The sequence below is a fragment of the Raphanus sativus genome, chromosome 5 (genome assembly GCF_000801105.2).
Source record: "Raphanus sativus cultivar WK10039 chromosome 5, ASM80110v3, whole genome shotgun sequence".
In the NCBI taxonomy this organism is placed as follows: domain Eukaryota; kingdom Viridiplantae; phylum Streptophyta; class Magnoliopsida; order Brassicales; family Brassicaceae; genus Raphanus; species Raphanus sativus.
The window spans coordinates 14,839,999-14,900,815 of NC_079515.1; the positions used below are offsets into that span (position 1 = coordinate 14,839,999).

A 60,817-nucleotide genomic window follows, 5' to 3' on the forward strand; every position below is an offset into this window, starting at 1 on the left:
TTCTTGAAAACTTCTTTTGTGAAAATAAACTAAAAAGGTTATCCAAAAAAATTAATTATCTCAAATAGCTATTCTTAAGTTTTTTGTCACTAAAATAGCAATAAAAAAAATAAAATAACCAAAAATAATCTCTTTTTAGCCCTACATAAAAAGATAATATTTTGGATGTGCTTAACTAATAACATTTTAATATGCTATTGATCAGAACAAATAACACCCGCACGGATGTGCTTAACTAATAATTATATATCTATATAAATAAAACATGACCATATTTTAAAAATTTAAAAATCGAATTCCTCATATATACATATAATATGTCTAACTATATTTGATCTATAAATTAATATTTAACATGAACTTATCCATTTGTAAAAATATAAACAAAATATTTTAATCCATGCAAAATGAATGGAAAATATCTTAAGTTTTTAATCCATGCAAAATATCTTAAGTTTTTGTCACTATAATGGGTCCTCTGTTTTTATTTTTTCGTTTGGTTTAATAAGCTCGTCGAGCATTTTTGTTTTTTCTCAGTTTGTTTTGAAGTGGGTGTCACTTCTTATTTTGTTCCGTTGTCTGTGGTGGCTGTTTAGCCTTATGGCCTTTTCTTTGAATAAAATTGAGCTCTGGTTATTTGAGTTTTGGTGGTATGTATGGTGGGACAAGAGGCTGAGCTGGGAGTTCCATATATTTATCTCCCTCTATGTTCTGCTTTGCATTTCTATAGTTAGTGTTCTGCTAGCTTTACGGTTCTCTCTTCGGTTCGGCCTTGTGGACAGACGCACAAGTGGTTATGATTTTGGAAGTAATTGTTTAACTGAGTTTGATTTGGTTCTGGTCGTGTACTTTCCTTTAGGTACAAAGGCATTTCCACTATGTCAAATATGGTGTTTACAGGAGCAAGGTTTTGAGAACAAGGGTTTCTTATTTAATTGGTATACGTCTGGTCAAGAAGGGTTCAGTTTGATTCACGGTTATTACGGTCAGGTTGGAAACCGTTACTGGCATATGGTAAAGCTTAAGTGTTTGGTCTCATCATGCCAAACACAGGTACAATCTCAGCTAATGGAGATAACACGAGCACAAGGAATTAAGAATGTCCGGTACGAGGGGAAACAACAGATGAAAGGGCTCTTATTTCCCAAGCGGTTTTGGATTTATGGTCACATGAGTGATGACGTGGGTTTGCAGGAGAACAATTTTATTTTTAGCGCAAGCTATTATACTTTTGGCTTTCTTAAAAGATGTATGGTTATTGGAGTAATTAAGGATCTCATCATATCCACTATAGCAGCTCGATGGAGTAATTTGAATTTTTTTATATGCGAATATTAAGTTGGAACTGTAGAGGCATGGGAAGCAAATGGACAATAAGTTACTTACGGGAAATATGGCACAAGTATAAACCGGATTTTTTGTTTCTATCAGAAACAAAACAAGATTTTGGGTTTGTCCAAGGATTTCAAGCACATTTTGGTTTTGATAATTTGGTTACGGTGGATCCAATTGGAACGAGTGGTGGACTAGCTCTTTATTTTAATAATGAGTATCGAATTAAAGTACTCTATTCTAGTAATCGTATGATCGATGTGGAAACATAAGTACTTGGAAAACGTGTATTTATGACATTTGTATACGGAGAGCCAGTACAAAAACTAAGAGACCAAGTATGGGAACGTCTAACGAGATATGAATTAGCTCGATCGGAACCGTGGTTTATAATTGGAGATTTAAATGAGATAACGGGTAATCATGAGAAAGAAAGAGGCAATATAAGACGTCTAGAATCATTTGTTCCTTTCAACGATATGATTCGGAACACAGGATTTTTAGAATTCCCAGCACGGGGAAACAAAATGTCATGGCAAGGAAGAAGGAATAAAGTTATGGTAAAATGCCGTCTCGATCGTGCACTAGCAAATGAAGATTTGCACACACTATTCCCATGCTCCTATCGTGGCTTTCCTGGAGGATAAGGTTCAGAAACGTAAAGGACAATTCCGGTTTGACAAACGGTGGATTGGACAGGACGAATTGATGGAATCCATTGAAAGGGGATGGGAAGATACATCAAGGATTACCACAGGTGGAAGTTCAAACAACTTTGTCTCAAAGATAATAAGCTGCAGGCATGAGATTTTAACATGGAGAAAAAATAATCCACCTTATGGAAAGGAAAAGATTGGTGAGCTCCAGAAGGCTCTAGAAGAGGTACAAACGGATCCTACGAGAACTCAAGAAGATATCTTGGATATTACTAGGAAATTACAAGAGGCATACAAAGACGAAGAAGAATACTGGCATCAAAAGAGTAGGAATACGTGGAACACAGCAGGGGATCTGAACACAAAATTCTATCATGGACTAACTAAACAACGGCGTACTAGAAATAGAATTGTTGGCCTCTATGATGAAAATGGCAATTGGGTAGTCAAGGATCAAGGCCTGGAAAAAGTCGCAGTAGACTACTTTGATGAGTTGTTCCAAACAACTTCACCATCTGAGTTTGGAGGTTTTTTGGAGGAGATAGTTCCAACCATTACTCCTCAAATGAATCAGAGGTTAATCAAACCAGCAACGGAGGAAGAGGTGCGACAAGCTTTATTTATGATGCACCCATAGAAAGTTCCGGGACCGGATGGGATGACGGCCCTGTTCTTTCAACACTCGTGGCACATAATTAAAAAGGAATTATTGGAGTTAGTAAATGATTTCATTACTTCTGCTGAGCTGGGCACAAGGTTAAATATGACAAATATTTGTCTCATCCCAAAGACGGAGAGGCCAACAAGGATGAAAGAATTAAGGCCCATCAGCCTGTGTAATGTAGGATACAAGATTATCTCGAAGGTCTTATGTCAAAGGTTAAAAGCGTGTCTCCCATCACTTATCTCGGAAACTCAGTCCGCTTTTGTGGCCGGAAGACTGATTTCTGACAACATACTTATTGCCCAGGAAATGTTCCATGGTTTGAGAACAAACAAGGCTTGCCAAAACAAGTTCATGGCTATTAAAACAGACATGAGCAAGGCTTATGATAGAGTGGAATAGATCTTTATTCAAGAGGTATTAGCAAAAATAGGATTTGATCATCATTGGATTAAACTTATAATGGAATGCATCTCATCGGTTCAATACAAAGTATTACTAAATGGTCAGCCGAAAGGACACATTGTACCCCAGAGAGGCCTGCGCCAAGGAGATCCTTTGTCGCCTTATCTATTTATAATGTGTACGGAGGCTTTGATAGCAAATATTAAAAAAGCGGAAAGAGAAAAACAGCTGACAGGGATTAAGGTAGCCAGGGCATGTCCATCTATATCACATCTGCTATTCGCAGATGATAGTCTTTTCTTTTGTAAGGTGATGCTAGGAGTTTTGAGCTCCTAAGTCAAATGATAGTATAGTGGTAGTAAGTTGTCGAACAATTTCTGAGGGACTCAAAGCAGTGAGAATGCAAGTATTTTCCTAATCTAAGTGCAGCCAGTGATTTGATGATTTCTAAACTAATGATTAAAGCTAATGCAAAGCAATAAAAATGATACTTTTAAGCTATTGGAAAGGAGAACTCATGGGTATAGAGATTTAGACCTTGGGTGATCAGGTTTCGAACTAAGGAATGTAAATGATAAATCAAACTATCAACCTTAAGCCTAGACACAATTCTAAGCAAGCTCTATGTCTAGATGAATGCTCATTTGCTAACATGTCTCAAACATCAAATGTCTTGGTTGAATAACATGCAAGCAATCATTACTAACAAGTCTATTAGCTATCTTAGCATCTTTAACAACAAATCTCTTTGGCAAAGTACACTAAAAGCCTAGGAGAGTTGACTCAGGCATTTCATCAAACACCTGTCGGGTGAGAAATGCCTAGAGATCACCCTTTGAGTGGCCTACTCAAATGATGCATTAAGATCACTCTACTATGCAAGGAACAAATATGATCTATACCTAAAACATCCTAGAACTAGCCTAATCACCCTTAATCACCCTAACCCATGAATCCAAAAGGTGATTACTCACTAATCTCCATGATTCCTCTTAAACCCATGGTGGATTTCAGATGAATCATATAGAGAATTAGAAGAGAAACTCACAAGAACACAAGAACAATCAAATCCAAAAGACAACTTTTCTTGAGAGAGTTTTGTGTTCTTCAATAGAAAAAGATAGTTTGCCAAATGGTGGTTATATAGTACTTAAACATTAGGTTTTCCAAGTGCAAAAACGTGCACAACAATTGCAAAAAGGTCATTGAAAAATAATAAAATCGTGCAGCAGATAACGTGGAGCGACCTCAGAGAGTCACTCCAGGAGGTCGCTCTGGGGTTGGGAGCGACCTTGGAGGGTCGCTCTGAGAGGTCGCTCCAGCCTCCATTTTTGTGTCTCCGGGCGATGAAAACGCGAGCTACTTAGGTGGGTCGCTCTGGTTGGTCGCTCTGGTTGGGAGCTACCTTAGAGGGTCGCTCCAGAAGGTCACTCTGCGGTTCTCGACCAGGATGGATATGCCTATAGTAAATTGATCATAACTCCTCCATTACATCTCCAAATGACTTGAAACCACTTCCTTTAGAAAGCTGACTCAATTTCCTGTGTCTCCACAAAATCTTAGCAACAGAAGATTTCTCTAAGGCCTCCATCCATGCTCATCTTTCACCCCCTTTTTGATCACATTGCTTCCAAATGTCTCCAAGAACTCCATGTGGTGTTCCAATACCTGATAGAGACATATGTATGCCAAATGCAACCTAAACATGTCTAAATCCTAATCTATATGATGCAAATGCTTATGAATGAATAGCTAAAACAATGCAAATATGCAAGACATCAACTCCCCCACACTAGTCCTTTACTTGTCCACAAGTAAACTTTCAAGAACCAAGGAGAAAAGGTTTGAAGATGGGGACTCATAACCAAAAGAAACTCTTCTTAGTTCTCAACCTAACAACCTTGCATAATCATACCAAATAGCAAGAGCAAAGATTTTATCCATCTCTAACTTCTCTAAGCCTATTCCAGCTCCTTTGATCTCTACACTCATTAATCATGCATCCACAAACAACAAATCCACCATCTCTCTAACATTCAGGAAGCAAACTCAATAGACATCTCACAAATGGTCAACTGGTCCAAGTCATTTGGTTTGGTAAGACAAAGGCTTTAATGCAAGTGAAATCAGAGGTTCAAAATGATCTTTTAAGGTGGTTTACTCTCAAAACTAAGTAGCTTTGACATTACACATAATATATCTAAGAAAGGGATCAACTCATGCATACAATGCTCAATCTCCATTGTTCTACCCTTTCCCAAACATACAAGATATTCAATTATTCCTCAATGTCAAACCCAACTCACATCTCTCACCAAAAGATCCCAAGAACATTCTTCACATCAGACTCTTTCTTTTTGAAATCAATAAGGGATTTTCACAATTTTAAAACAAATCTGAGCTCCTAACAACTTTGCTAGCCCCCTTTTTATTCTCTTTTTTTTTTCTTTTCTCTTTTTTTTTCTTTTCTCTTTTTTTTTGGGAAGATTACTCAAATAACACTAATCTTTGTTTTTATTATTAGATTAACACATATTTTTTTATTTACAAGACTGTTTTTGTACCCAAATTGTCCTCATGTCCTTTGTTAACAAAAAAAATATTTACCAAAAATGCCATTACTATTTTATAAAAAAAACAATTATTTTCGAAATTGGTAAAAAGTATGCCGTTAAAAACCTGCGATACATGATGACAGATTTATTAATTTCTGGCAGATTTATTTTTTCCTGCAGATTTATCATGACAGACTTATTATCGTTGTAGACTTTTATAAAAAATCTTCTATACATTACAACAGATATATTTAAATTAGCAGATTTGTTTAAGCTGACAGACTTTTATAGCAGATTTTTGGTTCTATGATAACAGGTTTTTAATAAGTGGAAGACTTTTTTTTGGATCTATGATTTTTTCCGCAGATTTTTTATATCTTGGCAGATTTTCTATATTCATGATGGCAAACTTATATTATCTTACTTTAACTTATGATGACAGGTTTTTAATATGTTGTAGACTTTTTTTTTTTTTTGGAAATTATACAGAGGTATCCTGGCTCCACAGAAGTGGTCCAGACTAGTCACGTGTTGCCACATGTCGGTCCTCTGTCCCTGGCGATGCCGAAATGTTAATTCCCCAGTATGTTGTAGACTTTTATAATGGCATACATATTATTCTCATAGACTTTTTTATAATCTGGCAGATTTTCGTGGTTATGAGATCACAAACTTATATTTTCTTTTTTATAAACAACAAACTTTTTGAATCAGTATACATCATTGCAGACTTATAAGCTAATTACAAAACTAACTTTTACGTGATAGCAAACTTTACTGCACGTTATAAGAGGCTTTCAAGGAGTTATACAAAACTAACTCTTATTTATAGAGATGCTCTATTGACAGCTGCCAGTTACACGAAAGGTTGCACTGTTTCTCATCACCCGTTCATGTCTCAGTGGCACTTGCCAAACAGTCATTTAGACCCTTCACTCAAAGAGGAGTTCACCGAACCAGATAACAACAACATCAAAGAGTTTCTTCACAAAGATAACAACGTCAAAGAGTTTGGCTGCAGAGAGTCTAGTGAATGAGGAGATTTGGGGAGGACATGGTTTCATAACTTGCAAGTTGAAACACACGACTTTGGTATTGAAATTGAAAGGACATTGTTCCAAAGTTCGCTGAGGAAGGTGTTATGGATCTTACACAATGAGATTGATGCAAGAACCATTATAGTACTACTACATTTAATTAAAATTTAAAATGTCATGATAGTTGTCTACTTGTTTGTCTATAGAAAGATTTGTGTCTCGATTCTTTTTGTAACGATTAACAATGATTGAAACAGAGAAATATGCAGGTCTTACCGTTTACGTCTACAAAACACACCAAAGTGTAAGCTATGTTGCGATCTAAACAGTCTCAAAGAAAACATCAGACAAAACACTAGAATTCAGTCTTCTGAGTTAAACAATTGGACTCTAGCTCTGTCCGTTGATCAATGCATACTGTAAAAGAACATTCAGACAATCAGTCACATGGTTAAATCTTCGGTACTAAGTTCAGGCGATTAATCCTTTTTACATTCTCTCTGATTATGGACCTCCAATTGTCGATATTGCTTGATCCAGAAGATGTCTTGTTTGCCTGCGGACAAGAAGACTCTCCTATGTTCTACTCATTGGATTCTCATAATCACCTTCATCATCAAGATCGACTAGAGCCAGTATCAATGACAGCAGCTGAAACACCAAAAAAACACAAATATAAAAGAGAGAACCTTGACATAACTCAAATGTAAAGAAGTACAACCTCACCTGGGTTCAGTTAATGGCTATGTATCCCACGAGAGCTGCTTCAAGTATGATCAGAAGAGTTTTGAAAATTGAATACTAACACACATGTCAAGGATCAAACTTGCTAATGACTTTCACATTAACAGAAGCAAAAGAGTATATACATAAAGGATTCGAAACACAAGCAGCAGTACTGATAGCTTCAGCTGCTATGAAACCAATGATAATGACAATGCAGACCAAAATCCCAATCGCCATGAAAGAGTAGATAAACCTACATTTGACTTTGAAAACAAAACTGTGTCAACAAAACAAAACTCACAATGATATGGAATATGTAGAAACGATGAACACGATTCACAACTCCGTAGAAAAGAAATGCCAATTCAATGATACCGAAAATCAAAAGTTTTGAAAGATAGAGAGACCAATCTTTGATGACAGGAAATGTGAATATTAAGTGATTAAATCCTTCACATTCAACAGAACCCAGAATTTCAGAAAGGGGATTTAGGGCTCGTCGGATTTCTGAGATTCAAGTTCACAACCTTTGTGAATCAAAACTATTAGTGGGAGAGAAGGGTGAGAAGAAGATCGAGTCCGGGAAAAATCGAGTCGAAACGCAGAGATTCGAGAACTGAGGAATCAAGGGATTTAGGGTTCATGTAAAAGAGGCTGTCGAAAGGGGATTTTTTTTCATTTTGGTTATAAATGTTTTTAATTACTACCCTTTTTAGTTTATTTTTAATTGTTCAGGGATGGTTTTTTTAAATTTGGTTTAATTCATTTAACAAATGGGTATTTTGGACTTTGACTTGCTTTTTCTTTCTTTCAATATTTTTGTATGTTATTCTAGTCATTACACAGAAGATGTGTGTTATTATAAGTAATTTCTCTTTTTTTTTTTTTTTTTTTTTTTATATTTGGGGGCCAAGACTTTTCACAATAAGAGCTAGATACTTCTCCACTTATCCCATAAAGACTAATCATTTAAGCACAAAGAGTCAAACCTTTCATATTCCCAAATCACAATCACAACACTCACCCCCTTTCCTATAGCTAGACAATAGAGTGACTAATCTAGCAAGAATGGAGACTAAGCATTGTCGTTCCCAATACTCTCAACATTATGCACATGTAAAGCTTTCCAAAGAGGCCTCACTCAACAAATAATGATGGTTTAAAAAGGAGGTATGGGTTTTGGGAGTGGAGTACCACTTGAGTTTGTCAAGAAGATTGGTAAAAAGGATGGGACAACTCAAGTGTGTATATCCATGACTTAGTACACAAGGGACCATATGCAAGAGACATTAAAACAGGAGCTTGCTTCAAAGAGAGAGTATCAACAGTCAAATGAGTTTCAAGAGGAGCATTCAAAGCGCGAAGTTTACAAGCTTTCCAAAGGGTGCTCAAGCTACTTGTCATGATTACAAATGTCAATAAATTCAGTACTTAGCATGAGCTCTTTACAAGGTTGAAATCCCCCTAATGCATGAATGCAACTTATATGCTTCTAGACTCAATCCTAAAAATGCAAATGATGCAACTAAATGATTCTTTTTGTGTTTTTCAAAATTTTTTTTTATTTTTTTGGATTTTTCTATGCAAATAAGAATGTAATATGCAATGCATGAGACTCAAAATCATGGAAACAAACATGATCAAATACTTGGTACCTCCCCCACACTTAAATCACACAGTCTCTGTGTGAGTGAGGTACCCAATGGAAATGTGAAATACAAAGAAAAGTGGGATTGTGTGTTACCTTCCGTGGAGCGAGGTGTGAACGTCGATGCGGCAGGTCGCTCCCAGCTGGAGCGACTTCGGTAGGTCGCTGTGAGAAGATTGCTCTGAGGTCGGTTTCTGTGTTTTCACTCGCGTGTGACGCGAGCGACCTCGGCATCTCGCTGTAGCGACGTCGCTCCCAGCTGGAGCGACGTCAGCATGTCGCTGCGGAGACCTCGCTATGGTGTCCGACTTTCTGCTCAATACCTGCACACAACTTCACTTTCCCATTGTTTTATGCAATAAAATGATAATGCAAATACCAATGCAATATATACAAGGATACTCATGGGACTTCCTCCCAAGTGAGCTTGTTTTAAGTCTCTAGCTTGACTTTGCCTCCTTTGGATCAGGCTGGACTAGGTGCAGAAAGTGGAGTTGACACCCCATCTTCCTCAGGTGGTAGCTCATCAAAGTGATCATCAGCAGGAGGAGGATTCATCTCTTCAATGGTGAAGGCTTGTCCAAATACAGTGGGGTTCCTCATCTTCTCCTTGATGTCAAAGTGGAGGATGTTCTCCTTGCCCAAATGGAGGTCAATCTTCCCTTCCTTCACATTCACAATAGCTCCTGCTGTAGCTAAGAATGGTCTTCCAAGAATCAATGGGTCTTGAGCCTCCTCACCCATTTCAAGCACCACAAAATCTGTAGGTATCTCATACCTTCCAATCTTCACAGGGAGGTTCTCTAGGATGCCCACAGGGTACTTCACTGAACGATCAGCCAACACCAGAGAGAGTCTACACTTCTTGTATTGAGTGAAGCCAATCTTCTTTGCCACAGACAAAGGCATCAAGCTGACACTAGCTCCCAAATCGCAGAGACATTTCTCAAATACCATAGGTCCAAGAGCATAAGGGAGTGTGAAGCATCCTGGATCTTCTAGCTTCTCTGGAGTATCTAGCCTCTGAATGATGGCATTGCACTCATGACTCAGAACCATCATGCCCTCCATCTCCTTCTTCTTAGCAGCTACAACATCTTTCAGGAGTTTGCTGTATTGAGGAATCAGCATGAAAGCATCAATGATGGGCATTGTAACCTGAGCTTCACTCATCTGCTTCTCAAACAAATCCTTGTACTTCTGTAGCAGCTGCTTCTTGAATCTACCAGGGAATGGAAGCTTTGGTTCATAGGGAGGGGGGACAGGAGAGCTCTCACTTGCTGGAGCAGCAGATTCACCATCTTTTGTTGTTTTCTTCTCTTCTCCAACCTTTCCTTTACCCTTGGCTTTCACAATCTTCTCCAAGATCTCAGCATCTGTCTTCTCATCAACAATGACCACTTCATCATCTAGGTTGATGGCCACCTCCTCACCTTGTTTCTCAGCATCCTTGGTGAGGGTTACAGGAGTCAACTGCTTACCACTCCTAAGTGTGACAGCTTTTGCTTCCTTGGGGTTTTGATCTGACTTTCCAGATAGAGATCCTTGCTGGCGGTTCTGGTGGGAGCTCATGGAAGCAAACTGATTCTCCAAATTCTTGACAGAAGAAGCGAGGTGGGTGAATTTGTTGTTGAGCTCATTGTAGCTCCCATCAATCTTGGAGTGAAGGTTCTTTAGCTCATAGCCCACATGCTTCTCACTTCTAGTCTGAGACTCCAAGATCTGTTTCAGTAAGGCATCAGTGCTGTTCTCTTGAGTGGCGGAGGAGCTAGGAGAGGAGGTTTGCTGAGGCTGCTGGTTGTTTCTAGGCTGATAACCACTTTGCTGGTTGTTTGAATAGGGCTTCAGTTGGTAGTTGTTGTACTGAAAGTTGGGTTCCTTCTTGTACTAGCTACCATTACTGTTGATGAAACACAATTCTTCTTGCCCTTCCAAACCATCAACCTCATTGACAGTAGGAGGTATCTCCTGTTGTGGGTTACCAACAAAGTTCACATGCGCTTGTGTGGCCTTATCAGCAATGAGTTTGTCAATCTTCTCCTGAAGAGCCTTTATCTCATTCCTTGTTTGATTGTCATCACCTCTGCTGCTTCTGTCGTGGTCTCCACTGTAGACTGCATCACTCTTAACCATGTTGTCAACCAGAGCCTCTGCCTCTTCCTCAGTTCTCCCCAAAAAGAACCCATTGCTAGCTGTATCCAGTCTGGCTCTGTACTTAGGAAGAGCACCTCTGTAGAATGTACTCAGCAAGCTCTCCTTAGAGAATCCATGGTGTGGGCACTGAGCTTGGTAACCATTAAATCTCTCCCAAGCTTCAGTGAATCCTTCCAAGTTCTTCTGTTGGAAGCTGGAGATCTCATTCCTCAACTTAGCAGTTCTTGAGGTAGAGAAGAACTTCTCCAAGAATGCCCTTTTGCAGTTTTCCCAAGTGGTGATGGAGTCACTTGGTAGAGACTTCTCCCATTGACGTGCCTTATCCCCCAAAGAGAAAGGGAATAGCTTGAGCTTTAAGACATCCTCTGACACACCATTAGTCTTTGACATACCACAGTAGCTGTCAAACTTATCCAAGTGATCAAATGGGTCCTCCACAGCCAGACCATGATACTTGTTGTTCTCTATGCAGTTTAGCAGTCCTGACTTGATCTCAAAATTGTTAGCAGCCACAGCTGGTGCTCGGATTCCAAGTCTAGGACCATGGATGTTGGGGCAGTCATAAGTGCCAATGGGGCGAGCTGGTCGCTGTTGGGGCCCTTGTGGAGCATTGTTTACTCCATTGGGGTTCAGAGGATTTTGTGGATCAGCCATCTCAGTTTCCTGTGTCTGCAGTAAAGCTTGTTGCTCTTCTTCTCTTCTTTTTCTAGCACACTCTCTCTCTAAAGTTCTGATGTTTGCGGCTCTTGGAACAAGGTTTGATGTACCCTTGCTCCTCAAGTTCATACACCTGAAAATCACAAAGAGTGAAGAAAAGAATCAGTAACTTACAAAAATAAAAATGACTTAGTCTCAAGCAAATGACTAAATCTCAATGTTCAAATCAAACTCAGAATTTGGCAACGGCGCCAATTTGATGCTAGGAGTTTTGAGCTCCTAAGTCAAATGATAGTATAGTGGTAGTAAGTTGTCGAACCAATTCTGAGGGACTCAAAGCAGTGAGAATGCAAGTATTTGCCTAATCTAAGTGCAGCCAGTGATTTGATGATTTCTAAACTAATGATTAAAGCTAATGCAAAGCAATAAAAATGATACTTTTAAGCTATTGGAAAGGAGAACTCATGGGTATAGGGATTTAGACCTTGGGTGATCAGGTTTCGAACTAAGGAATGTAAATGATAAATCAACTATCAACCTTAAGCCTAGACACAATTCTAAGCAAGCTCTATGTCTAGATGAATGCTCATTTGCTAACATGTCTCAAACATCAAATGTCTTTGGTTGAATAACATGCAAGCAATCATTACTAACAAGTCTATTAGCTATCTTAGCATCTTTAACAACAAATCTCTTTGGCAAAGTACACTAAAAGCCTAGGAGAGTTGACTCAGGCATTTCATCAAACACCTGTCGGGTGAGAAATGCCTAGAGATCACCCTTTGAGTGGCCTACTCAAATGATGCATTAAGATCACTCTACTATGCAAGGAACAAGTATGATCTATACCTAAAACATCCTAGAACTAGCCTAATCACCCTTAATCACCCTAACCCATGAATCCAAAAGGTGATTACTCACTAATCTCCATGATTCCTCTTAAACCCATGGTGGATTTCAGATGAATCATATAGAGAATTAGAAGAGAAACTCACAAGAACACAAGAACAATCAAATCCAAAAGACAACTTTTCTTGAGAGAGTTTTGTGTTCTTCAATAGAAAAAAGATAGTTTGCCAAATGGTGGCTACATAGTACTTAAACATTAGGTTTTCCAAGTGCAAAAACGTGCACAACAAATGCAAAAAGGTCCTTGAAAAATAATAAAATAGTGCAGCAGATAACGTGGAGCGACCTCAGAGAGTCACTCCAGGAGGTCGCTCTGGGGTTGGGAGCGACCTTGGAGGGTCGCTCTGAGAGGTCGCTCCAGCCTCCATTTTTGTGTCTCCGGGCGATGAAAACGCGAGCTACTTAGGTGGGTCGCTCTGGTTGGTCGCTCTGGTTGGGAGCTACCTTAGAGGGTCGCTCCAGAAGGTCACTCTGCGGTTCTCGACCAGGATGGATATGCCTATAGTAAATTGATCATAACTCCTCCATTACATCTCCAAATGACTTGAAACCACTTCCATTAGAAAGCTGACTCAATTTCCTGTGTCTCCACAAAATCTTAGCAACAGAAGATTTCTCTAAGGCCTCCATCCACGCTCATCTTTCACCCCCTTTTTGATCACATTGCTTCCAAATGTCTCCAAGAACTCCATGTGGTGTTCCAATACCTGATAGAGACATATGTATGCCAAATGCAACCTAAACATGTCTAAATCCTAATCTATATGATGCAAATGCTTATGAATGAATAGCTAAAACAATGCAAATATGCAAGACATCATAAGGCTCAAAAAGAGGAGTGTCAGACAATTCTCAGAATATTGAAGGAATACGAGGCGGTATCAGGACAGCAAATAAACTTTGACAAATCATCAATTCAATTCGGACATAAGATTCAGGAGGCGGACAGACAGGAACTGCGGGATATTCTAGGGATACAAAATCAAGGAGGGATAGGCTTCTATTTGGGCATACCCGAAAACCTAAGTGGCTCAAAAGTTCAGGTTTTCGGGTTTGTTCAAGAGAGGCTAAATACTAGAGTCAACGGATGGACCTTCAGATTTTTCTCAAAGAGAGGAAAAGAAGTGATCATAAAATCAGTGGTCACAGCCTTACCAAATCACATCATGGCCAGCTTTCGTATACCCAAAACTGTCATAAAAAAGCTTACGAGTGCAGTAGCTAAATTCTGGTGGAGTCCAAGGGGAGCAACTAGAGGTATGCACTGGCAATCATGGGACAAAGTTTGTATACCCAAGGAAGATGGAGGCTTGGGTTTCAAGGACTTCATGGATTTTAACACAGCCATGCTCGGAAAGCAATTTTGGAGATTAATAGAGAAACCTCAATCTTTATTCTCCCGGGTTTTCAAAGGCCGATATTTCAGGAACGCATCGCCTTTGGAACCCATTCGATCATACTCGGCATCTTATGGATGGCGAAGTATTGTTTTTGCTAGATCTCTGGTTAGCAAAGGACTAATCAAAAGGGTGGGATCAGGATCATCCATCTCTGTATGGAATGATCCTTGGCTCCCATCCACCCGGACCTAACGGTAGACTCACTCATCAATGAGAATTCAAGGACATGGAATATTCAAGCACTTTAGAATCTGGTTGATCCTGAGGATGTAGATATTATTCTAAGTATCCCGTTAAGCAGAACTCTATTAATGGATCGGGATGGCTGGCATTTTACAAACAATGGGAGATACATAGTTAAAACGGGTTACCAGATTGAAAGAGTGTACCCAGATAAGGAACGAGTTTTACCACAACTAGGCCCATCAATCACACCTTTGAAGGCTTTTTGTTGGAAAATAAAATGCCCACCTAAAATGAGACATTTTCTATGGCAAATGTTATCTGGATGTCTGGCGGTAATGAAGAATCTCAATGCAAGAGGGATAAAAGGAGATACTATTTGCACAAGATGTGGAAATCATGAAGAGACAATCAATCATGTATTTTTTGAATGTCCACCAGCCGTACAAGTATGGGCACTCTCGAGGATCCCATCAAATCCACTGCACTTTCCGTGCGACTCATTATTTGCAAATATGGATTATTTATTCTGGCGGGTTCCCCCAAAAATTGATGATCATCATTTTGCATGGATATTATGGTATATTTGGAAGGCAAGGAATTGTAAAGTTTTTAGTAATTTGAATATTGATCCACAAGATACACTCAAGGTGGCCGAAACTGAATCCCGACTCTGGGCAGAAGCACAAGCTTCTATTATTCAGCCGGCAGCCCCATCTCCTGTATTAGTAGCACCACAGGTCCCAACTAATACAGGTAGATGGTGTTTCTCAGATGAATCATGGAAAGACAAGGAAAAGTTCTCGGGTCAGGGGTGGTACAACACTCTGCCGGGTTTTGAGGGCTTGATGGGAGCAAGAAATACAAGAGCGAGTCTGTCTCCACTGCACGCAGAGATTGAAGCTCTCATTTGGTTAATGGAATGTATGAGGAATTTAAGGCAGTATAATGTTACTTTTGCAACGGATTGCTCGCAATTGGTGAAGATGGTTTCGGAACCAGATGAATGGCCAGCCTTTGCAACCTATTTAGAAGACATAAGAAGTCTGAGGAGTAGTTTCAATACTACGGAGATCATTCATGTACCAAAGACGAATAACAAAAAGGCGGACAGTCTAGCACGCAGTGCAAGAAAGCAACCGTCTTACGTCGTTCACATGGATGTGGATCCCCCGGTTTGGTTAACAGAGTCAATATGAGTCTGTAATGTTGCTGACAAAAAAAAAACAATGGAAATATATATATCAAATATTTGTTCTTATTTATTATATGATTAACAAACAAATACAAACAAACTCTACTATTAATAGACATTTGTTTCAACAATTCAGATATAAATAATTAATGTAATACAAGAAAATATTTTTTTTATATCACCATAGAATATATTACTAAAAATATCACAATTATATCATTACTTATAAAAAATATCAAACATTGCAAACCGAAAAAGAACACCCGCACGGATGTGCGGGTAACGATCTAGTTCTCTTTATGTCTATTCTTTTTCACAATCACTACTTGCAACACAACCTTCTGTAAATAAAAAAACTAAAATGCAGAAATTGAGCTCGAAATCTTCTTTTTATTGTCTCAGTCGTCATCGAATAATCACCCCCACATCACTCCGGTGTGCAAATCTCCACCGCCGTGGCAGTTTGGAGTCATTGTGGTGGTTGTTGACAGTGGTGTTTTTGTCCAATTCAGTTATTAAATCAGAAAAATAAAAAGTTAGCATTTTGGATTTTAAAGTTTGAAATCATGTTTTAAACGAAATTTCTACAAACTTGAAGGTATAATAAGCAAGAAAAATGAAAACAAAAACTGAAGAATATGGTGGAAATAATGGCTGGCGGCCATAGAGATAAATTGCAGAAACCCCTAATTGATTTTAGGAAGATGAAGATAAAATTATGAAAATACCTCTCATTAAAGAAAACATTAAAATAACAGGTTGTACTAGGCCTGGGCATTCGGGTCCTCGGGTCGGGTCCGGGTCGGGTCGTCTCGGGTCCGGGTCTTTCGGGTCCAAAAATTTTAGACCCATATGGGTACTTCCAAAAATTCGGGTCGGTTCCGGGTCGGGTCTTATCGGGTCCGGGTCGGTTCGGGTCCACATTTCATATACCCGTTAATACCCAAAAAAAATTCGGTTCTTTATATTTCGGGTCGGGTCCGGGTATTCGGGTCCATGTTCGGGTATATTTTATATTTTCGGGTCAGTTCTTAATATTTCGGGTCGGTTCTATAGTTTTTTGGGTCTAAAACATGTGATTCGGGTCTACTTTTTACCCATGACTTGTTGTTTTACCCGCCGGGTATTACCTGCAATTTTGAAAAAGAATCTGAAACATGAAAACTATAGAACCTGCAGTGACAAACTTAAACACTTAAAACTTAAAGTTACCATTCAAAAACAAAACAATAGACATCCTAATATCATAGTATCATTATCATACTCTTAAGTCTCAAAAACTCAAAGACAAAACAACATAACAAAGAAGAGATCAAGTCTCATAAACATAACAAAGAAGAGATCAAGTTCCATGAATATCCATGATGATCATACTAGCTGCATCTCCAAGTCCAACATCCAAACGTCATCAAATCATCTGAACATTTGCAATACATCATGTATAAGAGAATGGTACTCGAAAGTCGAAACAGTATTATACTAGTTTCAAATTTGATAGCACAAAACAGTAGAGTAGAGAGTAGAGACTTACTAAATCTGCTTGAAAGCAGGTTCAAATTCTACATAATAAAAATAAAATAAGTGAAGGTTAGTAATCCAAAAAAAAATGCATAAAACAAATAAATCTATTAGATTTGATTACCTCTCATAAGCTCATCTTGATTCTCTAACTCAGAAAGGATTTGCTCCTTCCTAATGACTCCTTTTCCTTTGAATTTAATCTCAGATTTGAGCCACTGCTCTGTGCACATCAAGACTTCTATCATAAAATGTGTCAAGCAGCTTCTGCTTGGGTCTAGGACACGCCCACTTGTGCTGAAGGCTGATTCGGAGGCTACTGAAGACACTTGCATTGCAAGTACATCTCTGGCTACTCTTGAGAGAACTGGAAACTTAGGACTGTTAAGCTTCCACCACGAGAGTACATCATACTCAGTACCATCCATTAATTTTGGGTACTCCACACTCTCTTTCAAATACACATCCAGCTCATCTGTTGTTTCTTGAACCCCTGCTTCATTCACAAGCTCAAGGTAGAGGTCACTCATGCTTTCATAAGCTAGTCCATTCCCAAGTACGGTCTGTTGAGATGCTTCTTCTACAAATTGATCTTGGGACTGAGATGAAGTTCCATGAGACTGACTATGAACAGACTGACCAGCAGAAGCCTCATTGTTGATCACGCGGCTGTTAATACTCATCAAACAAGCTTCTCAAGAGGTCTTTTGTCTCGGCAGTCAAAAGTGTAACCCGAACACTGCCTACTCCATACAGTTTCTCGAAACACTTAACTACAAGCTTCATCTTCTTGCTTGGATCAAGAACACCAGCAACAATGATCATCTTATTCATCTCAACATTCTCAACATTCTCAACAAATGGAGACCAATACTTTCCGAATTTTTTCTCCATTGCAGCAGCCTTAGACCTTAATATTTCATCAGGGCCTGGAGTTGTGCTTAGTAAACTAATGTTCCTTGTGACAGTGTAGATAGCATGATACAGTTTATGCGCAGAGATGGTATTTGAAGATGACAAAACTAACGTAGCTTTGTAAAAGATGATCAAGAACTGCACTAACCTACTAACAGCTTCCCAATCTTCTTTTGCTGGTGGTCCAATGCGTTTCTTCCCATCTATTATCTGATTGAAGTAGTCGTTGTAGGGCCTGTCTTCAGCTTCCATCTTGTCAAAGGCCACTTTAAACTTCATCGCCTGCTCCAGCATCAGATATGTGGAGTTCCATCTTGTTGTAACATCTAATGGTAAACTTCCTCTTTTAATCTTTCCTGACTCAACACAGCGTCCAAAGGATACTTGCCTCTGTGTAGAAGATCTCACAAAGTAAATGCCATTTCTATTGGCATCTATATTGTTGTCAACCTCTTGCAGACCTTCTTTCACAACCAGATTCAGAATGTGCGTTGCACATCGAAGATGTAGATAGCGACCTCCTAAAACCAGTGCATCAGCTCCATGTTCCATAAATTTTTCCTTAAACCTTCTCAATGCTGAACCGTTGGCAGTGGCATTATCGACAGTGATGCTGAACAATTTCTCGATGCCCCAGTCTTCTAAGCATTCAAGAAGAGCATTACAGATTGTTGCTCCTTTGTGGTCAACGACATTCTTGAACCCGATAATCATCTTCCTTAACTTCCACCAAGAGTCAATGAAGTGGGCTGTAATGACCATGTAACTTGCACCAGTATGAGGAGCCTTCCATATGTTAGTTGTCAGAGAGAGTCGCTGCTTGTTCTCCTCGAGTAAGTTCTTCATGGTCTCTTTCTTTTGCACATAAATCTCAACAATGTCACGTCGTGCAGTGGTCCGAGAATGAGGAATGCCGAGCTTAATCTTATCAGTGAAATGTCTCCAAGCCAAACCATCTACCCAAGATAACGGTAATTCTCCTATGACCATCATCTCGTTTGTAGCTTCCCTAATAACAGCATCTGATACCCTACACAACTTGGCACTACCACTGTCATCTTCAGGACCACCCTTATTTTTTCCATTCGCAGATAGCCACACCTTGTAACCTCTGCATGCCAGATTCAAATGCTTCCTCATGTTTGAAGTTCCAGACTTGGTTGGACAAGACATTTCTTTGCCACAGTGGTTGCAACAAGCTCGGTCTAAGTCATCTTTCTTCCTTGTGAAATGCTCCCAAACATCAGATGTAGTTTTGCTCTTCTTTCTTGACTTTGAACCACTGCTACCCTCTGCTTCTCTACGTTTCCCTTTCTTATGAGATCTTGGCGTCTGAGTCTGAGCTTCATCTTCAGTTGAACTATCTGACTCACCATCATCACCGTGATTATGTTCATCTATTCTCTCTGGATTATCACAAGACGCCATCTACAATACAAAAAAAAAAAATTCAAACTCAGAACAACAAAGAAACAAACAAGAACAAGTCAAAGTTGACAAAATCAAACAACAAACAAACAAGTCAAAGTCGCCAAATTTCAAATTGTAATCACGACAACTTGACAACAAACATCAAACAACAAGTTCAAACTCGAACAATTATGAAAAACAAACAACAAAATCAAACTTGAACAGACTGGAACAAAAATCAAAATCAAACTCGAACAAAAAAAATAAAACAAAAAAAAATTGGGGAAAAGGGTTACCCGAGATCGATTTCGAGATCGATTCCTAGACGTCTCAGATGGAGGAGAACAGACTGGAAGAATCGATTCCAGTTTGATGTCTGCTTGATTTAAGATTTATGGTTAATAAACGTAAACCGTTGAGAATTTTGGGGGAATGGAAAGGTCGAAGACGGAGTCGGCTAAAAGAAAAAGGCTATCGGGTTTCAACTTTCGAGAAAATGGTTAATAATGTCTCGACTCTCGACTCGGTTCCAATGTAAAAATATATAGTGGCTCGGTTCCAATAATACCGCTCGGGTCCCGGGTCGGTTCTGGACCCGAACCTGCTACCCACGGTTCCTCTATTTTCAGACCCATTCGGGTAAATGCCTCGGTTCGGTTCTAGACCCGGACCCGAATTTTCGGGTCGGTTCCGGTTTGGGTCCTCGGGTCCGGGTAAAATGCCCAGGCCTAGGTTGTACACACAATTTTATTATCCACATGTACAACGGCTCACATATACAACGATTCATATGTACATTATATTCGATTGTGCACATTTACACCGCCTAAAAATATTTACATGTACACTAGTTTGCAAAGATCTACTTAATTAGATATTATTTGACCTAAAGCAATATCCCTCTAGACATTTACAAAAACTATATTTACTGACATTTCATTGTTACTAGCTCATCTGAATGTACGTGTTGTGTTGTGTTGTATTGTACCTCTTGGAGACATCGATGCCGGGTGTGTGTTTACTAGTTGGTGTGTACCCCTTTTTTGATGTCCATATGTATATCAATATCATTGTGTACAAGTACCTGAAAGTTTTGTTATGGATTATGTGTACATATTGTTATCATTGATAAACTCAAGTGTCTTATGCAAAACAAATGTGTACACTAGCACGTGATATGGAAGAGTAATGGCAGACCAAATATCACATGTGTACACTAACACATTCAAATTTAGGATTTTGGTGTTTTGGAATACATGTGACTTGGATTGTGCACATGTGTACAATCATGTATATGTACAACTAAGAATGTGTACATATGTGATGTGTACGCAATACTAGATGAATGTTTTGACATATACATTTTGTGTTTATTGATGTGTGAGGCATGAGCTGATAATGCAAGAAGGTCAAACGAAGAAATTGTGTGCTTCTTTAAGTTATTTTTGGAATTTTTTTTAGTATGTAACGTGAAGTAGCATTGATGACTGCTGATTGTAAATTTAACTAAGAGAACTTGTTTGAAATATATTTTTTCTGTACTATCAGGAAAGAGTAACATATGTATAGTTGTACACGCGATCAGGTGTACACATGGATGTGTTCGATTTTGTTGTACACATTTCATTAATGATGGAAAATTACAAAATAACCTCTTCTTCTTCCTTAGCCACTGTCAACGAGACGCGACGAACGATGACCACCAGTGGACGAGACCTCACATCTTGGACGAAGGAGATGAGCACGGAGAAGAGGAGATGAACTAGAGCTCTCCGACTGTATACCTCGCTGGAGAATAAACCAAAAGCTTCTTCACCAGTCAAAAATTGTCTTGAGTCTTCTTCTGCTCTGTTTTCACGAAATTCATCAGAGATAAACCCCGTCAGAATCACGGTTGAATTCATCAATCTTCTATTATCGGAGATCAATTTTGTCACCGGAAAGAACTATCACGCTTCTTGTTGAAAACCTAACCTTTTTTTTTAAGATCTGTGAAGAAAATAAAAAGAAAGAGATTTGAGAAAGAAGATAAGGAAAGAGAAGAAAATCAAACTGTGTCTTGTCTAGATCTGTATCATTAAATCTAGGTCGTCCATTAGTTATATAGATCTATCGCTGAGAATAAATGCCACTAGTTTATTAGTTTAGTTAAGCATGTGATGGTTGATAGAAATTAGAAAGACTAATTCCTAACCATTCATTGAGAAAAAGTGTCTTTGTATAAGAAAGTGACTCAACTTCATATTCATAAGTAGTAAAGTGATCCTCAATGTAATATTTTCTTCTTCCTAAATAAAGTTTGTTTAATATTGTGTTTGAATATCTGAGTTTGGACTGGTTTTTGGTGGGTTTAATTAGGAACTCTTTAATTAGTTCATAAGTTGATAAATAATGAGTTTTTAAAAATATCATTTGAGTCCAACAACATTGTGTTTGGATATCTGAGTTTTGACTGGTTTTTAGTGGGTTTAATTAGTTCATAAGTTGATAAATAATGGGCTTTTAAAAATATCATTTGAGCCCAACAACATACTCGATGTTGTCTTCTTTCCTTCGTGACCGTTCGAACAGAAAAGAAAATATTAAGCTTGTCGTTCGAGAAAACTCGTAGAAGATGAAAACTTGAATCGAACTACATACGGCAATAATAAACACAAATCTGCGGAGTATTGATCAATTTAGGTCCTTACAAAATCTGGGTAAACCTAACTTAAACACAACCTCATCATGTAAGAATCTTGAATTCATTAGCTTTTTTTTTGTGTATGACTATCTCGGCTTGGGTACTCCTGCCCGGAAAAAATGATCTGAGATACTCCTGCCCGAAACTGACCAGATTTGGAATTAAATATATCTTTATTTAAATACGAAAATTTATTAAAAGACAAAGAAAGCAAGACAAAGTTAGATAATTACAACTCTACCTAAGACTATCTAAACCCGGACCCAGAACCGACCCAATTAATTCGGATACGCACTTCTAGAAATTGAATTCCCGAATACGTTTCCCCTTATTGGTTAAATTTTAGGTTGAAAAGACAGTGATTCGAAAAGTCCACAGTCTCTCACTAATTTCTACCTTTGACTCATTTGTCGACCGTTCGCACAAGTTGAATTCTGAAAACCCTACTCAATCGCGAATCCTCAATCGACAATCAAAACCCAAATCATGTTGAAGCGAGACGTCCGAAGGCAAAAGAAGACGGCTCGAGTAGTGTAGTAGGAGATGACACAGCTACGGTTACATTCTCCGGAGATGAAGCAAACCCAAAGACCATCGACAAATCTGTCGCCTCGGGAACCGTCCAAAGTCCCGGAGATGCAGATGAAAGCGAAGAAAATGGTACTGGGAAAGGGGCAGAGGAGAAATCAAGAGAAGTAGAGGAAGGAGAAAAAGTGAAGGAAGCCGGAGACGAAGAGAATGAAAACGGAGACAAAGAGAATGAAAACGGAGAAGAAGAGAATAAGCCCAAAGAAGGGGATGAGGAAATGGAGGTCCGAAGAAACGACGAAGAAGCTGGAGAAATGGCCATCCAATTGGTAGAGTTACGACAACATGAAACCGAGTCGCATGCAGATTCGGTAAGTATTCAAATTGAAAACTAAAGAATAGATGATTTGAAAGATTAGATAAGTGTGGAAAACTAAGTGGAATTTAGAGTTAGTGTAATTTTGTGAAACAAAGTGAAACTTTAAATGCGTTGATGACTTTGTAAATCTGAGTTGAACTGCAACAATATAGATGTAGGAACTTTGTGGAACTAAGAACAACTTGAAGTGAGTGATTGCTGAACTAAGTCCAAGTTTGTGAAACTATATGTTGATGGTTGTAAGATGCCGTACGTGATCTGGTTTTCAATTGAGTGCAGTTTGTAGATGACGAAGAAGAAGGCATGCGACCGCTGAAGTTGCACTTTCCTTCAAGCCAGTATCAAAAGTCTATAAAGCTTTCAGGAAAATGTTACATTGACACGGCGATAAGAAATATACAAACGATCCTGAAAGAGAAGGAGGTGGAATGGTTCATAGAGCACCCACAATTCCAACATTTCTTCCATATCAAAAACCGAAAGCAGAAGTGGATGGGAATGTGGGTTTAGCTTCTGTTGGGAAGAAGCATGAGTTATGGTTTATCGTTAATGGCGTCCCAATACGATACTCTCTCAAAGAATTAGGACTCATTTCTGGACTATACTGCCATGAGTATCCCCCCAACCATGAGAGGTTGGGTGGTACAACATTAATGAACAAGTATTTTGGAGGGAAAAGGGTCACATACGCTTACCTGGAGAAGCAGATGTTGGCAATGAAATCAAAGCCATCTGAGGATCGTAAGAAGATGGTTGTTCTGTACTTCTTAGCCAGCATCCTCGTCGGAGGTCGAAAGAGTGGTGAGGGAGCATCACCTGTGGACAGTTTCTTCATGACTATTGTTGATGACTTAGATGCGTGTATAACGTTCCCTTGGGGGCAGTATGCATTCGAACATAACTTGAAGGATGTCTCTAGCTTCTTGGAGAAATCACACGGGGTTGCGCCGACGAGTTGGGGTTTTACAAGCTTTCCTATCCCTTTGGAGGTATCTTAAGCTCTCTTCTACTTAGTTGTGTTATTGTTTAATTGATGTAAATGTCTTTTTGTTGTGTGTTTGTAGTTGTTGGCCTTTGAGGCTATTCCAAGCTTGAGGAACCATTTCCGAGAAAATGTGAGTGGTGCACGCATTGGTTGCCCGCGGATGTGCAAGATGGAGTACAAACGCAAAAGTGGAACCAAGGAATTCAGTCTGAATGCTGTCAACGATAAACTTGGAAATAATACAAAGGTAATTGATGTTTTGTGTAGTCGAATTAAGGAGAAAGGAATTATGAGACTTATGAAAACTTGGTGAAACTAAAGTAATTAATGTTTTACTCTGTTTTTTGTGGTTTTGCCACAGGATATCGAGAGTATCTTGGTAGCAACAGCAGCTGAGAAGGAACTTCTTGCAAGTATAGGGATGGACAAGGAAAGTTGTTGGGCCGATGACGATGATGATGCAGCAGTTGATCGTTGGACGAAGATAATAGGGAAAGGGAAAAAACAAGTTTTCTTTGAAGAACAGTTCCGCATTGATTTTGAGTCTCGTACATCTCGGATTGAAGGTCCCACCAATCCTATCGGAGGACCATCGAATAACGCAGAATCTGGTCAGGCGCACGCAGATTCGGTGGAAGCTACTGGAGCTGCTACTGGAGCTAAGGGTTTAAAATCGATGGAAAATTTGATTAAAAAGACAGTCCGTGATGCGATGAAGGAAGTGAACGAAAAATTGACTTCATTGTCGCAGAAGGTAGCTCTTCTAGAAGAGGAAGTGAGAAGTCAACCTAAGAGTGGTCCGTCGGACCAAGTTGGTGTTAATGACAATCCGGCGGACGAAGATGATGGGAGTGACATTAACGAGTCGGGGGAAGAGGATGGGAGTGACATTAACGAGTCGGAGGAAGAGGATGGTAGTGAAAAAAAGGAGTCGGAGGAAGAGGATGGTAGTGAACAAAAGGAGTCGGAGGAAGAGGATGGTGGTGAACAAAAGGAGTCGGAGGAAGAGGATGGTGGTTTAATTAGCAATATTACAAAGGAAATTCAGAGGGTACATGGTGATAATGAAATGGATGATGATGAAGCAAAGATGGCTGCACATGAATCGGAGGTCGAGAGAAAGTTAGAGAAGAAGAGGTCGAGAGAAGATCATGGAAAAGAAGCAGTTCCTGCGAAATAGTCCAAGGGTTGCGAAAGAGTGAGTAGTCCCGTTTATACAAGAATGAGGGAAGCTGAGGTGGAGGAGGCAGCTAAGAAGGCAGCGGCAGAGAAGGAGGCAGCACCTAAGGAGGCAGCACCTAAGAAGGCAGCACCTAAGAAGATAGCACCTAAGACGGCAGCACCTAAGAAGGCAGCACCTGAGGAGGCATCTAAGAAGGCAGCGGCCGAAAAGAAGCAGAACAAGCCGAAGAGAAAGAAGGCAGGTAAACTCTAAGAAGACGGAGAACAATTCTGTATGTGGTTGTTTTAATGCGGTTGAACTCTAAGAAGACGGTTTGTATGACTTTGAAAACCTGTATCACTTTCTTGTTTGTTGTTGAAGACTTATGGTATTTAAGACTTATGGTATTTATCAAGACTTATATAAAGTTTCCCCTTCAACTTAGTCTAACTTTGTGAATCTAACGTAATTCGTAGATCGTGAATGAGAGAGTAGGGGAAACTTTAGTAAGTTTCACCTTCAACTTAGTCTAACTTTGTGAATCTAACGTAATTCGTAGATCGTGAATGAGAGAGTAGGGGAAACTTTAGTAAGTTTCACCTTCAACTTAGTCTAACTTTGTGAATCTAACGTAATTCGTAGATCGTGAATGAGAGAATAGGGGAAACTTTAGTAAGTTTCACCTTCAACTTAGTCTAGCTTTGTCTAACTTTCATAACTGAATTAGATAGATAGTTGTTCGTGAACATAACATAGAATCCATAAATACATAATCTGAAGCAAACATAATCTGAAGCAAACATAATCTCAAGCAAACATAATCTCAAGCAAACAACAACAACAGATAGTAGACTAATGTCAAGAACCGGACGCATCTCATGGAGTGGTAGGAGTCGTACGGGCAAGATTATACTTCAGTTCAGCAATCTCTGCAGCCATCGCATCCACACGGTCCCTTAACTTTTGAACCTCTTCCTAGACTCCGAAGACCCATGGTTGACGGAAATAGAATCCATCATTCTACACGTAAAACGGAAAACCATCAAAATCTCTCAAAATCTGCACATAAAACCCGAGAGTTTCCATAAATTACCTTAAAATTTTTGCAAGTGAAGTATTTTCTCCCCGGTGAAGTATCAAAATCGGTTTGATACTTCGGGTCCCGCGCCACCTCGTTGATAATTGTCCCTCCACAAGGGCATCTAGTCGGAATCACACACTCGGCATCCGCCACGAAGCCAAGCATGTCGCTTTCTCTCTTCCAAGCCTTCATCTGCCTATACTCCTCGTCTGGATGAGTCATGATTCTGAGAGGGACCGAATGTAAATCTGAGTTCTCGAGAGAAATGTAGAGAGATGTTGAAAAGTAGAGAGAGAGATTCGCTGCGATAAATGGGGGAAACAGAAAAAAATTGGGTTTAATACACGTCTACGAAGACTCAGCATCAATTTTGGTGAAAGTCAAAATCCGAAAAAATGGGTGGGAAAATTCAAAATGCTGGGCGGGAACAATTTGTAAAGTATTTTCGTGCTTCAAATTTCACTTAGTTTGTAGTTATACAAAAACCTTTACAGTTTTACTTTTCTGTTTTTTGCGATTTTGTTGGTTTTACTGTATTTAGATGATTAATTTTATGGTTATACCAGATATATTCTATTTTATATCAACGTGTTAGATGTTCTCATGTGGAAGAAATTTTGATTTCCTAACATATGTAACTTTTATAATCCCACCTGGTAGTATATACAAAAAACACCTGACAATGATGTTTTCCCTTCCCAATCGATAGAAAATGTGTTCCAGATTATAAAAAATTTCACTCGACGTGATCCGGATACGAGAACATGTTAATAAATTGCGTCCGCTTCGTTGAACATGAATAAGAACATGTCATCGCAATTGTAATCTAAATCATCAATTACTCCAAATCAACAATAACATAATGTTAGTTTCACCAAGTTTTATAAACATATAACGAAATCACCTTTATTCTTACATTCATATAACACATGTTTTCACAAAGTTTCACAAAGTTTTCACAAAGTCTTCACAAAGTCTCACAAAGTTTTCAAAGATTTCCCTCAGTTCCTTCAGCTCCTTCAGTTCCTTCAGCTCCTTCAGTTTCTTCAGCTCCTTCAGTTTTTTCAGTGCCTTGAGTGCCTTGAGATCCCTGCGATCCTTCAGTTGTTTGAGTTCCCTGCGAGCAGTTGAAATAGCTAGCCAAACCCCTATTCGGGATATAATTATTACGACGGGCCGCCTTTCTCCTGCCGAAGGAAACCTTTTTTCCTTATGTCTTCCCTTTCGTTTTCGTACAGTGGAGGTAAGGGACACTCATCCGCGACTGACTGTGGAACCATCCAATCAGTAATATGAGGGACGGGAAATACAGTCCTTCGATACGCCAAACCCAACACTTTAGTGAAGTAATAACTCGAGATGAAATCATAGATGTCACTCAACTCTACTGGTCTATCATGCTTTAAACACTTAACGACAACGCTTATTGCATGTCTACATGGGAATTTATCTATATCAAACTTCCTGCAACTGCACGTTTTGTTGCGTAAATCCACTAAATAAGTCTTCCCGTCCTCTCCAATAACACTGTATTCTAGTTGAAAAGTGTTCAGCGAAGTCACTGTAAGTTTTGTACCTTTCGGTACTCTGTCATGGATTTTGTTCTCCACTAAAGGAACCCATTTTCGAGACGACGGTCCTAATACTGCATACTTCCTATGTCTGTTGAACCACTCAGCTATTTTGTCAATAACTGTATCAAACATAAGCAATAAAGACATCTTTCGCGCCTTATCAAATAGCGCATTCAAAGACTCCGCACAATTAGAGGTGTCTATGTTGTATCTTGCACCGGGGAAATGACACTTCGCACATTTTTTGACGTCGACTGATTTATCAAGATACTTAGTACATGATGGATACCTCTCCCTAAAATCATCATACGGCTTTTTAAACTCAGGCTCTGAATACATATTGGCAATTTTTCTGAATAGTAGTGCAACTTTTCCTTGCCCTGGTTGACATGATCTTTGACATTGTGCGATAGATGTCAGATACAATACCCATGTTTAGACATCAGATACACTTCAGCAACCGCTTTTATCAGACTTGCATTTCTGTCTGAAACAAACACCAATTCCGTCGAATCCGGTATTACAGTTTTCAGCGTCATGAAAAACCACTTCCAGCTTTCGTTTTTCTCCCCATCAACAACATCAAAGGCTATTGGATAATGGTGAAGGTTTGGATCCTGAGCCGTGGCAATAATTAAATAACCACCTTCAACAGTCTTCAGGAAAGTTGCATCCACAGTGATGACTTTCCTCATGTATTCAAACCCTTCAATGGAGGCTCCCAACGCAATAAATAGGTATCTGAACCGGTTGTCTTTATCCAGTAACAAACTTGTTCTTGTGTCCGGGTTCACCTTCTCTAACATATACAAATAAGCAGGAAATATTTTGTATCCTTTCTCGGGATCACCACGCAAATCCGCAACAGCTTGTTTTTTTCCTCTCAAACATGTCGTATACGACACTTCCACACCCAATCTCCTTTTCACCAGACTGACCAGGATTTTCGCTGTTGCTGTCTCATATAGTCTCGGATAATCCTTATGCACTATAGCTGCAACACATCTTGGTGTAACTTTCCTTTTCTTTCTAGTACTTGAAGTTGCGCGAGAACATGAATGCATTTTCATGTATGTTCTAATCGAGAACGCTTCAGAATGGTTTATCTTAGGTTCTACTACCAGTGGAATGTAACTTAGATTCAGCCCCTTTAAACACGGATCTATGCTCTTCTTCTTGCATATCCTCTCCTTCAAAAACGAATAAGTGATCTCATCCAATGATGATGTCTTAAAGGATATACCATACAAACGACCATCGCTAGGAATCCATTCATAATCATCTCCAGATTTTGCATACTGTTCCATCACAGTCAAAGTGTATGTTTGTAGAAAAGTAACCTATTATCTGTTGTACCAAATAAAAATTATACAATTAAAGTTAATCCTAGTTATACAGTTTTTCTATTAAAGTAATAATAAGTTATACTTTTTTACACATTTTTGTCAAGAGTAAAGTTTCACCTAGTCTACCAGTTTCACCCTATTCATTCCGGATTTCAGCTTTGATTCCCGATTGATAATCCAATTCCATAATCCAATTCCATAACAAACACACCATCCAGCTCCCAATTGACAACCCAACTATTCGAAATCTACTGTCTAACAATCCCAACCAAACGAGCAGCATTTCATTCACTCGAGTCCACTATGATGGGGTTGAGTTATAAGATACATACCTGGATAATGCTTTACCTGAAGTTTATTTGACCTGGCTCGGGGATCAATTTCGAATCAGCATCCACGGAGTTCGCATCCACGCGACCCACAATCCAACGATCGCTCCAGTTTTCGTTCTCTTTCTTGGCGGCAAACCGTCGAGAAAGAACAGAGAATTAGGGAGGAGAGAGAAAAATTAAAACTAAATAAGAAAATCCATCTGGACAGGAGAGAGAGAGAGAGAGAGAAACCGCGCTTTTTTTTATTGGTCAAGTAGAGGAGTGTTTTGATTGGTCAAGTAGAGAGGGTTTTCATTGGTCAAGTAAAGAGGGGCACTTTCGACTTTGACCATCGAGGTGAAGAGTATCAGAATAGAGAAGAGTACGCCAGATCACGTGAGAGTATGCTAGATCACCTTTTGCCTCATTAAAAGTACCTGAGCACTTTACTCAATAAATTAATTATATAGTCTTATGTGTATGTAAAGTATAATAGAATGTAATATATTATTGTGTTGTGATGAATATGAAAATATAATGCATATATATATCGCTAACATTAACATAATGTTAAGAATAGATAATGCTAAATTTCCTAAACTTTTAAATGTAAATATGCTAAGAATATCTTGAGATTAACTTTCTCTCCAAGTTTTTCCTTTTAGTCTTGAGGGTTTTTATGGGTTTCACGGTCTTGGTCCGTAAGATACATATCTTCCGGCCCAACATATCTCTAATACTCCCCCGCACGAAAAATGTAGGATGCAACACGAAAATCTGCAATCACAAAGCAGACCATGTTGTAGACACTATATCGAAAAAACAAATCAGCAGATTCCTCCGGGAATAAACTTCCACTTTAGACAAGGGGGATGAAAACTTCAGCTCTTTTTTGGTCTTTACAATGGGAATACATCCCGTGAGCGCAACTGCTGCTCCAAAAATAATCATCCTTAACTTGGAAATTTCGTAACTTGAACTAAAACAGACCTAAAAATATGAGCATTTAACTAGAACTCTCCTTTAATGATTAAACTATAACCATAAATTCTAAACTATGGGAGAACAATACAAAATAAACTCTGAGAAATTCTGAACCATAGAATAATCTCACCAAATAACCCATAAGAAAACCTGACCTAGAAATCACCTTTAAAGAATCTTTCAATCAACCCATGATAACTTTAACTAAAGACACGTGAACTCAAAATCAAATTAATAAAGCATTGATTTTAGAAATCCAAAAACTAAGTAATTAGAAGGAAAAAAACTTGTACCACTAGCTAAAACCAAAACCCTAATGACTCAAACCTTTGCAGTAACGTAATCTTCATCGTCAGTATCATCACCCTTTTCAACATCGCCAACACCAACGATGATAAGCATCATCAAGTCTTAAAACTTGCGGAAATGTTGATCCCTAATAATCGACAACTCTGATACCATGTAAAGTATAATAGAATGTGATATATTATTGTGTTGTGATGAATATGAGAATACAATGCATATATATATATCGCTAACATTAACTTAATATTATGAATAGATAATGCTAACTTTCCTAAACTCTTAAATGTAAGTATGCTAAGAATATTTTGAGATTAACTTGTTCTCCAAGTCTTTCCTATTCTTTTTAGTCTTGGAAGTCTTCTGGGATTTCACGGTCTTGGTCCGTAATATACATATCTTCCGACCAAACATATCTCTAATATATATCACTAACATTAAAATTAACATAATGTTAACAATAGATAATGCTAACTTTCATAAACACTTAATGTAAATATGTTAAGTTTAGAAAGAAAGAGATTTTTTCTTTTTAGCAAAAAAAAAGACAAAGAGGTTGCTTTTTGTAAACTGGGTTCGTCGCATGAATTGAGGAGAAATCCAGATTCTTCCTAAATCTATCGATGGAAATTTTACTTTGTTATAATTTTCCAAATTTTTTCAACCCAGTTGTAAAATGTAAACAAGAAAATCGAACTGGTTTATGTACTTTGAAACGTAACTGCTAAACCTATAGGTGCTCGAGGGAATAAACTCAATAAGGCGAACCCTGGTTCGAATCCCATTGACCACACGGATATGAACTATTGCTTTTGATTCATTTGAATGCTCAGGAGAGGATTTATCCTTGGACTATACCTCCACCATGGGGTGTCTGTGTCTTTACTAGACCCGGGTTTCACCCTTTTAATTTTCAAAAATAAACTGCTAAACCTAGAGAAAAATAGGACATGATAGTTAGTGATATAATTAAAATAGATACAGTCATAAAATAATCAGTTAAGTAGGTTAAATGGAAAAAGTAATATACCGAGAAGTAACAGGGCTAAAAAAATAGCAGTGATTCTAATTAATAATATCGATACAGCCAAGCCGGATGAAACATTCGCCTCAAACCCCCCACCCCCCCCCCTCCCCCCCCCAAATTTTTGAAAATTATTATAAACAAAAAAGCTCCCTAATTTATATAAATTTTTTTTCAACCCCCAAATTTGTAAAATCCTTCTTAAACCGTCTATAACCCCCGAAATCTTAAGGTCAGCCTGTGTACCCATGTATCCAAGAGATGTACCTAATGCATCTAACTTTTATCAACCAGATTTATTTTCATTCACAAAGTCTCTTCAAACAATAGTATACAAGAAAAAACTTATTTATCAATATGCTTACAACACACATACTACATCAAGCGAGGTAGTTCTGGAAGTGTACAAGCTTTTGTCTTAACCACAAGAACTGGGCAATTAGCCTTGTTAACACAGTAGTTGATAACACTTCCAAAGAAAGTCCTTTCTAGTGTCCCTTTACTATGGCTCCCAACGATAAGCAAATCAACACCTAGCTTCTCAACAACATCACATATCGCTTTTTTAGTGTTTCCAAACTCCATCACCTTCTTTGGGATAACCCACTCTCAACACAAATCTTGGTCCCTTCATCATTCCTATAATTATCTTGCATTGCATTTATCAGCTCGGCCCGAGCAGCTCCATATGAGGAAGCGTAGACACACAAAAAAAAAGGTCTTGAAGAAAAACCAATAATGCAAATCTAATCCAAATATCAAGGTTTAACTCAATATTTGTTTTTTTTTTGTATTTTACTCTTAAAAATAGTTTTAAATCAATTCAGTCTAAATCAAAAATAAATTCTCAGGCAAATCGTTACTACTGAATAAAACATGATTCTAGAATCTATATATATATATATGTACTATACTAAAAGCACAATATAGTGAGCAATTAGGCTGTCCACGTCACTTAATAAAATCAGCCAAACAAAAGATGCCACATCAGATTAAATTTACACGTGTATAACTGAGAAATGCACATTTTTGTCATCCTCTTCACTTTCTCATACGAGATTTAACTGCTCCCCTTGCTGATGTCTGCTTGTTTTTTCCACTCGACACAGTTCCAAAATAAACGTATCGCTCTATTTAATTCTTCTCCTATCGAATAACTAATTCATTCGATTGATTAACCAGTAACATTTACCAAACTGACAAATATTCCAACCTAAAACCATAAAGTAAAGTTGAAGAGAAAAGTAGAATTTGACTATGAAAGATTTCTTAGCTTACAAAATATACTCAACCTTGTTTGTAATTTTCCAGAGTATTATTCTTCTTAAACTAAAGCCCCACAACTGAAATTGAGGTATGAGACACTGATTTCATCCTCCAACGACACAGCTAGACTCGAACGATTCATAGCTATAGGTAATCCAGTTACTTTTGGTTGTTTAAATTACATTTCCACGTATCTTAGAGAAACAGTCACATACTGTTTTGTGTCATTTTTAGCCTTGCAATAGTAATAATATGATTGGAGAACTTTTCTTCTTGAGGTTTATGTTTTTTGCTAAAGGCTTGTGGTGGATCATATTGCTGAGAGCTTATGGAAAACTCACCGGTGACTACACGTTGCAAGAGAGAATTGATGTTCAGACAGGGATCAAGTTGATCCTCAAGCTGCGTCTAGCTGACGGTTTCGACATGTTCCTAACTCTTCTTGTGACTGATGGGTCATGCATGATTGATAGAAGAATGGGCATTCATGGCCATCCACTTGAAATCCAAGTAAAGTTACTTATTACACAGCTAAAGCTTTGTTTTTTTTTTTTTGGCAAAACTGATAACTTACAGTCATGGTTTTATTTTTGCCACCAGGCATTTTTATACTCAGCTCTCCTCTGTGCTCGTGAGATGCTCAACGTGAACGATGAAACCAAGAACTTAGTCGCTGCCGTCAACAGTCGCCTAAGTGCTTTATCCTTCCACATCAGAGAGTACTATTGGGTCGACATCAAGAAGATAAACAAGATTTATCGTTACAGCACTGAGGAGTATTCACCGGATGCGACCAACAAGTTCAACACATATCCAGAGCAGATCCCTTCTTGGCTTGTGTACTGGATCTCCAACAGAGGAGGTTACTTCATAGGAAACCTCCAGCCTGCTCACATGGATTTCAGATTCTTCACGCTTGGGAACCTCTGGGCTATGATTTAGTATATCATTTTGGTCTATGATTTTTAAATCCATGTACAGAAATGCAACTTAATTGAACGCCTTCCTCTAATTATTAGTACGACTTTTACAATGCTCGATACTATCACACGCAAAAAAAAAAAAAACCTTTTGCTTATACATATGTTCTTCATATTGTTCGTCGTAATGGCAAAATCAGTAAAACAAATTTTATATGATTATGATCAAAACATGACGGTTGCTGTTCACTTTCTCTGAGTTGAGAGTAAACAACCAATTGATTGATGATTTGGTACATTTTTTTTAAATTTTCCAAAAAGGAATTAGTTAGCTATGTAACCATTACAATATTCTGGTTTTATTATATAGATCCAAATAGCGTTTGATATAACCTTACCTCAATACTAGAAACATATCAGAGTCGAGAATACGTCTTTCTTCGCATGGCCGCTTAATATTTTTTGTTTTTAATTCATTTGGCTATCAATGAAATGTACTAAGCACTATATTTTCGTTCATTACATGTTCTTCGATTCAAGAAATTTTTCCTCTTTGGTTCTATGACTATCATTCTTTCAAATCTTTACAAATTTATGCAAACAATATCTTTCTACACTTTGAAATATCTCACACAAACAGTAGAACCTCTATAAATTAAATACTCGATAAATTAATAATCTTTATAAATTAATAGATTTTGTTGGTCCCAACTTTCCACGTCACTTAATAAAATCAGCCAAACAAAGGATGCCACATCAGGTTAAATTTCCACGTGTATAACTGAGAAATGCACATCTTTGTCATCCTCGTCATCTTCTCATACGAGATTTAACTGCTCCCCTTGCTGGCGTCTCTTTGTCTTTCCACTCGACACAGTTCAAAATAAATGTATTGCTCTATTTAATTCTTCTCCTCTCGAATAACTAATTCATTCGATTGATTAACCAGTAACATTTACCAAACTGAAAAATCTTCCAACCTAAAGCCATAAAGTAAAGTTGAAGAGAAAGGTACAATTTGACTATGAAAGATTTCGTAGCTTACAAAATATACCAAATCTTATTTGTAATTTTTCAGAGTATAATTATTCTTAAACTAAAGCCCCACAACTGAAATTGAGGTATGAGACACTGATTTCATCCTCCAACAACACAGCTAGACTCTAATGATTCATCACTATAGGTAATCCATATACTTTTGGTTGTTTCAATTACATTTCCACGTATCTTAGAGAAACAGTCACATACTGTTTTGTGTCATTTTTAGCCTTGCAATAGTAATAATATGATTGGAGAACTTTTCTTCTTGAGGTTTGTGTTTTTTGCTAAAGGTTTGTGGTGGATCATATTGCTGAGAGCTTATGGAAAACTCACCAGTGACTACACGTTGCAAGAGAGAATCAATATTCAGACAGGGATCAAGTTGATATATCCTCAAGCTGTGTCTAGCTGACGGTTTCGACATGTTCCCAACTCTTCTTGTGACTGATGGGTCATGCATGATTGATAGAAGAATGGGCATTCATGGTCATCCACTCGAAATCCAAGTAAAGTTACTTATTACACATAGCTAAAGCTTTGTTTTTTTTTTTTTTTGCAAAACTGATAACTAACGGTCATGGTTTTATTTTTGCCACCAAGTATTATTCTACTCAGCTCTCCTCTGTGCTCGTGAGATCCTCAACGTGAACGATGAAACCAAGAACTTAGTCGCTGCCGTCAACGGTCGCCTAAGTGCTTTATCCTTCCACATCAGAGAGTAATATTGGGTCGACATCAAGAATATAAACAAGATTTAACGTTACAGCACTGAGGAGTATTCACCGGATGCGACCAACAAGTTCAACATATATCCAGAGCAGATCCCTTCTTGGCTTGTGGACTGGATCTCCAACAGAGGAGGTTACTTCATAGGAAACCTCCAGCCTGCTCACATGGATTTCAGATTCTTCACGCTTGGGATAAAGGTAAAGATAGAAACTTGGAAAAGCTTTGTGTTTTCTTCTTCTGAAATTATGTTTTCATAACTTGTCTTCTTACATCTCGTTCTTATCTTATTTATACAAAAGCAAGTAAGAAGGATCTAGATACTAGCTAACGGACAGCTCACTGTTGACGCCGTTTGATCCAAAGCTAACTCACGCCGTCATCTCTTCTAGGAGACCAAACCTATTGCTGAGCTGCAGGTGAGTAGGTGAGATCGTACACTTCTCTGCTTTTCCTTTATTCTTTACCGTTGCTTCCTTTTGTCTGTTTTGCAGTTCAGGCTTGGGCTTTGCGGAAGTGTAATGGGCTTGAACGTGATTTGTATCTCTGGGCTTAATACCCCGCGCAAACTCGAGGTGGGTGGAAAGTCAACTCCGAGTTTGAAACGCAGAGAAGAGAAGCTGTGGTGAGGCAGAGACTTCGTAAAAATGTCAGCCAGTTGCAGAGCTGCAGGTATATGCTTCACGACCAGACTTCCGTTGGCCACTTTCTCCCGAGCAAAATGATAGTGTGTCGCGAAGTGTTTAGATTTCCGATGAAGAACAGGATTAGCTGTCAAATGCACTGCAGATAGATTGTCGCAGTAGATCTCCGCAGGAGCAGGCTGAGGTAGATTAATACTCTTCATCATCAAACTGATCCACTCAAGCTCAGCCGCAGTATCAGATAAAGTTCTGTACTCAGCTTCTGTCGAAGAGCGAGAAACAGAGTCTTGCCTTTTTGCTGACCAAGATATCAAGTTCGAACCCATAAATGTGCAGAAGCCTCCGGTTGATCTTCTAGTCTCATTGCAACCGGCCCAGTCACTATCACAATATGCCCGAACTTGTGAATTTGTGTCAGACTCACGAGTTATGCCCATCGACAGAGTGCCTTTTACATATCGAAGAACTCTTTTCAGAAGATGAAAATCTGCAACAGTCGGCTTGTGCATCTTCTGACACACCAAGTTCACAGCAAATTGAATGTCCGGTCTGATAAGAGTGAGGTACTGAAGTTTACCCGCTAGACTCCGGAAGTAGGTAGGATTAGAAAAGTCTTCTTCCTGATGAGGCACTCTGTCTAGTTGCAGAGGAAGAGGCGTTGGCATAGGTGCGCAGTCTAGCATTCCAGCAGCTTGGAGAAGGTCAGTTGCATACTTCTGTTGATTTAAGAACAGACCAGTAGGTGTAAACTGTGCTTGAATGCCAAGGAAGTAACTGAGCGGTCCCATGTCTTTCATCCTAAACTGCTTGCTCAGACTTTGAGCAGTTGCTGAATGAGCTGTGAATCATTTCCTGTGATCAACATATCGTCAACATACAGAAGAAGAAAACTGATTTGCTTGTCTTTCTGATATGCAAACAGAGATGCATCACTAGGATTGCAGAGAAAGCCAAACTCGATTAAAAATGAGCTGAACTTATCAAACCAAGCTCTAGGAGCTTGTTTGAGCCCATAGATTGCCTTGTTAAGCTTGCATACGAAATGAGGATTCTGCTTATCTTCGAAACCGGGAGGTTGTCTCATGTAAACAGATTCAGTGAGATCACCGTGGAGAAAGGCGTTCTTGACGTCTAACTGCTTGATATCCCATCTTTCAATAACAGCAATGTGAAGAACCATTCTCACTGTAGCTGTACGCACAACAGGACTGTAGGTTTCAAGAAAATCCACACCTTCTTCTTGTTCATCTCCTCGAGCAACCACTCTGGATCTACACTTTGAAAACGTTCCATCTGCATTCAATTTCACTCGATGAACCCATTTACAGCCAAGAATATTAACATCGTCAGGAGGTGGAACCAGTGACCAAGTGTTTGTCTCGTCACAGTTGACCATTTCTTCTGTCATAGCACCATTCCAACCAGGATGATTCAAGGCTTCCTTGAGTGTCTTTGGCAACTCAGGTATCCTTTGACTGCAAGTAGAGCGTAGCGAGGATTTGGTTTCATAATACCAGCTTTAGCTCTTGTCATCATCCTATGAGCATTGTCTGGTTCAGCAACAAGTAACTGAACAGGAGCAGTAGGAGACACTGGTGGCGAGTCTTGCTCAGAGAGTTAGGGCTCTTGACTTGAGGCAGAAGTACTTGACTCTGCAGGTTGAATTTCATGAGGTGCAGCATGGGGATTTACTGCAGGTGTTTGTTGATGTGAGCGTCTTATAGTAGGCTGTTGTTCTTCAACTTCATGACTTGGAGCTGAAGTATCAGAGGCAGAGCCAGTTGTTGGAGAGGAAGGACTCTGTAGACGCCAAGCTGCAGTAAGATTTGTGGTTGCAGGAGGGAGTAGGTGCTGATAAGTATCTTTATAAGGAAGCCGATCTTCATCAAACAAGACATGGCGATTGATGTAGATTCTTCCAGTAGGAGGATGATAGCACCTGTAACCTTTATATTTTTCATTGTATCCCAGAAATACACACAAAAGAGATTTTGGATCAAATTTGTTTTGTGCATATGGTCTGAGATAGGGATAACAGGCGCAACCAAACACTCTCAATGCTGTATAAACTGGTGCTTTGCCGTGTAGAAGCTCATAGGGACTTAACAGTTTATCATGAACCGAAGTAGGAAGAAGGTTTCCAAGAAACGCAGCTGTAAACAATGCTTCAACCCATAACATAGGAGGTAGATGACTCTGAAAAAGCATTGACAGACCCAACTCAGTGATATGCCTGTGACGTCTCTCTGCAAGGCCATTTTGCTCGGGTGTGTGTGGGCAACACATGATATGTTTGATTTCGCAATCTGCAAAGTGTTGAGCTAACTGCTTGTTAACGAATTCACCACCACCGTCAGACTGAAACACTTTGATTTTCTGATCATACTGGTTTTCTCCTAGAAGAGATGACGGCGTGAGTTAGCTTTGGATCAAACCTATTGCTGAGCTGCAGGTGAGTAGGTGAGATCGTACACTTCTCTGCTTTTCCTTTATTCTTTACCGTTGCTTCCTTTTGTCTGTTTTGCAGTTCAGGCTTGGGCTTTGCGGAAGTGTAATGGGCTTGAACGTGATTTGTATCTCTGGGCTTAATATGGGAACCTCTGGGCTATTGTTTTGTCTCTTGGTAACCAAGAACAGAACGAAAGAGTCATGGCACTGATATCCGGAATTTAGCCAATAACTGAAGAGATCGCAAGAGCTCAAATAAGGGATTGCAGATGCGCCCAAATTGTTAATTGAGATGTTATCTTTTTTCCTTCTTTTTTTTGTAACAAATGAAATGTTATCTTTTCTTTTGTTTTAGTATATCATTTTTTAAATCCATGTACAGAAATGCAACTTAATTGAACGCCTTCCTCTTATTATTAGTACGACTTTTACAATGCTCGATACTATCACACGCAAAAAAAAACCTTTTGCTTATACATATGTTCTTCATATTGTTCGTCGTAATGCCAAAATCAGTAAAACAATTTTTATATGATTATGATCAAAACATGACGGTTGCTGTTCAATTTCTCTTGAATTGAGAGTAAACAACCAATTGATTGATGATTTGGTACACTTTTTTTAATTTTCCAAAAAGGAATTAGTTAGCTATGTAACCATTACAATATCCTGGTTTTATTATATAGATCCAAATAGCGTTTGATATAACCTTACCTCAATACCAGTAAACATATCAGAGTCGAGAATACGTCTTTTTTTTGCATGGTCGCTTAATATTTTTTTTGTTTTTAGTTCATTGGCTATCAATGAAATGTACTAAACACTATATTTTCGTTCATTACATGTTCTTCGATTCGAGAAATTTTTCCTCTTTTGGTTCTCTGGCTATCCCTCTTTCAAATCTTTACAAATTTATGCAAAACAATATCTTTCTACACATTGAAATATCTCACACACAAACAGTAGAACCTCTATAAATTAAATACTCGATAAATTAATAATCTTTATAAATTAATAGATTTTGTTGGTTCCAACTTGGGCGGTGTAAATATGACACTATTCGATAAAATAATAAGATAATAGTATTTTTAAAACTCCCATATAAATATATAGTTCCATTAAAACCATAAATTAATAATCTCTATATATATATATATATATATATATATATATATATATGTGTGTGTTTTATATAAGTATACACTAAACATTATGTTTTTAGTTTTAAATTCACAAATGGAAATACTTCTATTTTTCTTAACATTTCAATATACTTTGATAATATTTAGGAAATTATATCGAAAACCACATAATAATTCTATTAAAAATAAAAATAGACACCAAATACGATAATATAACAATATGAAATAAAATTTCTTAAATTTAATTTAAATTCTATATATACAGTAAAATCAAATATTTTCTTATTTTATAAATAAAATATTTAAAAATATAAAATATCTAAAAGAAAAACCGTAAATTAATAAATAGACACCAAATAAGATAATATAACAATGTGAAGTAAAATTTCTTAAATTTAAATAATGTATATACGGTAAAATCAAATATTTTCTTATTTATAAATAAAAATATTTAAAAATACAAAAAAATCTAAAAGAAGAACCTTAAATTAATAAAATTTGAAAGTCTAAACATTATTAATTTATAGAGGTTTTACTGTAATCAAAATAAATTATCTCCCAAAAGAAATCGTAAAACTCAGTGACCTGATTCTATACTAATAAAAATTAAAAGCAATTAGCATCTAAAGTTATCCACATAGAATTATAAATAACCAATTAGATATGTTTGGTCGTCATTGTAATTGCATTTTAAAAAACATTAGAGCTTCCATATCTTTTCAAACAAAATAAAAATCAACAAAGAAAATAATAGAAACTAATGATATTCCTAACAAAAAGTTTATAATTTTCCAAAAATATTTGACACTAATTTATCAAAACAAATAAAGGATATAATATATGCACCAAAATAAACTCAATCTATTTTAAACTCTGAAGTTCGAGATATAAATTTTATATAAAAATAAACCGCCCGTAGCGCGGTTAAATCTCTTGTATGTTTTAAAATCTTATATCCAATAACGGCAGATTCGAAACGAGATTTTAAAATTATAGTTGGGATTTTCAAATCCATTAAAATGCATAAACCATAACATCCTACAGTCAAATTCAGACAAATAAATGAGGTCTGTATTGGGGGAAAAGTACCCAACTGAACTGAACCGAAATTCATCAATTTGAATCTAAACCCAACTCAGTCAGATCACGATGGAAAGAGCAAAATAGTAAAATTACATTTAAAACCAATAAACGAAAAGAAAAAATAGTATAGGATTGGAGGTTGATGAATGATAATTGAAGTCGGCTTCACTACTTTGCATTATGTATCTGAGTTACGGTTTCTGCTTTCCCTGCAATGACCGTGTGTTCACTCCCATAATGATGATGATGGGTGGTGCTTAGTGGCCCTGCAGTAACATTTCATGCACGTCAATTGTTTTCAATAAAAATCATACCCGACTAAAAAATATATTTATATGTATGTATTAACATAAAATAAATTTGTATATTATTTGAGTAAATGGGTTTATCAGTACTAAGTAATGAGAAAAAGAGAGGGTGATATGTACTTTCTGATTCGGGCCTGCGCTTGGATTTGAAGAAAAAATTCCAGGTGACCACACCACCAGTTACAAGAACAGCTAACGACGGAATTGAAATACTAAGAGACACAACTAAGACGTTGCTGCTTTTCTCCCCTGAAGAATATTCATACACATTTATCACAAAATGAGACTTGAACCAGCACTGATCTCATGTGACACCATGAGTTCACATACTTTAGCAAAAACGAATACCAAAGACTATTTCATTACCCTTTTCATTTACGTGACAATTGTTTTTCTGTATATATGTTAATATCTCATTGATAAGTCTAACTCACCCCACACCCGTGGGTTAAAACAATTTTTTTGTTAAAGTGAACCGTATTAGTATATATACCCTATAACATTAATGAAAAGAACAAGTACCGGATTTGCCTCCACCGCCACTGGAGCCTGAGTTGCCACCACTACCGCCAGTGCTAGGACTGCCACCACCGCCAGTGCTAGGACTTCCACCACCACCGCCAGTGCTAGGGCTGCCACCACCACCACCGCCAGTGCTTCCACCACCACCACCGCGAGTGCTAGGGCTGCCACCACCGGTGCTCGTTGAATTCGTGCTGTTTCCAGCACTATTGCTAATAACATAGAGCTCAAGGGCGTTGATGAGTGGGTTCAAATTCGAGTCTGGTGTAGCTTTAAATGTTAGATAGGGAAGGCTTGTTGTGACGACAGCCCTCAGAGAAGCTTGAGCCACTGCCCCGAAAGGTGGCACGATAAGACTTGGACCCACTTGTTTGTTATCGTAGTTAACGTAGAAAGACCGCTTTTGGTCGGAAGCAAGAGTTAGTGGTTCCGAGAAGTAAAGGACAATGTAAAATGTTACTCCGGAAAAAGGTAGTTTTATATCATAGAAAGCCATGTCCTTCTGCGACCAAGCGGTCCGAAGGACAATCTCCGGTGGTCGATTATCAGCCCCTGTAGTGTTGATAGAAGTGGCAGCACTTGTTAGAGTTCTGGTCGATAGTGGTGTTGCCGCCCAAATTCTATCGTAAGAATCAAATGGAGATCTGTCAAAATGTAAGTTTAGAACTTGGTCATGCATATGTTATAAATTTCTTTGTTTATTTTAATCAAGAAGATTTTCAATTAAATGTTATGGCTTTCACCAATTGTTTTTTATAATTTTTACCAATTCAACTGCTTATATATGATTTGACTTCGGATCTTCTAATGTTTCCAAAGACATTCCTGGTTCCATTTTAACAGGAACAGTCGATCATGATCCGATTTAAAAGAAACTTTCCTTCGGATGATTTTAAAGAGAAATTTTTGGGTTCACCTATCAATAAAATTTCATTATTTTATATTCAATATTTTTTTAAAATACGAAACAAAATATTGTCAAGTTATATTATATTTCTAAAATTAAAAGATAAAAACAAATAAAAAGTAATGATAGTTGCAAACAAAAACATTTAAAAAAAATATTTTTAATACCGTTAGTAAAACACTAAACCCTAAACTCTAATCGTAGGGTTTACCCAGGGATAGAGTTTAGTATTTAAGGTTTAGGGTTTAATTTTTTGTTGATTATATTAAAAATTATTCGAAAGTTTAGGGTTTACTCAAGAGTTTAGAGTTTATTATTTAGGATTTAGGATTTAGTGTTTTCCTAACTATGTTAAAAAAAAAAAATTAAATCCAAGAGTTAAAATTTATCTAAATGTTTAGGGTTTATAAGGTGTACCAAAAGTTTAGGATTTATGATTTAGGGTTTAGGGTTTAGTGTTTTGCTACTGATATTTTTAAAAAAAAAAATTTTTTGCAACTACTATTATTTATTAATTTTATTTATTTTAAAAACATAATATAACTTAACAATATTTGTTTCCTTTTAAAAAATATTGAATATGAAAAGACTAATTTTTATTGATTGGTGAATCTACATGTTCAACTTAGGGGGTGAACAAAAGAATTACTCGATTTTAAATATGCATTTTAAACAAATTTTTAATCACCTACATAAAATCCTCTCTTTTTTTGTTCACCCACCTACATAAAATCCGATAATATATTACCTTACTAATTTCATTCAGGAAAAAAAAACATTTACCTTACAAAATCCTGTACCCTACCATAGGCTGTTCGTTGTTGTAGAATGAAACCTTCCTTAGGGCCAAGATCGGTGTACATGGAGTCGTCCAACCTCCGCACTTCAATGGTTGACACAAAAGGGTTTTCGTTCAAAAACATACGGAAGAAGCAAACACTAGTATTCCCACTCTCAGGAATAAATATCGCCTCTGATCGTGTACCGCTGATGGACGTCACAGTGACGACCGAATCTCGATGTTTTCCATCATACACGACATCAAACTTGGGAGCTGTGTTCTCTCCGTCGTAGTTTCCATAGTTGAATCTCGTCCGAACTAGCACTTTCCCACCTTTATCGACCGGAATATTGGAGTAACAATTTGTCTCGCCCGTTGGAAAATACCGGAGCGTGGTTAGAGATTCAGCGGTTGTGACTATTGGTTTAAATGTGGACGTTAAACCGGTGGTTAGAAAGTCCGTGTCTCCCACCCACGTTCTGTTGTCCGCATCAATGTGCGAGCTTGATGATCCACAGTCAATGTTTATATCTGAAACCAAGCCCCATCAAACTAAAATAACAAATTAAAAACATTGAGTTGCTTAAAATATCAAGTTGAATAACTAACCGGCTGCATTAGAAAGGATTATGATGGAAAAACTTAGGAGAATGTAGATAAGAGAAGCCTGAGCCATGATTGTTTCTTTGGTCACCAAGAGAGGAAAATGTATTTTCCATGAGCTTATTTATACGTAACAAAACTTATGTTAGGGTGAACCTTTAAATTTACCTCATCCCTTAAAATTTATCAAAGTGTAACGTAGATTATTAAATAAAAAATATTAATTTTTTTTAAAAAACTAGAAATAATAGTGATATCAATTTAAACCCTAAACCATAAATTCTAAACCTAAACTCTAGACTCTAAACCAAAATCATATACCTTAACCGTAAACCATATATCCTAAACCATAAATCCAAACCGTAAACCCCAAATCCAAACCGTATACCCTAAACCCAAATCCTATATCCTAAATCCAAACCGTAAATCCTAAACGCAAATCTTAAATTTAAATACTATAGGGTTTGGGTTTAGGGTTTACGATTTTGGTTTAGGATCTAGGCTTTAAGTTTAGGATTTATAGTTTAGGATATAGGATTTGAGTTTATGATAGAAGCTTTGGATTTAAGGTCTATGATTTGAATTTAAAATATATGGTTTGGATTTAGAGTCTAGGATTTGGGTTTATGATATATGATTTGGGTTTAGGGTTAGGGTGTAGAATTTGAATTTAGGATTTAAGATTTACGGTTACGGTTTAACACACAGCGTTACCCTCGTTAAAATTGGCGTGGTTCTTTGTTTCAACTATTTTTTTTTATTTAATATTTTAAATTTAATAATCTATGTAACATTTTAATTGGTTATAGAGACTGACTGATATGGATTTAAAGTTTCACTTTCGTTGGTGAATTAAGTCTTGTTTATTTATACGTGCATGGAAAATACTATTATTACATTCATAGTCCCTATATTGTAAAGAAAATACTTGATAACCCTATACTTTCCTATTGTTCTATAACATCGATGCTTTACAGCTTTAGTGACGAAGACGTAAATAAATCATACTTGTGGTTTCTCAATATAAAATTTCAGTTACAATTGAGGGCTCCGGATGTAAAATAAATTTAATCTTAAAACACACACTATGCTTTCTTTGGAAGCACATTATATACATTTGATATGATCAAAACGTGGGTCGAGGTAATGTCACAAAATGTACATTTTTAAAGATTGAATAATTCGATGACAACAAGTTAGTAAAAGAATGTGCGACGAGGTTCTAAATCTAACTGCGGTTGCAAAAAAAAGGGTTCTAAATCCAACTGTTAGTGGTGAAGGAATGTTCAAAGTAATAATAGAATGGTTGACTTTTAGTCGACTGTAGAATTTGGATGGGTCGTCGTCTGTTGTTCAAGGTATCAATCATACGTAATGTGGTACCGACTAATTAAACCAAATAACTTGGGAATTAGTTTTCATTAATTCGTACAACATTGATGTTATAATATAAGGAATACTCGTACGGCAGCTTTTCCGCAAATTTTAAAACAAATAGTTGTCAGTAAAATATTTTTTTTCTAAAGCATCGTCCTTTAAGCTGTCTAAACAGATTTAAGTTTTTAAAAGTTAGTATAATATACTTTCTTTTCTTTTTTTTAATAGTTGAGTGCAACTTGAACTTATTTAACGTTTTGGCTTATTTTATTGGGATTTGTTTTGCCAAATATGACTCATAACTTGATTTTAAATGCAAAAGTAAATCCAAACTTGAATCAAATGCAAAAATAAACTCAAACTTCAATCAAAACAAAAATAACCTAAAATGCTATTGTAATTATAACCACCTCCTTGTGAACAAACAAAAAACCAAATTTTTTTACGTTTCTAATCACCGTAAGTCGTCTGATATAGTTCTTCTTAAAAATAATTTAAAATTTTTGTAAAAAATATTTTGATAAGTGAAAAATAAAAATCATTTAACTAACATATAATTTAAGTGATATAAATTAAGATATAACAAAAGCGAATTATTTTCAACATATATGAGTGAAAGTAGTGAGTCATTATATTCTTTGGTTTATGTTTTGCCAACATATATGTTGTAATATTGTATGTGTTTTTATGGTTAGATTTTGGAAAGTATAAATGTTTTTTTGAAAAATTTAAAATTTACATAAATGTGTTTATTTCGGTGTATAGTAAACACTATCTAAGTTTAATTTGATTTAATAACGTGTTTAGTAAATTAATTTAGTCAATTTTAGTTTAGGGGTTAAATTTGGGGTCTGGACGACTTAGTAGTAAGTCGTCTCGAGAATATATTTACAGTAGACGACTTACTAGTAAATCGAATGATATACAGACGACTTACTAGTAAGTCGTCCAAACGGATCGAACCTTTAATTTTACCAATATACTTTTAAACCTAACCGTATAATTTATCGGACATATATAAGATGATTTTTAATTCACTTTTTGCGAAATTCAGAAAACCCTATACTGTTTTCTCTCAATGGCGATTTCGAAGACGATTTCTGTCCATTCTCTTTAATCCATCGTTTATCTCTCCGTCGTTATCACCGTCGTTCTCACCACCGTTCTCACTGCCGCTTCCTCTATTTCAAATATGAGAGAAAACTCTAGCGCCGTTTCTCTGTAAACCCTAGCGTTGTTTCGTGTCTGGTTCTCACAGCCGCTTCCTCTATTTCAGATCTGAGAGGAAACCCTAGCGCCATTTCTCTGTAAACCCTAGCGCCGTTTGGCATCTCGTTCTCACCGCCGGTTCTTTGTAAACCCTAGCACCGTTTCTCTCAGAGGCGTCTCGTTGAACTCCGCCGTCGGTAAGTTATATCTCTTACTGTCGAGTGATTGATTGGGAAAAAGATGAACATAAAACATTGTCTCTATTAATTTATGACTTAAGGTGTATCTATGGTCGTTCTCACCGTCGTTCTCACTGCGCTTCTTCTTTTCACGTCTATTTTTGCAGATCTATAACCACTGTGTCGAAGGCGACTATATCTTCTCCGAATTTTTAGGTCGGCTTTAAAATGTTCTACTGGAAGTTTTCCAGCTGGAAGACTTGTCAGGCGACTTAATTATAAGTCGTCTGAAAAGTCTTCCAGACTTATAATTAAAATGTTATACTGGATGGTTGCGTGTTTGAGATGGTTGTCTTTGATTGTTTTGCAGACAAAAAATGGATTTTCCAGAACTCCCCGGGAGGATACAAACATTAGGCGAAGAGCCTCCCTGCACTGAAGATCATTTCGTATCATACGGATTGTTCGAAGTTGCATATTGCTGTAAAGAAGACTCTTTATGATGACGAATATGAAGAGCTGAAGGAGAGAAGTTGGGAGTTTTCATCAAGTTCAAAGAGCTGGGATTTGATTGGGTGGTTCACTACATGCTCGGTTTCCAGCTCAACATAAAGAAGAAGTATGCGCTATGGAGTCTCGTTGGTCCAGAACCGGAGAGGTTTTCACTGTTAGAGTTTGAATACCTCACTAGTCTAAATTGTGACTAACCTTGAGAGGCCGAACTATGTTATTACAAAGGAGTTGGCTTCTTTCTGGGAGATGTTGGGAGTTGATGTCGAAGCTGGGCCATCTACTCAGCAGATAATATAAGCATTTGAGAGATGTGAAGGGTGGTCTCAGGATGATCACAAGCGGTTCGGGTACCTTACCATCTTCACTGGATACATTGAAGGGAGAAAGGTCTCAACTGCTACACGGGCTAGTCTGGCGAGGCTAGTGATTGATTTAGAACGGTTTGAGAATTATCCATGGGGGAGAGTCGTGTTTAAGGTGCGGATGGACTCTCTGAAGAGCAAAGACATTACGGGTTGTTACACTATTGATGGGTTTGTACAAGCTCTCTAGGTCTGGGTGTACACAGCTCTGCCGGAATTGGGTGCTAATTATGGTAATCCCATACCAAACAGATGCCAAAGGATGCATAATGTTTAAATATGATATCTGCAGACAAGTATGTAAATCTAATGCAAAAGACTTCGCAGAAGACTTATAATTAAGTTGTTTGGAAAGGATTCCAGCTGGACGAATTAGTAGAAGACTTATAATTAAATCGTCTAAAAAATCTTCCAGATAGAAGTCTACTACTAAGTCTTCCAGCTGGAAGACTTTCCAGAAGATTTAATTATAAGTCTTCTACTAAGTCGTCTAGCTAGAAAACATTCAAGACGACTTCATTATAACTTTTCTGCGAAGTCTTTTCTTTCCATCTTTCTTAATCCGCCAAATATCTAAGTTCATATCTTCTATTTACTGTAGACTACGGTGATCAACTTTGTTGAGAAGGACATTGGTGAAATGTTTCCACAATGGGACTCTGATGTTGAGGACCCGGCCGCGGAGAACATAATTAAAGTCATGTTTAATCAGAGACCGTGGAAGTGGACCATGGATTGTTGGGAAGTCACCGGTACTTGGATCAATACAAAGCCGGCGGTTGTGACTCCAGCGAAGAAACATATAGTTGTGGTGAAGGAAGACAGTCCAAGCAGTCCAAGACTTCGGAAGAAAGCTCGTAAAGAAGCACCTGCAGAGGCACATGAAGAGGCTAGTGTAAAGGTTCCTACAGAGGCTCGTGCAGAGGTGACTACGAGTATTGGTGGGATGACCAAAGAGGATATTGAAAGAAGCTTCAAGGACCTAGCTGATTCTTTGAGGGAAGGGTTTGGAACATGCCTTAAGGAGATCAAGCATCTGTCGGATAGGATGGAAGCTGTGAAGAAGAAGGTTGATATCACCAGAAAGGGGACATCATCTAATGATCTTCAAAACACTACTTCTCCGACTAAACAGACGCCCGAATGCGGGGTTAGTACCAAATCCTCTCCCAAAAGCTATCAGAAGAGATTAAGTAGACACGGACCTAAGAATAAGAACTGAAAGTTGGATTTGCTTTGTTTATTGTATGTGTTTCGTTGTTTATAGTGTGCTTGTTTTTATTTATGGATTTTGTATATTGATTTTGTTTCATGTTTGAAATGGATCTTTGGTTAATATTGTATAAACCCATTTTGTACATCATAATTGCAGAGTGAAAGCGTTAATGGGGCGAAAGCGGGAAGGGATCGAAAGGACGATTCAAGAAGGAAGAGAAAGGAGGATCTATGAAAGAAGAGAAAGGAGGATCCTAAGGAGGATCCTAAGAAGGATTCTTTACCTATTGTGTCCACAGATGTTAGTTCCTCGAAAGAGCTGAGTCTAGTTGTAGCAAATTTTCCCCAGGATAAAGATCCAGAACCGAGCGTTATTCTATTGGACAAACAAGCATCCAGTCTTTCAGATGTACAAAAGGAGGAAGCTAGATATCAGACAAAGAGGAATGATGCTTTGGCAGTTTTCCGTGGAAAGAGTGATCGAACAAGGAAACTTGCTGCCTCACAGCAATCTTCTTATACGGAAAACGGCACGGCAAAAATGATCGTTCCAAACAAGAGATCTTTCCGACACTATAAACCTTTTGCACCAATTGACAAGAAGCAGTTGAAGGAGCTCGCTGAATGGTTGAAAACTAATCCATAAGTGATTGCTTTTCCCATAATAGCTTGCTTTAGTTTACAAACACTGATTGCTTTTCTACATTTTGTGTTTGCAATCATTATATGACTCCTCTCAAAGATAAACCTCTTTAAAGTCCAACTCAGTGGTATCACACCCTCCGGACCTCCTTATCCTGGCTGGACGACTGTGTAAGTCTTCTGCTATGACTTATGTCTTCTACTACTAAATCGTCTGGTAAGTCTTTTGTGTAGAAGACTTACCAGTAAGTCGTCTGATATCTTCTGACTTGTACTATTTATATGCAGCATATGGATGCTTGGATTAATGTGCTGAGGAAGAGGTACGCTGCTAACCAACAACACTTCAGGAGCGAGAGAATATGCTTCCTTAATCATCTATTTTCTCAGCAATGGAGAAACATGTACAAGTATTTTAAGGAGTTGGTGCCTGATCCAAACGGTTTAGGAAGAAGACTTCATGGTGGGCGTGGGATTATTATTCAGGCACGCTACCAACATTTTGCCAATCAAACAAGATTTGGGGGCGAATATTGATGATATCTATGCGCCAGTGAACTACAAAGACATTGATGATATCAATCCCTAAGAGGCACATAGTCGTCTGGGACAGCATTTGTTCTTGTATCTCCCAAAAAGATTTCGATGAGGTAATGGAGCATTTTCTCCACATGGTGCCTTATATGCTTGTTGAGTGCGCTTCCTTCGACAAACAACATGCCCAATACATCCTAGAGCCATTAACATATGACAGACCGACCAAAATACCTCAGGCCCAAGGTGGTGATTGTGGCGTGTACGCTCTAAGGTACATTGAATGTCATGCTCTTGGGATGCCATTTAATCAAAGAGACTTTGCTAAGACCAACGATAAGGCTATGAGGGATAAGATGACGGTTGATATATTTAAAGGGCTTCATGGCTACCATGAGAAAGATAACGTGGACAATGATGACAACCTGTACACGAATGAGGGGTGATAAACTGACTACGTTAGATTATTTTGTATGATAGATTAGGCTGATGTGTGTATTTGAACTTGATCATTTTGTTGTGCTGATGTATGATAGATTTAGGTTACGTTAGCAAGGTCAGATATGATGAAGTTTTTTTGTAACCTATCTTTTGCACGGAAGACTTCGCAGAAGACTTACAGTAAAGTCGTCTGGAATGTCTGGACGACTTAACTCTAAGTCTTCCAGCTGGAAGACTTTCCAGACGACTTAATTATAAGTCGTCTCGAAAGTCTTCTATGCAGTGACCTTTTGGAACCTTTCAGATAATATATTATATTATATTGTCGAACATAACTTACCTCATCTTTGTTATGAACTTATAAAATGTTGGATTGTTATCTTCTTAAATTTGTCTGGTTGTGCAATTTGACACAGATAAGTTCATAACACATAAATTCTTAAATTAATAAGTTGACACAGATAAGTTCATAACACATAAATTCTTAAATCAAGAAGTTGACACATATAAGTTCATAACACATAAAGACTAATACAAAGAAGTTGACACATATAAGTTCATAACACATAAAGACTAATACCTGGACGACTAACTTGAAGGTCATCTGGACTGGACGACTAACTAGAAGGTCTTCTGGACGACTTACTTGAAGGTCTTCTGGAAGACTTGTACCTAGACGACTAACTTGAAGGTCTTCTGCAACGGACGACTAACTAGAAGGTCTTCTGAACAACTTACTTGAAGGTCTTCTGGAAGACTTGTACCTTGACGACTAACTGGAAAGTCTTCTGCAACAGACAGCTAATTAGACGACTTACTAGAAGGTCATTCGCGTCATTTTTTACATTGTGGTTTTGTATGGCCAGTTTCTTTATAGTTTGAGCATCTACAAACCCTGTGTTGCTTCCGGGGTTTGCGTCCTCTCATCCTGGGTAGCTCCAACCAAGATTGCCATCTTGATTTCTTCTGTTTTCTCAGAGCATGCTTTACATCCGGAGGAAAGCATGGGCGTGCCTCAACTTTTTGTCGAACACAAGTATATATATTGTCAAAGTATCCTGCAAACAAATAATCCTTTGAGTACACTGGAGATACAAGTGTGGAGATATGCACACTAGCATATGTTCCAGCTGCTATAGCATGAGAGCAAGGTATTTTCTCCACTACATAGACACCACAATCACACTTTCAATGTTCCAAATCAACAACACAGTCCATTTTGCAATCTTTCACAAAAAATCGCCATCCATCAATTTGTTGGACCCTCATCGTATCCGCTATCTCCGACCGAACAGCAAGCAAGTGTTCAACCCCCCCCCCCCCCCCCCCCCCACCCGACTATGTTGAGACTCAAATCATCTTCTCTCCTTTTCCAAAACCACCTTCCTAGCTTCTCCCTTATGAACTCCAACAGAAACTCAATCGAAATCCTCTAGCTTTCTTCAGTGCAGAGTTAATAGATTCATCGATGTTGCTTATTTTTATGTTGTACCTGTCTCCCTGACAGTAAACCCTTGACCATAGGCTGACATTTGCATTCACCAAATACGTTGCAAGGTCTGGTTTACACTCTGTATCTCAGGCATGTACCGGTCAAAATCTGAAACCGTATGAGCATAAGCAGCACCTTTCACCAAGTACAAGAGATGTTTCCCTTTATACTTATTTAACAATGTTATCTTCAAGGTGATAATAACATATTCCTCGGGTTACCCAAGGAAACACCTTATCACACACACTTTTAATGGCCGCGTACCGGTCAGAGACTATCACCAAAGGTTCCTCATTAGATACACAACTAGCCAATTTTGCGAAAAACCATTCCCAAGAAGGATCATCTTCAATATCTACGATCTCAAAAGCCAATGGAAATATCTGAAAATTCCCATCTTGTGCGGCTGCAACTAACATTACACCTTCATATTTCCCACTTAGGTGAGTCCCATCCACCACAATGACCATTCTCTAATACTTAAAACCTTTGGTAGAAGCTCCAAAAGAGAGAAATATATACTTAAATCTATTCTCAGAATAAAGTTCTATAGCCGTGATAGATTCGAGATTTGCTAAGGAGATTTGCTCGCGATATGATGGGAGTCGCGAATACCCATCTTTTGTTGGGTTTCCACGTACTTTGTTACCCAAAACGTGTTTGTCCCTTGTTTCACACTCATTTTGATCTTCCATCCACAACCACTAACACGACATGTTGCCACAAGGAGAGTTTTCGTTGACTTGTATAATCTGAAGGAGAACCCACACCTCACTGCTGTCAACCGCAGCTCTGAAACCAGTGCAGCATTACTAACAAAACTCTGGGTGATATATAGCTTGTTACCATTCAACATTCCTCCTTCAATAGCATTTGTCTCTTTGAAATTTTCAAAACACATATCATCTTCTTCCTCATCCTTATCTTTAACCTTTCCATAAACACTGTAATCCTCACCATCCCCGACCGCTTCAGCAACATCATAGATATCAGCATCCTCCTCTCCATCATCCTCCTCTCCATCCTCCTCCTCTCCATCATCCTCCTCCCCATCATCCTCCTCTCCATCCTCCTCCTCTCCATCATCCTCCTCCCCATCATCTTCCTTCCCATCATGATTTTCATCTTCAACCAAATCATCATCTTCAAAACATTCATCAGCTTCATAATCTTCTTCCCTTTCCTCTGAAACCGTTCTCATCTTGCTACGGCTTGATACACAGCCGTACTTCATGCGCATGTGTTTTGGTTATCTCGAGCAAGTTTTGAACTTGTCTATCACTTGTAACATGAATAGGAGGAGTGTCTGGAGCCATCTGTTGCATCATTGCTTCTGGTAGTGAGTATTTTATCTCCACAGACTTGTGCTCATATCCAGGTTATAATCTTCTTGAGCCATTGCAACAAGTTCAGTATGTGTCGAATCTTCACTAAAAAAAATAGTATCGCTTCTTTGAAATTATCAACCACAAAATCTCAACAGCCATCTTTCAGCAACCATTCTCCATACACTGCATATAATTGACGCATCATCTGAAAAAATTCAAAATCAAACACATTAGTAAACATAGATAAAATGAAAGTTTACTAAACATTTGACGCATACGACATACCAGTAACTCGTCTGGAGACGATTTACCAGTAAGTCGTCCAAATATGTCATTTTTGCAATTGACTTTTAAATGGGATGATTTACTTGTAAGTCGTCTAGGATAAACGGGTTACTTTTGCATTTGACCGCATTGCGTCAGATATTTGACTTTTCTTGGGCGACATACTTGTAAGTCGTCTCTGGGAAAACAAAACACTCAATATTTTATGAAAGCAAGACGAGTTCCTTGTAAGTCGTCGTAGGTTAGTTTGCAATTCGAAATAAAACAGAAATATTTAATTTTTCCCAGATGACTTACTTGAAAGTCTTCCAGTTAGACGACTTACAAGAAAGTCGTCTGAGATAAGCAAGGTTTGACCAGAATCTCGAAAAAAAATTTGGATTACTTTGCTTATCCTGGACGAATTTCAAGTAAGTCGTCTAACTGGACGACTTTTAAGCAAGTCGTCTGGGAAAAATTAAATATCTGAGTTTTTTTTTTCAAATTGCAAAATTAAACTGAGACAACTTACAAGGAAGTCGTTTTGCTTTCATAAAATATTTAATTTTTTGTTTTCCCAGAGACAACGTACTGGTAAGTCGTCCAGGAAAAGTTAAATATCTGACACAATGCGGTCAAATGCAAAACTAACTCGTTTATCCTAGATGACTTACTGGTAAGTCGTCTAGGTTATTCGCTAGATTTTTTTTAAACAAACAAAGAAGGACGACTTACAAGTAAGTCACCCATTTGACCAGAAGACTTACCTGTAAATCTTCTACAGCCAGACGACTTACGGTAAGTCTTCTACGCAAACAGATCTGGAAAAAGTTTCAATTTTATACCTTAAACTAGTGAGATAACTTCCTTAGCACACATAAGTCTTCTCCAACCACCCATAACCTCAAACGAAAGTAACCCACCAAGAATAGTATGCTTGAATGGCTCTATCAACCATAAAAAAATTGAATCAAAAGCTTGAGTTTTTGGATGAATATGGAGACAAAGTGAAAGAGATGTTGTTTTTAGTACATAACAATTGAGAAAGAGAGAGTGTAAATCGATTTTAGGTTCATTGAGAGCTTCAAATTGGTTGTTCATGGTGGTTGGAGTATTGATGTCAATGACAATATTGTAAATAATTGAAAATGATGAGGTTGAGAGAGTAAAAACAGCATTTTTTTGAAAAAAAATAAAAAAAATAATGGTATTTTCGTAAATAATGTGAATATATGGGGTGAATAGGGCAAAAAAAAAGGAGATGTTAGTTTTGTGTTTGGCTTTGAGTTTTGAGTCAAATATGCAAAAAGCCCTTGAAAATTATCCCAGAATTTAGTGAAATTTAATGATATTTAGTTGAAAACAAACTAAAAATAAGTAAAATCTAATGACATATTTAGTTGAAACCAAACTAAAAGTTTGTAAATTTATTAAAATTTCTTCAAAATTTAAGTTATGGTTATATTGTTTTATGGAAAATTGCACTCTACAACCATCAAACAAATTATAATTCACTTACTATCTAAAACCCCTAATTCACCTATACACAACTTCCACAATATAAATAATTGTCATATTGTCCCTAAGTTGTGATCCATGTGACCTGCTGAGAATTATTAATTAAAATAAATATTAACTAAACAATACAATAAATTGTGGCTGTCATTGATGCATATATCTTCTCTTCTTCTTCTTTTTACCAAATTTCTGTTTTTTTCTTCATACGTACAAACACACACACAAGGTCATCTCAAAGCAAGGAAGAAATAAAGATTTTGGGTTTACAAAATTGAGTTTGGAGGAGAAGATGGCACCGTAGAGAATGAGGTGAAATCGTGTTTTTATACTCTGTTTTAGTTTTTGTTTCCATACATTGTTTCTGTTTTTATACTCTGTTTCTATTTCTGTTTTTATAATCTGTTTATCTTTTTATTTTAGTGATTCAATGGTTAAGAATAACAACGGCGGACCGGTAGAGGCGTCGCTGTGTCGGAAAAAAGAATATGAGATAAAGATGATCTTTATATGGTGGTGAAGAATAACGACGGTGAACGAAGTGAATGTGTATCAGCACCTTTGAAAAAAGAAAAATTGAAAAAGATGAACTCGCGTCTATACTATATTCGGTGAACTAAATAATATAATAAATATTCTTTAGTCTAGCTATTTATATAAGATTATCAAACTATTTGAGACATATTTCTATACTATTTCTTAAAAAATGTAATAATTTGGTGAATGTCATTATTTAAAAATGGGAAAAACTATTTATATCTTGGATGTGGGTTGACATTTCCGAGTTAGTGTATAGTTTTATCATCTGGGTTGAGTTTCACTAACTCACCCTCGTTACTCTGTCACTTGTATTAGTGATATGACTCCATCTTAAAAGTAATATACTATATCCATCATGTAGTATAGTATTATGAACTTGGTGAATGTCATTATTTGAAAACGGGGGAAACTGTTTATATCTCGTATGTGGGTTGACATTTCCGGGTTATGGTTTAGTGTTATCATCAAACTATTGTTGTTCCATTATTCTTTAGTGAAGCTATTTATGTAAGGTTACCATACTATTTGAGACATATTTCTATACTATTTCTAAGAAATGTAATAATCTGGTGACTGTCAATATTTGAAATGGGAGAAACTGTTTACATCTTGAATGTGGGTTGACAATTTCGGGTTAGGGTATATTTTTATCATCTGGGTTGAATTTCACTAACTCATTCTCGTTACTCTGTTACTTGTATTAGTGATATGACTTCATCTATGCCGTAATGTCAGTCTAGTCTATTCTATAATATAGTAGTACAACACATCCATATATATAACCTTGCTACTAAACTCCCCTGAAATATTGAACAAGAACTAAGGTTTAGTTCCATGTACACTCTAAAAGTATTATACTATATCCACCATATAGTATAGTATTTTGAACCTGGTGAATGTCATTATTTGAAAACGGGGAAAACTGTTTATATCTCGGATGTGGATTGACATTTCGGGGTTGGGATTTAGTGTTACATTTGGGTTTGGTTTAGTGATAACCATTTATGGTTTGGTATTTAAAAGTTCGATTTAGTGATAATCAAATTTAATGATTAAGATTTAGGGTTTAGTATTTGGAAGGTGGGGTTGAGATTTGAGTTTAGTTTATTTCATTCTATTTGGGTTTAGGGTTTATACTTGGGTTTAGGGTTTAGTGATTAAGATTTATGGTTTAGTATTTGGAAGATGGGGGTTGATATTTGGGTTTAGTTTTTTTCATTCTATTTGGGTTTATGATTTATACTTGGGTTTAGGGTTTAGTGATTAAGATTTAGGGTTTAGTATTTGGAAGGTGGGGGTCAAGTTTGGGTTTAGTTTGTTCCGTTTTATTTGGATTTAGGGTGTATACTTGGGTTTAGGGTTTAGTGATTAAATTTAGGATTTAGTATTTGGAAGGTGAGTGTTGATATTTGGGTTTAGTTTGTTTTATTTTATTTGGGTTTATGGTTTATACTTGGTTTAGAGTTTAGTCATTAAGATTTAGGGTGTAGTATTTGGAAGGTGGGTGTTGAGATTTGGGTTTTGTTTGTTCTATTCTATTTGGGTTTAGGGTTTATACTTGGGTTTAGGGTTTGGTGATTAAGATTTAGGGTTTTGTATTTAGATGGTGGGGGTTGAGATTTGGGTTTAGTTTGTTTCTTTCTATTTGGGTTTATGGTTTATACTTGGGTTTAGGTTTTTGTATTTGGAATGTAGAGGTTGAGATTTAGGTTTAGTTTGTTTCATTCTATTTGAGTTTAGGGTTTATACTTGGGTTTAGGATTTAGCGATTAAGATTTAGGGTTTAGTATTTTGATGGTGGGGGTTGAGACTTGAGTTTAGTTTGTTCCATTCTGTTTGGGTTTAAGGTTTATACTTGGTTTAGAGTTTAATGATTAAGATTTAGGGTATGTTTAGTATTTTGGGGTTTTATGTGAGATTATAATCCTATACTATTTCGACAATAAGGAATAGAACAACCAATGCATATATATATGTGGCTAGTAAACGTATATGTGGATGCTTCTTCTTTTTTATGTGCAATAGTTTACAGATAGTTTTGCATTACAAAAAAAATAGTTTACAGATATTTTTAATCTTTTGTTTTATCTGACACCTTGTTTATTCTCTCTTATTGACTTGTTACCTATAAATAAGAAGAATAGAATCAGATAGATTATGACACAAATATTAGATAATATATTATGTTAAAACCAGTGCTCTGCACTTAATTATCTACACCACCTTAGCCATTTCGTAAATTCACCATTGTTTTATTTATTTAGACGGACCCTAGTCTATATATTTAAAGTTAACTTTTACCTCTTTTTATGATAAGCGGCAAGGGAATTGTTTCAAATGTGTTCCCCATACATATATTTTTAACATTTTAGATCTTTTTTAGATCATTGCCATTTAGTCCAATATTTTCTAGCTGTGCGCTATCTAATCTTTTTCGCACTAATCATCATTATATGAATTTATATAATCTATTTTTTTGAATAAAAATAAATAAATAATAGAAATATATTTTAAATATTTAACTTATTTACTACTAAAAATAACATAATTTTTATTATTTATTTACAAACTACAAAAATGAACAAATTAAGTACACAAATAGTAATACTAACTCAATAAATGTATTACCATAGAATATCTTGATTAGAACAGGTAGATGTCAAAAAAGGTAAAAGGATAAATTCAAGACAAAGCAATTCTCCTAACACAAAATAGCACAATCAAGCACCAACACAAAAAGTCAAAAAGCGGGCCAGAAGAAAAATAAACATTAGAGGATCAAAGTCACTACAAAACAGAAAGACACAAGCCTAAAAGCACTGAAAGCAAAACCACCAAAATAAAAGGTAAAAGGCACCTCTAAACAAGCACATACAAGACATCCATGCTAACGAGAAACCAAAAATATGAATAGAAATGACCAAAACTACAAAAAACTAACTCTACACACATATACCCAAAAAAATATGAGAAGAACAGAAACAACTTGAAAGAAGGAAAATGGAAGTCAATCACCTAAAAATCAGAGCTGAAGCTTGAGACCACAAAACAACCTTTCAACCCACAAAACATACAGACAAGAAAACACTTTCCAAACCTGGATGACAAATATTGCGAAAAGGAGAATCTGGTAAAGGAGAATCACCAGAGACGCGAGCATCGATGAAAAATGCAAAGAGATAAAAATACATAAAAAGGAAAGGAGATCGAAACAAAATCAGAAAATCGTTGAATTATCCTCGAGTTATAAAAGAGAACATAGAAATCAGATCACCAAAACCTAGGTTTTGAAAACCAAGACGAGCATGAACTATCGACGGCGCTAATAACGAGGAAGCCAGCATCAAAGACAATTAAACTTTGAACCAATTTAGCAAGATACAGTTCCTAATTAACCAAAATCTAAGGAAGAAGAGAACCAATATTGACCAGAACAGCCTACACCGCCGTGAGAAACAATTGGGAACTCATAAGCCTGATCTACAACACCACCAAATAATCTCACAAGAGAAGAAGTCTAGGAAAAAAAAGAGTACAGAGATGAGTCTTTTCCGGTGATGGTAAGAAAGGTAAACAAAATACATAGATGGTAACAATTCAAGAAGAGAGGGCAATAACATTTTAAAAGAATAATATTCAAAAATATGAAAAGTAAATATAATTTTGACGCTGAAACCGTTAATTTTAGAATCAACAAATCTATTAATGCAAAGCTATTAAATTCAATATGCTTTACATCAGAAGTTCACTCACTTCTAATAAGTAATAAGTACTACTATACACACAACAACACATTATTAAAAAGATAACACATCTATTATATTAAAAGAGAAGTCATAACCTTGATTCATGTGTGATTTTTTTTTTAAAATAGACCTTTAACTAGAAATCACTTATCATTCATTAATTATTAAACATATGGTTCAATAATATATCATTCCTAATAAATTATTCCTAAAAATTAGGATTGGTTAACAAACACATATTTGAATACTTAATAAATGATTAATATTCATGTAATTTAGATAAACCATTGTATATTAGGATGTTTTGGTAGGAATAATATATGTGAGAGTGTAGTATAGTATAGTTGACATAATTATCAAACCATAAAACCATCTGTAGGCAGACTATTTCAACTAAAATTAACCAGTAAACCTCTGTTTATATTGTTGTAGTCACTAAAACATTATGAATGCATGCTCAATCTTTATATATATTGGTAAGTTAAATAAAGAAATAATGATCCAAAAATATATATTATATAGAAGAAGATATAAATACATGTGAAAATTTGAAACAACATACTCCCTCCGTTTCTAAATGATCCATGTTCTAGAAAAAAAAATTTGTTTCAGAAAGATACATTTTTCATATTTTTAATGCAATATTTATCAACTAATAATGAAAAATTGTGAAATTTAAAACATTAATTGCATTTTGTGAAGTCTTATTGGTTTAAAAATATAGGAAATATAAAATTACAGAAAACTATGCATTTATAACTAAGTTTTAATATGTTTTATTAAAAAGTGTGAAAGTTCTATATCATAAATCTTTTAGAAACACAGGGAGTATTAAAAAAAAAACGGCAAAATTATTATGTTTAAAAAAATGATAAACACACCTCATATATATATTATAACATATACCAATTTAGAATTAAAAATAAAATGTTTATATAAAAATGAATGAAAATAAACACCCGCACAATCTAGTATTATATTAATTTATTATGTACTACTACATAACACAATAAAACACCAAATATTACTCTTCATAAATAAAAACTGACCACATAATACATTATCCAAAAAAGCGTACTTAACAACAATAAAACAATGTTCCGCGCACCCTAGTTAATTAATAATTCGCTATCCTAACTAGTTAATTTATATTTAATTACATTTTTTAAAACCAATCTAATATATTTACAAAATATTTTTTTAATATAGATAAAAAGTCCCCACATAATCTCAAACGTATATTCTGTAATTACTAGTAATAAATTAGTTACCACTATATCATAATACAATTACTTATACTTATATGTAGACTACGTATCTCATTTTTAATACTTGTTTTAGAACA

General features: G+C 37.0%; 4 protein-coding genes, 1 non-coding gene and 2 pseudogenes across 5 annotated transcripts; 4 read left to right on the plus strand and 3 right to left on the minus strand.

The window, feature by feature from the left end:
• The first annotated feature begins 11,286 nt into the window (after positions 1 to 11,286).
• On the plus strand, positions 11,287 to 11,393 carry LOC130495299 (small nucleolar RNA R71). Its single transcript, XR_008934571.1, has one exon. It is a non-coding gene; the product is annotated as a small nucleolar RNA R71 (small nucleolar RNA).
• A 15,734-nt stretch (positions 11,394 to 27,127) lies between these two features.
• LOC108850429 (uncharacterized) lies at positions 27,128 to 28,095 on the minus strand. Its single transcript, XM_018623964.1, has 2 exons — positions 27,419 to 28,095; positions 27,128 to 27,299 (listed from the first exon to the last, which is right to left on the minus strand). The coding sequence occupies exons 1-2, from the start codon at positions 28,093 to 28,095 to the stop codon at positions 27,128 to 27,130; spliced, it is 849 nt and encodes a 282-aa protein (XP_018479466.1).
• Positions 28,096 to 28,172: 77 nt separating this feature from the next.
• Positions 28,173 to 29,063, minus strand: LOC130494876 (uncharacterized). The gene has a single exon (XM_056985698.1). The coding sequence runs from the start codon at positions 29,061 to 29,063 to the stop codon at positions 28,173 to 28,175; it is 891 nt and encodes a 296-aa protein (XP_056841678.1).
• Positions 29,064 to 33,242: 4,179 nt separating this feature from the next.
• On the plus strand, positions 33,243 to 33,932 carry LOC108850430 (alkaline/neutral invertase C, mitochondrial-like). Its single transcript, XM_018623965.1, has 2 exons — positions 33,243 to 33,500; positions 33,591 to 33,932. The coding sequence occupies exons 1-2, from the start codon at positions 33,243 to 33,245 to the stop codon at positions 33,930 to 33,932; spliced, it is 600 nt and encodes a 199-aa protein (XP_018479467.1).
• Positions 33,933 to 35,195: 1,263 nt separating this feature from the next.
• LOC108850431 (alkaline/neutral invertase C, mitochondrial-like) lies at positions 35,196 to 38,994 on the plus strand (annotated as a pseudogene).
• A 2,168-nt stretch (positions 38,995 to 41,162) lies between these two features.
• On the minus strand, positions 41,163 to 44,288 carry LOC108850432 (uncharacterized protein At1g24485). Its single transcript, XM_018623967.1, has 6 exons — positions 44,284 to 44,288; positions 44,122 to 44,234; positions 43,515 to 44,043; positions 41,825 to 42,468; positions 41,423 to 41,551; positions 41,163 to 41,260 (listed from the first exon to the last, which is right to left on the minus strand). The coding sequence occupies exons 1-6, from the start codon at positions 44,286 to 44,288 to the stop codon at positions 41,163 to 41,165; spliced, it is 1,518 nt and encodes a 505-aa protein (XP_018479469.1).
• Positions 44,289 to 47,257: 2,969 nt separating this feature from the next.
• Positions 47,258 to 50,592, plus strand: LOC108850433 (uncharacterized; annotated as a pseudogene).
• The last annotated feature ends 10,225 nt before the right edge of the window (positions 50,593 to 60,817 follow it).

What these genes read in the sequence shown, in the direction of transcription:
- LOC108850432 (XM_018623967.1), bottom strand. An exon ending in AGGGTACAGGATTTTGTAAG is followed by an intron (nt 42,469 to 43,514) that starts GTAAATGTTTTT and finishes ACATTTTGACAG; the next exon opens with ATCTCCATTTGATTCTTACG. An exon ending in GCGCAGGCCCGAATCAGAAA is followed by an intron (nt 41,261 to 41,422) that starts GTACATATCACC and finishes ATGTTACTGCAG; the next exon opens with GGCCACTAAGCACCACCCAT.
- LOC130494876 (XM_056985698.1), bottom strand. Translation starts at nt 29,063, where the DNA reads ATGGAACAGTATGCAAAATCTGGAGATGATTATGAATGGATTCCTAGC.
- LOC108850430 (XM_018623965.1), top strand. Translation starts at nt 33,243, where the DNA reads ATGATTGGAGAACTTTTCTTCTTGAGGTTTATGTTTTTTGCTAAAGGC. An exon ending in GCCATCCACTTGAAATCCAA is followed by an intron (nt 33,501 to 33,590) that starts GTAAAGTTACTT and finishes TTTTGCCACCAG; the next exon opens with GCATTTTTATACTCAGCTCT.
- LOC108850429 (XM_018623964.1), bottom strand. Translation starts at nt 28,095, where the DNA reads ATGTATTCAGAGCCTGAGTTTAAAAAGCCGTATGATGATTTTAGGGAG. An exon ending in GAGTGTCCCTTACCTCCACT is followed by an intron (nt 27,300 to 27,418) that starts GTACGAAAACGA and finishes AACTGCTCGCAG; the next exon opens with GGAACTCAAACAACTGAAGG.